We start from the raw sequence: 72,089 nt of genomic DNA on the forward strand, positions 1-72,089 counted from the left end.
TCGAAATTTTACTTTTATCGAAGTAGCCCCCGAGCATTTGGGCAAAAACTTGTATTTGACCAAAGGCTCCCGAAGTATTCAAATAACTTCTCCTGTCGCCAATCTTCTTTTATTTTTCTTGTCGGCACGCTTCCCTTAGTCAAATTTACTTCATCTCTATTAATAGTCGGGATTTTTCTGCCTTGTGGGTCCATTGTTTCCACCACGTTGACACGTCGTGCAAGTGGGGGACACACGTCCTCCGCTTTTCCTGGCGCATTTACGGTAACGCCTGTTCTATTCCATCTCAGTAAAAATACCTTTTTATCCTTTTATCTACAGATCTTTTTTCACCACACGATTTCTTCATCCAACGGTGCATTGCTTCGCCCGATTCCTATATAAACCTTTCTTCAACCTCGGTTCACTCCTTCGCTTGCGCCGCACTATCCGTTCCTCTTTGCAAAAACTTCCCTCGCGCCCAACTCTCTTTGATCTTCCGCACGCACGAACGTTGCTTTTCCAGTGCCGTTGATGCCACCGCGCACGCGACTCACTCGCCACAGTACTCCAGAGTCCAAGATGGCTGCTGAAGATCTTGAGTGGGAGAGATCTAAAATCTCCAACCAAGACGTCAACATGCTGAAGAGGCTTGGCCTGATGAAGAAAGAGGACGCCATCCGCTTTCCCGGCGAAGAAAGCTACCCAAACCCTCCAATGGAGTACCGGGTTAGTTTCGTTGATCACCTCATCCGCGGCCTTTCTACCCCAATTCACGATTTCCTCCGCGGCCTTCTTTTTGTTTATGGGATTCAACCGCACCGGCTGACCCCCAATTCCATCCTCCATATTTCCATTTTTATCACGCTCGTGCGAATGCTTCCTTGGAATCCCTCCTAAATGGGCTCGTGGAAACGCATTTTCCGCCTCCGCTGCAATGGCTCCCACAACGCCACCTATAACATAGGCGGCGTTGTTATCCGTGTCCGAGCCGACGTTGATTACTTCGACGTCAAATTTCTGATTCTGTCCAAGGATGGCGCAAAAGGTGGCTCTACATACACGAAGAAAGTGCCAATTCCGTGCAACACAACATAATCCCTTTCGACGGAAGTGCCAAAATTCAACGCCGCCGCTCTCGGGATGCTTGAAGCTTCCGAAGAAGAGAAAAAGGCGACGAAGCACTTATGTCTCGTATTCATCGGCTTCAAAATACTCGAGGCAAAGAGGCTGTCCGGTGTTCAAATCACTCGCCTACTTTCTTAGGATTAGAGTGCAGCCTCTTCGGGCTCGCAAAAATCCCCTTTGGACGTATCGTTGGTGAAAATGACGCCAATAGGCTCTCCAATGATCTTTCCGTGAAGGACTTGGAGAAGCTGATTCGAAGAATTTCCTCGCCGAACAAGAAGGATCCTATTCCCTCCTCTTGCCGCGTGGAACCATACAGCTCCGCCAATCCTCTCCCGAGGTATTTTGTCTTCTCGAATTTTTATCTTGTTCCGAACTTTCCCCGCATCTCATTGTATTGATATCTCTCTAATTTTTCTTTTGTCGCTATTTTCCTGCAGAACCATCCTACTATGGCTTCCCTTCCTCCTCTTCTCGAGGATGGAGAAGTCGAAGAACAAGCTATCGTTGCCGAAGACAACCAAGGTTCTTCTCTTCCTGAAAGTGAAGTCGCAGGTTCTCACAAATCTGCGGCTTCCCATGAAAAAGAAGTTGAATCTGAAGCCAGCGAGTCGACGCAATCCCTTCCTCCTGCTGTTTCCCCAAAGAACAAAAGGAAAAGGAATGACGCCGAGGATTCTGGCACTTCGAAGGCCGAAAAAGTTGTTCCTTCTCATCCGAAGGCAGCTTATGATCCTTATATTGAATCCCTCGTCGGCTCGTAAGTCATTTTTATTTCTCCGTATTTACGTACTCGAAATGTTTATCTTGTCTTGCTTTTTATGCTTGTCGATTTTTAATCAACGGTGATGACGAGGAAGAAGTACCAACTGTTGACGTGGCTCCTCGGACAAGCACGTCACATACTGTACTTGCCTCAGACACGCTAGTTGAAGGAGAAGAATCCTCGCCTCCTCAACAAAACGTCGTCACCACTACTCCACCATCAAGCCCCCTTGCGCCTTCACCAAAAAGGACAAGGATTGAAACAAGTCTTGAACCTGCCCCTCCATTGGGCAGCTCTTCGACCCTGCTCTTGGATGATGTAAGTTTGTCGATATCTATATTTCCTCTATTTTGCTTTTTCATGCCTTCACTCTTTTTTCATGCCGATGTTTCTCTTGCTTTGTTCTTCTTTGACAGCCCATGATCAAAGATCTTATCCGCATCGGATCCCAATTCATTGGGTACCAGTGAGTATGCCGACAGAACTGAAGGTAACAACCTTTATACTTGCCGTTCTTTCTGACTTTTTGCTCCTGTTGTTTGTCGCAATTTTTTGATCTTTCCTCCTTTTTTTATCTCGACAGAGAAACTTGCAGAGGCCAATAAACGTGCCGACGCACTTGCTCAAAAACTGGAGCAAAGTGAGGCGGCTCGCAAGAAAGCCGAACTTGTTGCTAGCGAAGCTAAAGCCGAGGCTGATGAAGCCAGAGCAAAAGCTGCTAGTGTCGAGGAACTGCAGAAAAGACTTGAGGATGCTGAATTTGCTTTAAACGAGCATAAAGCGGCACAAGCTGCTCGTGAGCAGGGGATCCTCAAGCGTCTGAAATCACAAAGTCGACGTACTAAGAGTAATATTATCGATCCCTTCTATTTTTTAGTGGACTTCCTGTTTCTTGTTTTTTGATTAATGTTTTGTTTCCTGTGGCAGCCCAAACAAACCAAGATTTTGATCTGGAGAATCCCGTCAATGACCCTCTCCTTGACGCACTTTCTTATCCGGAGCTTCATGGGTCCGAAATTCGTGAAGGCGTGGCAAATGCTAGTGCGGGATTGTCGACGATGTTCCCCTACTTCTTCCCGAAGAAAGAGGAGCCCCGACTTTCCTTGCCCTTGCCAAGAGCTTCAATTCATCGAAGACCTTGGACCGAAGATGCGTCGGGAAAACATGAAGATTGCTTGTCGAAAGCACTATTGCCCCAGTTGTCGACGACCAACGGATCGTTGATTGGATGAAAGTTGGCGACACCGATCAAATAGAGCAATCGAGATGGAGGTCGCTGATTAAGGCAGCCAAGCCCAACACGAAGAAAATCTTGGCATATCTCGGGATCAAGCCAGCTTCGACTCCTAGCTCATCGAGGCTGGAGGTCTAGTTTTATGCCTCCTTGTTTTTTCTTTCTCTGTTTCTTTTGCTCTTGTCGCCAAAGTAGTTATTTGGCGATACGTACTTCTTTAGCTCCACTGTAAGGTCTTTGTAACTATCCCGAAAGATTAATGAAAACTCTATCTTTGCTTGTTGATTGATATTGTCTTGTTTTATTAAATTTCAGTTGGTATTTGATAACTATACTCCATCTTCCGCTCCTTCCAATATTTCGCCTTCTTCTTCTCGCTCAAGGAGAGCTCTTGCTGATACTACACCTGTCGAAGATTCCTTGCCGCAAGAATTGGATGAACTTCGGCAGCAACTTCAGTATGCGAAGAAGCAAACACTTGTGATGATGGAAAAGTCTCGTAAGTCATCCGAAGCCGAAAAATTGCACTTCGAGCAAGCTCGCGAGGCCGTGGCTGCTAGGGAAATTGCTGCTTCCGAGGCTGAAAAGGCGACTACTCGAGAAAATTTCATGCTCGAGTTAATGAATGAAGCCAATGCGGATATGTCGGGTATGCTTGTTTCATCCTCAATATCTTCCGTCTTCATGCTACGGCTCCTAAAGTTTTCTGCTCCTTTGTTTTAATAGGTTCCTTTACTGATGCTGTTGCCGAAGAGGAGAGGGTAAATACTAGGACAAACCTCCTTGTTAACCTTTCCCTTGATCATGGTTCTCTGTTTTGGGCTACCCCGGAGAGGACCCGCCGGATTGTCGGATTTCGGGATCGCGTCTCTCAAACTCGCGACTTCCTTGACTTCTGTACCAAGACCCTGTCTATGGTTTATAACTCCATGTTTCCTCGGAACGTTCAACCAAAAACTCTTCCCGAGTTAATGGAGAAATTTAAGGATGCCCACGGGATCCATGACTTTGTCGAGCTCAACCGGTAGCCGGCGCCGGATTTGCCCTTATCATGCTTCGGATCCGCCACTCAAAGCTTGACCTGACCCAAGTTGTTGCGAAAGTTCACGAGAAGGTACGGCGCCGAAGAGTTGGTGTCGATCGTATTAACACGAAGGTTTCGCCTATAGCTGAAGAAATGATTGAAGACCTTCTTCGGATGGATGCCGACTTTTTTGCAGATGGTCATTATGCTGACTTTCTTGGCGCTGCTCCTGAAGAAAACAGAATTACCCTTGATGATATATTGAATCATGACTAATTATTTTCCTTTGGTAGATAATTCTTCCTTATAAATCATGATTGTGATTATATTGTGAAGCAAACATCATATTTCTATATTTCTCTAGCCCCCGAGTGTTTTCGGTGGCTATTCACTGTATTTGTATAATGCGAGGTTTTAAACCAAGGCATTTATTCAATATGTAGTTTTGGCGAATATCAGCCCCCGAGCTTCTTTGTTGAGTACTATTTTGTATTTTTATTGACTCACGAGGTATTTTAATACCAAGGCAAGGCTTTTCTTTTTTCGAGGAACTATATTGAAATTCGTCGGGTTGGGGATTTTGAGCATGTCGATAAAGAAAAGTTATATTGACACTATCTTTATTATATTGCAGCACCGCGAGCCCGCCTCATTAAAAACCTTTCCCGGCCCCACTCGGTGCCCCGAAAAGGAAAAGAGTGCGTCCGAAAACTCGCGGGCGTTTCGGTACATTGAAGTTTTACAAGGACTATGTTTTAGCTCTAGGCGTAGAACCGCTCGAGTTGCGCCACGTTCCGGGGGTTTTGCTCCTCCACCCCTGTCTTCTTGTCCTTTATCCTGTATGCTCCTCCTCCGATTACTTCCGTGACAATGTAAGGGCCAAGCCATGGTGACTCGAGTTTTTCATGACTTTTTTGCGTGAGCCGAAGAACTAGGTCTCCCACCGAAAAGATCTTGGCCGCAAACGTCGACTCGTGGTAATTCTTCAAGTCCTGTTGGTATTTGGTTACCCTTGATAATACTTCGTCTCGAGCTTCGTCGAGTGCGTCTACGTCGTCTTCCAATGCTATCCTGGAAGTTTCTTCATTATACTCTGTGACTCTGGGGGAGTCGTGCTCTATTTCTATTGGTAGTACCTCCTCTGCTCCATGGACCAGGAAAAACGGGGTCGTCTGTGTCGCTGTATTTGGTGTTGTTCGGGTGCTCCACAACACACTTGGTAGTTCTTCTGGCCAGGTATGTCGAGCTTTTTCCAGTGGTCCTAACAGGCGTTTCTTGATGCCATTGCAGATGATGCCATTAGCTTTCTCGACTTGCCCATTGGTTTGAGGATGTGCAACTGACGCAAAGTGCAACTTGATACCCACTTCTTCGCAATAATCTTTGAATTCGTGGGATGTGAAGTTACTGCCATTGTCCGTGACGATGTTGTGGGGCACTCCAAATCTGAAGACGAGGCCTTTTATGAATTTTACTGCGGATGCTCCGTCTGGTGAATTTATCGGCTTCGCTTCTATCCACTTTGTAAATTTGTCGACAACTACTAGCATGTATTCCTTTCCTCCTGGCCATGATTTGTGTAACTTGCCCACCATATCGAGTCCCCATTGTGCAAAGGGCCACGACAATGGTATTGGTGTTAGTTCTCGTCGTCGGAGAGTGAGGTTTTGCGGCAAACCTTTGACACGCATCGCAAGTCCTTACTATTTCTTTGGCGTCCTCGATTGCTCGTCAACCGGTAGAATCCTGCCCGAAAAACCTTGGCCGCAATGGCTCGACTACTCGCGTGGTGGCCGCATATTCCTTCGTGTACATCCTTCAGAATTATTCTTCCTTCTTCGGGTGTGACACACCTTTGCGGGACGCCTGAAATACTTCGCTTGTACAATTCTCCTTTGATCACCGTGAAAGCTTTAGAGCGTCGAATTACTCGCCTTGCCTCAACTGGATCATCGGGTATTTCTTTCCTGAGGATGTATGATATATATGCTTGCATCCAAGGAACCTGTACCATCATCACAAGCTCTTGTTCCTCTTCATCCTCCGTGGTTTCCGTGAGGGGTGTCGAAGTTTTCTCTTCTTTTGCTTTTTTCTGCACCTTTTTTGGCTTCGTAGATCTCTCCGCTATTTCTTCCCAAAATACTCCTGGTGGGATTGGGAGGCATTGCGACCCGATGTTTGCGAGGACGTCAGCTTCATCGTTGCTCAATCTACTGATGTGATTTACCTCGCATCCATCAAATAGCTTCTCGAGTTCATTATACACCTCCTTGTATGCTACCATGCTATCATTGATTGCGTCACATTGGTTCATAACTTGCTGAGCCACCAATTGTGAGTCGCCAAAGATTTTTAGTCGAGTTGCACCGCAAGCTTTCGCCATCTTCATCCCGTGTATGAGGGCTTCATATTCTGCTTCATTGTTAGATGCGTTAGGGAACGTCATCCGAAGGATGTACTTCAACTTGTCGCCTTCGAGGTGATATAAGTACTACTCTCGCGCCGGCTCCTTCTACTCTCTTGGACCCGTCGAAATTCATGGTCCGGGTTCTCGACAAGTCCGGGGGTCCTGTGTTTTGGAGCTCCATCCACTCGCGATGAAGTCTGGCAGAACTTGCAACTTGATTGCTTTTCTTTTTTCATACGTGATGTCCCGAGGGGAAAGTTCTATTCCCCAAAGGGAGACACGACCCGTAGCTTCTGGATTGTTTAGTATATTTGACAAGGGAGCTTCATTGACCACTATGATCGGGTGTGCCGAAAAATAGTGGCGCAATTTTCGTGTCTGTTGTGAACACTCCGTATGCTAGCTTTTGGTACCGAGGGTACCTTTGTTTTGATGGCGATAAAACTTCGCTGACGAAGTATACTGGCCTCTGTACTCCGTGGAGTTTTCCTTCTTCTTCTCTTTCGACAACTAGCACCGTGCTCACCACTTGGGGCGTGGCTGCGATATATAGCAGGAGAGGTTCCTTTTCCTTCGGCGCCACCAAAATTGGTGGTGTCGAGATTGTGCGCTTCAAATCTTCGAAAGCTCTGTCGGCCTCTTCGTTCCACTGGAATTTGTCTCCTTGCTTTATCAGAGCGTAGAATGGTAATGCTTTTTCTCCCAGCCTGGCGACGAATCTGCTCAAAGCTGCGACTCGCCCAGTTAGTTGTTGTATTTCTTTCAACTTTGTTGGCTTTCTCATTGTTACGATAGCTTGTATTTTATCGGGATTTGCTTCAATCCCTCTTGCTTGAGACTAGAAACCCCGAAGTTCTCCTCTCTGGGACGCCAAAGGAACACTTCGTCGGGTTCAACTTCAGGCAGAATTTGTCGAGGTTGTCAAAAATTTCCTTGAGATCCTCGATCAGTGTTGTCCCCTTCTTTGACGTTATGACGACATCGTCGATATATACTTGCACGTTTTTCCCAATCTGTGTCGCCAAACACTTCTGCATCATCCTCTGATATGTTGCTCCCGCATTTTTTAGACCAAAGGGCATTGTTCTGTAGCAAAACACGCCGTAAGGTGTAATAAACGCGGTCTTTACTTCATCTTCTTCTTTCAATCTGATCTGGTTATAACCAGAATATGCGTCCAGGAAGGAAAGACATTCACATCCAGCCGTGGAGTCGATAATTTGATCGATCCTCGGGAGGGGAAAGTGATCCTTTGGACAATGTTTATTGAGACACGTAAAGTCGACGCACATGCGAAGGACCTTAGTGTTTTTCTTTGGCACCAACACAGGATTTGCTACCCATGTGGCTTCTGTGAATATCTCTTTGATAAAACCAGCTTCTCGTAGTCGATTGATTTCTGATAGCATAGCTTTGCGGTTTGGTTCCGAAAAACGTCGCAAAGGTTGTTTGATTGGTCTCGCTAGTGGATCCAAGTTAAGGTGGTGCTCGGCAAGTTCCCTGGGTACTCCTGGCATGTCAGCTGGACACCATGCAAAGATTTTCCAGTTCTCACGGAGGAACTCGACGAGCGCGCTTTCCTATGCGATATCCATGTCGTTTGCGATAGATGTCGTCTTTTTCGGGTCTGTCGGGTGAATCTGCACCTCCTTAGAATTTTTCTCGGTATTGAAAGTTGATTCTTTATTTGGCCTTCCAACGTCCGGCGATACGTCGTAATCGGTCATATTTTTTGACGCCAAATACTCAGCTTGCATCCCGAAAGTTTCGATAACCGATGAAAATCCTTATCGCACTTATCGGCTAAGGCGAAACTTCCTTTAACCGTGATTGGTCCCTTTGGTCCAGGCAATCTCCACAACAGGTATGTATAGTGTGGTACCGCCATAAATCTAGCATATGCTGGTCGTCCCAACAAAGCGTGGTACTGCGATGGAAAATCCACGACTTCAAATTCCAGCTTCTCGATTCTATAATTTTCTCGGGTTCCAAACTGAACGTCGAGATTGATCTTCCCCAATGGATAACTTGGTTTCTCCGGTGTGATGCCGTGGAACCTTGTGTCTGTTGGCTTCAAGTTTGCTAAGGATATGTTCATCTTCCTCAATGTATCTGCATACATAAGGTTTAAGCTGCTGCCGCCATCTATGAACACTCGAGAAACATCAAATCCCGCAATAACTGCTGGCAGAATAAGTGCTGACTGCCCTGGTCGAGGAACTTGCTGCGGATGATCTTCTATGGTGAAGTCAATGTCTTGTCCCGACCAATTAAGATACTCAACTGTTGGTGGAGGCATTTTCTCTGCCATAAACACCTGTCGTGAGATTACTTTCTGAGCTCTATTGGACGGCCTTCCCTTCTGAATCATCGACACCGCTCCGTTTGAGTTAGGATCGACATAAGGTGGTGGTGGAGGTGCTGCCGCTATTCCGAGCCGATGCCGATTGTCGTCCGTAATCGCGGGAGGTGGTGGCAGGTGAATCTCGCTCCTGGGCTCCCGAGGATTTCTCTCGTGCTGCTCGAGCGTTAGCGTGCTCTGCATACCTTAACATTGCCCGAAAATTTCGACGGTCTTTCCGCGGGTGCCCCGACTGTCTTTTTCCGTTGTTGTCGAGGAAAAAATGCATCTGGCACGGTCCGTTCATCATTTCTTCGGGGGACACGAAAGGCCTTGGGAACCTAGGCCCGCTATTTTGCCTGTTGCGAGAGTCGTCCCTGTTATCGCCTCGCTGCTCACTGCTTCTCTGATAATCATCTCTATTGTTTCCTCCTGTGTTTGCCCGAAAACCTGCCGAAATTTGCCCTGGGGCGTCATAGTTCGGATCGCCGAGGAAATCGTCGCCTCGGTTGGTAATTTCGACCACGGTCCTCCTCCGGCGACATGTGCCGTTTGTTGTGGACAGCATCTTCTCCATCTGCCCATCCGTTTGCTATCTCCATTAACGCGGATACTTGTCTTTGGATTGGTCCTTCCCAAGTCCTCGACAAAATCTCCACGCTCGATTCCTGCGACAAACGCATCTATTGCTCTCTCGTCAGATATATTTTCTGCCGAGTTTTTGATGATGTTCCACCTTTGGATGTACTTTCTCATTGGCTCATCTGGCTTTTGTCGACATGCTCTCAACTCTTCTAACGACGCAAGTTTTTTGCACGTGGATCTGAAGTTCTTGACGAATACGTCCTCGAAACTTTCCCAGCTGTCGATAGATCCTGGAGTGAGTTTCTTTATCCAAGATCGTGCGGCTCCACTCAAATGCACCTGGATGCTTTGCATAGCTGTTGCCCTAGTCCCTCCAGTTAACTTCACCGTCTCGAGGTAATCAACTAGCCAATCCTCCGGATCTTGCGAGCCGTAGAATTTTTGAAGTGATCGAGGCAACTTAAATCCCGAAGGGACTCGAGTTTTCGTACTCTCCTTGTGAAGCACGGCAAACCGCACATATCCTCGTCGTTTAGTTACGGGGATTGTCGATGTTCCCTTCGCCTTGCCGTGCTCTTGTCTACCCTTGCTTGTGCTGCCGTATCTCTTGCTCCACTTGTTCCTTCGACATTTGCTCTGCTGTCGCTGCCGTAGGTCGTGGGCTATTTTGCCTTGCGGCTCCTTCGGCGGTGTTGATACAAACGCCGTTCCCATGGCTTCGGCTCCTGCTATTGCCATGTTGTACAAAGCCTCCCTTGGATCTCCCGGAGGTGGCCCGGATGCAAGGATAAAGGCTTGTGTCGCCATATACCCGGCTTACGGTGTCTTGGGGATAATATTCCCTCTTGTGTCTATCGACATAAAAGACATGTCGGGATTTTGAACCAAGTACTCTCTTTCTCCTTCGGGTATGTGTTGCAATCCGGACCTTGCTCGTTCCGAGCTTCTCTATGGCTATCTCCCGAGGTTCCGGATTGTCGGCTTAGCTCTGCCCTTCGTCCGCTGACGCGGAAGGCTGCCTCCTTTCTTCTGTTTAAAGCTTACGTCCGTTTTTCCAGTTCTCTTCCGGCTACGGCGAGTCTATATTGATAAGCTTGCGGTTCTTGGATCGTAGCGAGTTGTCGTCATTGGCTCCGAACCATCTAAAGCTTTTGCAGCTCTATCCCGAGGCTGTTTGTGGAAGTTGAACTCTGACGCGTGGTGTGGGCCCGACATATTTAGTGCCCATACCTCTCCTTAGATCTGAGGGATCGACATAGGGATTGCCCAAATCGTCGAAGGCCTCTGATGTTTCCTCTTGATCGCGACTTGCATCTCCAATAGCAAAAACTTGATGATATTTTGGAGTTTTCACCTTGCTTGGTTCGGTGACACCATCATAGAGTTTGGTGAAGACCTTCCCAATAGAGGTGGATTTGTCGATGAAGTCGAAGCTGTCGGTGTCGCTTGAATCATCGCTTATATAAGAGTCCGCCGATGATTCGAAGGACATGTCGCCGAAGATTCCGGCGAGTTTTTCACTTGCCCTGCTCGTCGATGAAGCGTGGCGACGAAATCTCCTTATCGCTGGACTCGACGGATGATACTGAGTTTGAGAGATCAGAACCACCCGACGAAAATCCCGACGAGATCGGAACCTCGAGACGATACACTCCTTCTTTCTCGACGCGGAAATTGAATTTTCCAAACGTCATCTTCATTGGCTCCTCCAGATACGCATATGCATCCAAACGGGAGGGCGGGTGAGGAACAAAATCAACAAGACCAGTTTCGATCTGTTTACCTCTCGTCCATGATGTTGCTTGCTACTGATGAAGCCGACGATCTTGAACGTGCCATCGAGATCAGCTCCTTGTCGCCTCTAATTCCCACAGACGGCGCCAATTGACAAGGTATTAACTTATCAATGCCTATGGATTGTAGGCTAGGGTTTAGTTGGAAGTAGAGGGCAAGTAGATCTCGAAGGTTTCAGCCGAAAAGTACTCGACGATTATGAAAACTAGGGTTTGTAAACAATGATTCGATGATCTCTTCGTCCATCGACTCCCCCTTTATATAGGAGGCGGAGCCGAGGGTTTCGTTTTGTACAAGTTACAGAGTCCGGGACGATTTCTAACTCATCCCGCCAGATTACAAATAGCACTTCCTATTACAACTCTAACTTTCCTTAATATATCTTGGGCTCCCGAATCTTCTTGTTCTTCGGGTAGTGGGCCTTCAGTAAACCCCGGGTACTATCTTCGGCAGGCCCATTTGGGATGCCTATGTCACTTGATCCAAGAGAGGACAAGTGGTACCCTTGATCCAAGAGAGGACAAGTGGTAGGGTGGGGGTCCCGATGAAGTCCCCACGGTAATTGCGGTCTATGATGGGTTGCAGCTGCCGGCGAAGGAGTTCATGGTAGAGACCTGAATTGTTGTCGTGGTCGGGGGCCGTCCTTAATTGGTATAAGAGCACCGGCGAGGACCCAGGGTCGGAGTTTGCATCAACGGGTGGGTGTATGAGGTAGCGGAGGAATATGATTGGCTATGACCTTATACCGGGCCTCACGCCAAAGGAAGTGTGAACGAGAACTATAGACTCGGTTGGCATCAAGGTTAAGATCTCTTATGGGTAAAGCAACACACCTCTGCAGAGTGTAATGAATCGTGACCTGTCACTCCCTGTTCCGGGATATGGAACTGCGAACACGGCCGGAAAGGAGCTCCATGAAGTTTTAGTAAACCGGTGAAGGCTGACGGACATAGTTCTTCTGAATAAAAGCAACCTTTTTAAGAAATGGTTATGAAAACCCGCATGGGTATTAGACTTTCCGGTCTAATGCCGTAGCTAGTGCATTAAACACCTCTTTCCTATAATGAACTTGTTGAGTACGCTCGTACTCATACCACTCTTAAATCCCCTGCTTAGATATGGAGCCATCGAAGGAGGATCTACCGTGCAACTCGAAGACCGAGGAGTCTACAAATACTTCAAGGGGACAGGAACCTGCCGGAAGAGTCAAACACCACAACTACCAGGGAGAAAACCTAGATTAAGTAGTAGAAGGGAACTAGCTTCCTAAACCTAGCTCCTATTTAGGTAGAATCTAGTCATAGCCTCTTTAGCTAGTCAAATACTCTATAAATAGAGTCCGTGATAAGATTAGATCACGAGTCGTTCTTCCGGAGTTATTTGCGGTTTTACCTCATTGTAAAGTAGGAGGTCTGTGATGATCTTATGTAACGAGTCGGTGTTGTAATTCTATAGACATGCCTTGGACCCGCATATGTTTCGTTGTACCACTCGAGCGATATAATACTCGTGGAACGGTGTTTCATTGGTGTTATATCAGTACTTGCATACTACACCATGCGAGTGGTATGCCGGGTCACCACAGCTTGGTATCGAGCAAATGCTTTGACCTTAGGATTAAAACCCTTTAAAGGAGACCTATAGGATTGGTAGTGTCTATAGGAAATTGTCCCGGGTAAACCAAATACTTCTTATGACTTGAGATGGATATTCACTTGAGAATAATCCCGACACACTTAAGTCAATGTTTCTTCCTTAAGTTAGTTAGCTAAACATAGAGCACACCATTAAGTCCCTAAAACAATATATGAGTAGATCACGAGTTGGTATACAATACATGGTAGTCCAAAGAGAGGATACAACCATAAGGAAGATATCCTATTGGAAGATGTGTACCAACACAGAGTTATGGTTAAGTAAGAGTTATCCAGTAGCTGTAATAGGAGTTATATCAAGTGATGAAGTTAATTAAGATATCCTAATAGAAGATGTAGACCCGGATAAGTAATGAGTAAGTAAAATTATCTAGACATGTGAAACCACCGATAGTAAGTGATAAAAACAACGGATATGAGGTATTATAGACCATGATGAGTCAATCATGGGAGATAAGGAAGAGTGATAGGAATAATATATGTCTACCTACATGGTAGAGTTGCTAATCATATATGATTCACTTGAGAGTCATTATGTGATGAAGTAGAACATCTAAAGTATTTAGGAGGAGTACAATAAGAAGCTAAGTGCTAAACAAATAGTGCAAGAATTGTGTTCCGGAACAATAAGAAGTGTGCCAAGCACATCATGACCATAGTTTTACAATAGAAACACTTGGAAGTATAGGAGCTATAGTCCAATAGTTATGTGTTTAGAATAACTATGCTAGAATCTAGATATACCATATGAAGTAGTCCTCAACATAATAAAAGCTAAGTTATTAATTCCAAAGAAAATTAGGTTAACCTTAACTATTCTAGACCACCTTGTTTCAAGTTATCTTATTGCAATTGTGCAATTAAGGTAAAGGTTGAGACAAATAGTAGACTTCCATATATTCGTGCTAAGTATCACGATACAAACCTATCTTATGTGGTGTTATATACTACACATCTCAGCTCGATGTTTAGAGATGACTTACTCAACTATCATTATTCAGGCTTATGATGGTGTGTATTATAAGCACAAAGCTGAATCTTCTTGGATTTTTATTGGATTTTCATTGATTGACTAGATCTGTGCATGAAGTTTGACCTTGGTGTGCAAATGCATGTTGCATCATTGAGTTCTTTCTTGATGTTACAGGTTTAGAGGGTAAATGGGATCGCGTGAGGGAGAGACGAGTTACCAACCAACTGAGGAAATAGTAACGACTCATGAAGAGAGGGAGGCAAAAGAAGGTCAGGAAAGAGAAGCTAAGCGGATGGAAGAGGCATTATCCGCCACTAGATCGTCAACATCAACCCCTGTCCTGCTTGGGCAAGAATTCTTTGAGCACATGGAAAGGATGGCTGAGGATAGAGCAACAAACTTAGCACAACAAAATGAGTTTTTCAGTCGTTTGATACGTGAGAATAATGGAGGTATCAGAAATGGAGGGCCAAAAGGAGTGAGTCTCACGGAATTCCTGCAAACCAATCCACTGACTTTTGCTACCGCACCAGAACCTATGGATGCGGATGATTGGTTGAGGGACACTGAGCGGAAATTAAAGACAGTTCGGTGTAATGATGAAGAGAAGGTTAGATATGCCACCTATCTACTATCAGGACTAGCAGCGTCATGGTGGGATAACGTGACTCTAATTCAACCTACGGAACATGTTTTCACGTGGGACGAGTTTAAGAAGAAGTTCCGAGAAGCCCAGGTTCCTGAAAGTATCATGGAGCTAAAGAGAAGAGAGTTCAAGACCTTGAAGCGGAATGACTTGTCGGTATGGAAATATCTAGTAGAGTTTGATCGTTTATCACGTTATGCAGCAGAGGATGTGAACACAGAGGAGAAAAGGATAAAAAAGTTCTTAAAAGGGATGAATCCATTCCTGAAAATGCAGTTGAATCTAACCAAATGCACAAGGTTCCACGAGCTAGTGGATACTGCAATTACTTTGGAGAATGATTATGAAGAAGTGAAGAATGAAAGAAAACGGAAGGCAAGGTTGGAACCACAACCAATTCAAATCCAACAAACTCAGTCAGAGATGAATTTCCAAACTAGAGATGAGACAATCACACCGTTTTATAGTCAAGTTCGATGCCATAACTGTGCAAGAAAAGGTCACTATGCCAAGGATTGCACGCAACAGGATATTACCTGTTTTGGATGTGGACAACTAGGTCATATAAAATCAGAATGCCCGGATCCATATCTGGTACGAAGATCTAATGAAGCAATGAACCAATTTTCAAACCACCGGGGAAGCTCATCATCTAAGAAGTTCGAACAAGGAAGTGGATGGAGCACAAGGACGGATGCATAGGACTTTGACCATACTTGTTCTGACCCAATCAGTATGTTGAACATAGCTTCTTCATTTAGTACAATATTAGTTGCAGAATAATATCTTTAAATTGCTCAAGCTTTCATGGGCAACACACTTGTCCTGTGTAAAGTCGGAATAACTATAGTTGCATAACCAACTAACATATCGTACTGGTATTCACAGCCATGTGGGTACACAATCAATCCAAATAGGATACTGATGTCTACGGGAGCTTCTATTCTTGTAGACAGTGTTGGGCCTCCAAGAGCAGAGGTTTGTAGAACAGCAGCAAGTTTCCCTTAAGTGGATCACCCAAGGTTTATCGATCTCAGGGAGGAAGAGGTCAAAGATATCCCTCTCATGCAACCCTGCAACCACAAAGCAAGAAGTCTCTTGTGTCCCCAACACACCTAATAGGTGCACTAGTTCGGTGAAGAGATAGTGAAATACAGGTGGTATGAATAAGTAGTAGCAACGGCACCAGAAAAGTGCTTTGCCCAGGACAGTAAACAAGCAAGTAGTAACGCAGCAGTAGTAACGCAGCAGATAGTAACGCAAGAAAAACAAGAAACAAGCAGCGATAGCGATATTTAGGAACAAGGCCTAGGGATTACACTTTCACTAGTGGACACTCTCAACATTGATCACATAACAGAATAGATAAATGCATACTCTACACTTTTGTTGGATGATGAACACATTGCGTAGGATTACACGAACCCTCAATGCCGGAGTTAACAAGCTCCACAATAATGCTCATATTTTAGTAACCTTTAGTGTAAGATAGATCAAAAGACTAAACCAAGTACTAGCATAGCATGCACACTCGTCACCTTCATGCATATGTAGGAGGAATAGATCACATCAATATTATCATAGCAATAGTTAACTTCGCAATCTACAAGAGATCATGATCATAGCATAAACCAAGTACTAACACGGTGCACACATCTGTCACCTTTGCACACGTGCAGGAGGAATAAAACTACTTTAATAACATTGCTAGAGTAGCACATAGATAAATTGTGATACAAACACATTGCAATCATAAAGAGATATAAATAAGCACCTCACTATGCCATTCAACGAGTGAATAAGTATTCTCGTGAAATATAGCCTAAGAGACCCACACGGTGCACACACTGTCACCTTTACACACGTGGGACAAGGAGTCTCCGGAGATCACATAAGTAAAACTCACTTGACTAGCATAATGACATCTAGATTACAAGCATCATCATATGAATCTCAATCATGTAAGGCAGCTCATGAGATTATTGTATTGAAGCACATAGGAGAGAGATGAACCACATAGCTACCGGTACAGCCCCGAGCCTCGATGGAGAACTACTCCCTCCTCATGGGAGCAAGCAGCGGTGATGAAGATGGCGGTGGAGATGGCGAGTGGTGTCGATGGAGAAGCCTTCCGGGGGCACTTCCCCGCTCCGGCGAGGTGCCGGAACGGAGACTCCTGTCCCCCGGATCTTGGCTTCGCGATGGCGGCGGCTCTGGAAGGTTTTCCGTATCGTGGTTCTTCGCATCAGGGTTTTCTCGACGGAGGCTTTAAATAGGCGGAAGGGCAGCGTCAGAGGGTCGAAGAGGCGGCGGCACCATAGGCTGGCGCGGCCAGGGCCCAGGCCGCGCCACCCTATCATATGGGGCCCACAGGGCCCCCCTCTGGCGGCTCTCGGGTGTTCTGGATGCTTCCGGTGAAAATAGGAACCTGGGTCTTGATTTCGTCCGATTCCGAGAATATTTCGTTACTAGGATTTCTGAAACCAAAAACAGCAGAAAACAGGAACTGGCACTTCGGCATCTTGTTAATAGGTTAGTTCCAGAAAATGCACGAATATGACATAAAGTGTGCATAAAACATGTAGGTATCATCAATAATATGGCATGGAACATAAGAAATTATCGATACGTCGGAGACGTATCAGATACCCTAGAAAAGTACAATAGAAAGCCAAGGAAAAGACATATAGCCTAACCAAGGAGCTAGTTGGTTGGGAAAGATGAGCTTAGCAACCATTAGGACATCCCAAGGGGGAGAGCAAGGGATTAGTTGGATCCAATATGAATCAATACTTTGAGCAAGATAGTTGATAAAGGTCTGAACTGAGAGAAAGTTCGATCTTATTTTTATAAGATTATCGAACACTACTTTCAGAAGGATGTCAGACCAGAAGCCGAGATTTATTTCTCGAGGAAGTAAGAAGTGGACTGTAACTTGAGAAAGTGAGTAATATTTACTCAAAAAGTATGAAAGCTCAAGTAAGACAAAACCTAATGGATTCCAGGAAGAATCTGGACAAGGCATATATTCAATTATATCTAGTGAGATCACCACGGAGTTCGAGAGAAGTCGTAGTCTGCATAAGTCAGATCCACGCTCCGAAAACGTGAGAGAGTTCAAACTTCGAGGACGAAGTTTAGTTTAAGGGGTAGAGACTGTAATATCCCAGTATTTGGGGTTACAAAAAGAGAGGAAACAGATGTGTGCATTGCATTCATGCATAGAAAATCCGGGGAATTTTCGCGCTTTTGTTTAAAACCTCCAAAGGGATCTAGGTTTCTCTTACATCGGTGGAATTGAGTTAGTCTTCGATGTGGGTGCGATAAATCTCGACATGACCTTTCTGAACTCATGTGTTTTGGGGGAAACAATTTGAATTCAAATTCAAATATGGACACAGAAATTCAAATAAGAATTTGAATTGGAATTTGAAATTTAAACAAGTATATAAATATTATAGGTAAACGTACACACATTTGATAATTCAAATGAATAAATGATTTAAACTTTATTACAAATATCATTACCCAACTATTTACAAGTCACATAAATAGAAATATAGAAAGATTGCAAAAGAATAAAAAAGAATTCCTATACTAAATCTTGATCTTCCCAATCTTCCAATCTTCTTCTTTTCCTGCAATAAGAGAAACAAAACAAAAAAAGGAAAATATTGGGTTATGGTTATAATGTTGCCATCATATGAAATGAGGCATTTTAATTTTGGAACTCAACTATTAGACAGTAGGAATTTATCCTAGTATCCAAATAGTGGCTAGAGGGATCAACCTCAATCTGTTGGCAACAAGACATATATCATGGATCAAACTTGGATCACTTTAGATCATTCCTGACAAGTAGGCAACAAGGATTTAAGGCAACATTTTATCCATACAATAAAAGGGACAAGGAAACATTGAATGATCCATCTTAACAAAGGGACATGAGGCAACATTTATCAATTTATCTTAGGCAAAAAAGATAACTAATTGATCCCTCTAACCTAGTCAAGTTCCTATTTAAAACTAACCCACATGTTTTAATTAAGTAATCCACCATTGACAATAGTTAGTCAAGATGAATCAATAGCCAGAAATATTGATTAATAAGTCTCAGCCATCAATTTAAATACATGTAACTTGACATCCAATCAAAGTAATACACTTGGCAGTATCAATAACAAAGGCCCAACTAGGATAAGAACAACCTGACGTTGCTTGCACTAGGAGGAGAAGCAAACCAACTTGATAACATACACATGGAGAAGGGGCCACTTGCAAGCAGCACTATCACACCTTGCATGCTAATGTGCTGTCACACACACAATGAACAGCCAACAGTATAAAAAGCAGGGCCATCACAGCCAGCCAAACGGTTTGGTGCATACTTCACGCCAGAATCACCAGAAAACCAAGAAAACAACATGGTGGTATCCTAGAACATGATCAAGCAGGAGCTAGGAGAAGGTGCAGTACAACAAGCAAGATCAAGAAGCTAGGAGGTGGAGGTTATCCACAAGAAGAAGAATAGCTCAAGGGCCGGCAGAATCCAGCTACCAAACTACAAAAGTGTAGCAGGTAGAAACCAACATTTAAATCAATAAATCATGCAGTATCTGTTCTTAGCTTTTACATAGCCACACCAGGAACATCAGGGAAATAATACACATCACTTAAATCCAACCACCCTGCAACTGGAGTTAGTCCAGGAGGATTAGAAGGATTATTTTCCCTCAGATCTGCATAGTGGTGCTATGCAATATTCCTCACAGAGAATTTTGTAGACTATAAATAGTATCTGCTCTTATCAAAAGGAAGTGCCTCAGCCTTTGCATCATTGGTGTGGCAACCAAATCAAGATGATGTCTGTTCTTATCAGTTACTAGCCAAAAGAAAGAAATATGCATCAGAGAGGGGAGCTAGATCACCTAAGCTTTAGCTAGTGATCCCTAGTCAAACTAGGAGCTCATACCCTGTACATAGAAAAGAAGTGAAGCAAGATACATTAGTTACCGCCAGCAAATAACCATGTCTCGGAAGCTGGCAGTATCATTACTTTGCACCACCAATATATCACAAGTACAGAGAGCATGTATGCACATGATCTGCTAATCGTCCATAGCAATTAAATCGCTATAAGCATACATATAAGCTCACCAGCAAGCTACCAAGCAGAGGCTTGTGCATAGATAAACAGAGTAAAACTGAAATACTTGGGTAGTGCATATTCATTTTTCATCAGTAATACTATAACTGAAACCATAGGTGTGTTTAGATGATTAAATCATTCCATATGAGATACAACAGTCAGCAGCAGATTCATAGCATCACCCTAAATTAGCTCCAGCACAACATCAAGGACACTAGAGTATTAAGCAATGTTGTTACAACACATGAGCACAACAATAGATGGTCATAGGCAGAGTGGAGAGGGAATTTTGCTTACAGTAGTCAACGAGGAAGAAGTCGATGCCGTGGTTGCGCGCACAGCGCCGCTCCGCCGGCATCGAAGTCGAGGGCGAAGTAGTGGTCATAGCACAAAATAAGCACCACCAGAATATGGACGCCGGGGTTGCACACCAGTAGCCGTCCTGCCGGCGTCGAGACCATGGTCGACACACGACAATAACCATCACCACCATCGGATAATGGCGAGCATAAGAGGGGCACCGGGGTTGCAGACACTGCCGTCCGCCGGAGCCATGCAGAGCACGTCGGGGCAGTTCAGAGCCATCTCGCTGGTGCCAGAGAAGACAGGGGGCAGCCGGGGGCGAGCGGCGACGCCACGCCATCGCCAGGAACTCGAGAGGATGCGAGTGCGCGTGCGAGAGCAGGGCAGAGTCGTGGTGGCGGGGGCTGACTGAGAGGTGGCAGGGCCACACCGGCAAGCAGCGGTGCCGGAAGCGGCCGGCGGCGAGTCAATCCGAGGAGGCTAGGATTGCTGTCAAGCACATGTGCAGGGTGTAGAGGAGGCGCAGGTGGGGAGTCACTGGAGAACATCAGAGGGAGAAGTAGCGGCACGTCACAGCGCCGGGGTTTGCCGGTGGCTGGCCAGGCGACGGAGGCGACCAACTAGGGTTTCAGGTTTGGGGCGAATGGGAGAAACCTTAGGAATCAAATCGGGGAGGGGGAGATGTAGATCACCTCAAGGCGGAGTAAATCCATACCACGCCGGCGCCAGTGGTGGCCGGGATCGGCCGGGGAAAAGCGGCGGCGCGGCCCGGCCATGGAGGGCTCGGGGTCGTGTGCGTGAGACGAGAGAGGGGGAGAGTACTGGGGGTCGATGACCGGCCGGGTTCGGTCCAAAAAGAAAACGACCAGGTTGGGCCAGGCTTGGTTGACCTGGCCATTGGGCCAAACCAACAGGCCATTTGGTCTATATTTTTCTTTCTTAATTTTCTCCTAGGAAATTTTACCATTTAAAAGAAATTAATTAAATAACAACCAATAAATAAAAGTGGGTAACGTAAAATTACCTTAATAATAATATTAAAAAATACTTTAAAGTTAAAGGAACAATAATTTGAAGTTTTCTCTAAATTTTAAAAGGCCTAATTTCAAATCCTAAACTAATAAGACCTAAATACTAAACATATAATTTTCTCGGTTTCTATTCCTCACATAAAGAAAATATTACTTTGCATTGAAATGCCATATGAAACAACAAATATTTGTTGATGATTGTGTTTAACCATATGACAATCCTAATTGATCATTACTTCAACTACTAATTAAAACCTAAACCCTAGTTCCATTGTGAATAAAATTATATCCTCATAATTTTATGTGGAATCCTAAAACCCTAATGCCATTAGGAACCTAGCTCCATTCATTCATATGAACCCTAAATTGCTTCTAACCTAAACCCTAGGTTAGAACATGTGATCATGATACTTTCTTTTCAATCATAGATCCATAGTAGCAACTAAACTATTGCCAAGTCTTCCTAAAATAATAGAGACCCATCTCTAATACACTGGTATTACATGTGTTCATGCTTAGCTGATCAAATAGGACCAACCCTAGTTCCTATCTTCTGAGACACCAAACTTAGATATCCATGCTTAGCATCACCCCAATGTGATGAACCTCGGGAGCAACTATGCCAAATCCTGAGCATTGCCTAACCATATTCCACTAAACCCTACTAGTGTTGGATACTTATCAACCATCCTATTTAAGGAGCCAATTATTCCTTACTTAGTGAAACCAATAATAAAACCTAGAAAACCTCAACCCTAATTGATATAATTCTTATTCCTTAAGAAGTATGTTCTTCAAAAGTTATTCTTTTGAAGTAAATAAAGAGTAGCCATCAACCATGCTTGTTAGGACCTATAAACCCTAGCTAGATATCACCAGCAAGGTATACCAACCTTGATAGCACCCATGTTTAATGAATTGCCTAAGATGTGCTTCCAACCTTGTTAGAATCTATCTAATACTTACTCCAGAAACTAAATGAAACCATAGTCAACCATAGAACTCCACAAACCTAATTATCATACTTGTTCTTCATTAAAGAACATGTTCTTCAAAAGTTATTCTTTTGAATTATATAATAAGTAATCATCAACCATGCATTATAGGACTTAAAATTGACAACTGCTCTTTATGTATTATACAACTACTATTCATGGGTGTGTATGATTGTTACTATGCATTTTACCACCTGCCTATGATTCTAAAAACAACACAACTCTGAATCAAGAACCTTGTTTGTGAATCACTCTAAAAGTGCAACACACCCTAAACAAATTATCTCAACTCACTAATCCTAAGTCATCGGGGTTAGATCACGCTTAGAGCGATTGCATCTCATACTTATGCATTATTGCATCCTTGCCAATCTTTTAAACATCGTCCTTACCGGACGATGATGCTGTTTCAGAATTTGGAGTTATTGCGTATCGAAGACCTTGCCTGCATAATCTTGCAGTCAAGAAAGGCAAGTTCATCGCTTGCTCATGTCATTTGAGTATTTCTATCAAATTACTTGCAAAGTATTATGGTTATCTGATGTAGCCCGACCTACGGTCTTCGCTTCATCATGTGCTTCAACGACAAGAACCACACTCAAGGCCGAGGTCACGGAGGCATGGAAGAGAAGAAGGAAGAAGAGGGCCCGAGGTCGCCAAGAAGAGACGGCGCATGAAGCACGACTGCTAGGCCGGATTATCCGCCCCACTAAGGCCGGACAATCCGCCCCCCCTGCGCGTCCAAGTCATCTCGGGCCAAGGCCCATGTACCCCTTTGTTTCCCTAAACTACCCCTCCTTAGGGGCTCCCTATATATAGGCTCCCACCTCCCCCTTCATTAGGAAAGACATAACTTGAGTGAGAACTTGGCTTATGCCTCCACCATCCCTCCGGGATTAGGGAAACCCACTCCTCTCTTAGACACAAATCTATGAGTTGTATCAAGGCACTCCTTATATGATTTATCTTTCGCACTTGTGATTCTACCGCGGTCTCTCACACGTGTGACTCCATAGATCGTATATCGGTCTTTCTCTCGGGGATTCTACCTCGTGTCTCTCCTTGAGGGATTCTATCGTGATAGTGGTTCGGGCTATCGGGAGTAAACCGGAATTGTATCGGGTTGTGTTGCGTGCGTTCGCGTGTGTTCATCGTGTTCTTCGCCGTGTTCTTCGTGTTCTTCCTCTTCCCCGCCTTTCCCTCGGTCAATTCGTGAGATCGGGCAACCCACGTGGCCTTAGGCCGCATCATTATCACAATTGCATAAAAATCAAAACCACTACTTTCATAACTATGAATATGACTATGTGGTGGGCAATGGAACCATGGATTGTGTTGATATGGTGGAGGTTCCATTGCACGGGTTTATATCCATCTAGGATTAAACAACAAATGTCGCCAGTGATTCTTGTGCTGTAATACCCGTGTTAACCATAAGATCCGGAGTGGGACGGAATAGTCAATTGTATTTCCACCTCTTGTACATCAACGGATGCGCTTTACCGTAGAACCTTGATCCAAGAGAGGACAAGTGGTACCCTTGATCCAAGAGAGGACAAGTGGTAGGGTGGGGGTCCCGATGAAGTCCCCACGGTAATTGCGGTCTATGATGGGTTGCAGCTGCCGGCGAAGGAGTTCATGGTAGAGACCTGAATTGTTGTCGTGGTCGGGGGCCGTCCTTAATTGGTATAAGAGCACCGGCGAGGACCCGTGGTCGGAGTTTGCATCAACGGGTGGGTGTATGAGGTAGCGGAGGAATATGATTGGCTATGACCTTATACCGGGCCTCACACCAAAGGAAGTGTGGACGAGAACTATAGTCTCGGTTGGCATCAAGGTTAAGATCTCTTATGGGTAAAGCAACACACCTCTACAGAGTGTAATGAATCGTGACCCGTCACTCCCCGTTCCGGATATGGAACTGCGAACGCGGCCGGAAAGGAGCTCCATGAAGTTCTAGTAAACCGGTGAAGGCTGACGGACATAGTTCTTCTGAATAAAAGCAACCTTTTTAAGAAATGGTTATGAAAACCTGCATGGGTATTAGACTTTCTGGTCTAATGCCGTAGCTAGTGCATTAAACACCTCTTTCCTATAATGAACTTGTTGAGTACGCTCGTACTCATACCACTCTTAAATCCCCTGCTTAGATATGGAGCCATCGAAGGAGGATCTACCGTGCAACTCGAAGACCGAGGAGTCTACAAATACTTCAAGGGGACAGGAACCTGCCGGAAGAGTCAAACACCACAACTACCAGGGAGAAAACCTAGATTAAGTAGTAGAAGGGAACTAGCTTCCTAAACCTAGCTCCTATTTAGGTAGAATCTAGTCATAGCCTCTTTAGCTAGTCAAATACTCTATAAATAGAGTCCGTGATAAGATTAGATCACGAGTCGTTCTTCCGGAGTTATTTGCAGCTTTACCTCATTGTAAAGTAGGAGTCCGTGATGATCTTATGTAACAGAGTCGATGTTGTAATTCTATAGACATGCCTTGGACCCGCATATGTTTCTGTTGTACCACTCTGAGCGATATAATACTCGTGGAACGGTGTTTCATTGGTGTTATATCAGACTTGCATACTACACCATGCAGTGGTATGCCGGGTCACCACATCATCCCCTCCAATGCTCTACATCCGTCAACACTTAGCACTCTCAAATTCGACGTGAGCCATCGAGACCATTTTGTTATCATCAGCATTTATCACCCTTGAAAAAAAGTGTTGAAATATAGATAAAGATAGCATTTTCATGTCTCAGTTTGAATTAGCTTAGTGCGCATAACAACAATTTATTTCTTGAATTTATTTCGTCGAAATGATCTTTTGATTGCTTATAGAATATGAGATGGTTTCAACCTAGCCATGAAATATTACGCGCTGTCTGGAACAAATTGTTTCTTGCAAAAACCACTGGTCTTGGCAAAACAGATAGTACATACTTAATGCAAACTGCCGATCTTAGTGTAGTTTCTTAAAGGGATCTTAGTGTACTGTAGTTAATTAACTTGAAGAAGTTAACTACTCCTCTGGGGAATTAAGATCTTGCTTGCCTCTGTAATTATCCCATGACCAGGGTTACCGCCGCCCGCAGGGCATGCATGCTTCTCCCGTGGAACGACGGGATTCCTCGAAGGTCTTCCGCCGCTCTTGCACCAGGAGTACTGATCAACTCGATCTTGACTTAATCATATATCCACTATATCTACATGCGGGCAAGGCCGGTGCTTGCCAAGAATCGGCGGCGCGTAAGCTATACATATCCTTTGCTTCCGTAGATTCATTCATCTACCCACGTAAGGAAGAAGCATCCGTTGAATTAGATAACGTGGTGCTTTCCTTGAATGTTACCCCTCGTGCCTAGCAACAATACGCATGTCAACTTTATCTTCATCCATCTTGGCACACTTCAACATATTGGTGCAAACTTTACTTTTACCTACATGCACCGGTGCAAGCCAACGGAGGATGCAAAATTAGGTGGTTCAAACTCAAAGATTTCCTGCACCGGTGTATGTGCATAAACCGGTAAATCTTACGATTGTTGAAAGGGGGCACATGATATTAAAATGAGGGAGAGAGAGAGAGAGAGAGAGAGAGAGAGAGAGAGAGCGCGTGTGGTTGAATCGATCCGGCTAATAGACACTTTTTTTTGAAACAACGGCTAATAGACACTTTTGCTACAATGTGAGTCCTCAGAGCACTTAACAGTACTAGAAGAAGGCCTAGCCGTAGAATGCTACCAGTGACACACCACTTTTATGGTGCGGCACTGATAGGCAAGTTAGCAGTGGCGCACCGGCACAGTAGTGCACCACCACTAAATATCTGCCATGGTCCACCCCTCACCCAAGCTTATCAGTGGCACACCTCTTATTGGTGTGCCACTGCTATGTGAGATAGCAGTGGCGCACTAAGTGTGAGGTTGTGCGTATAGATAGGGGCAGAAGTTACCAGTGGCACACCACATATAGGTGCGTCACTGTACCTCAAATAGCAGTGGCCCACCTACATGTCGTGCGCCACTGGTAACTTCTGCCCAAAAATCCCATCACACTCCCCCCCCCCCCCCCAAGGGTGGATTGCCTTTTCAGTTTTGAAAAGAAATAGATAGAAATGTCAGAAAATAAAATCCTTTGAGATGCCCATGTATTATGTCATCTAGTTTTAATGAGAATTAACAAACATGAATTTTGACTTTTTTTTGCAAAATAGCATCATGTTTCGGTAAAAGTGGATTTGTGGTTGAATATGACCTCTGATGAAAATCTTTTTTATATGAAAATGTATCTACGCGAAATTTCCTACCCGATTTCCGTCATGTTTCAGTAAAACCGGGCGTTTAGATAATTTTTAGATTCCCAAAAAACAAAAAGGAAACAAGACTTTTTCCAGGTTTTAGATTTCGGGCAGAAATTTCAAAAATAAATAAATAGCAGTGGCACACCAAGCCATGTGTGCGCCACTGCTAAGTTTCCCGCCCATGAAATTTGCAATGGCCAGTTGCACTTTACCCTTATCCCCTCCCTCCTCCCTCCTCCACACTACTTCTCCACTCACTCCCTCCTCCTCCAACTCTTTCTTCTTCCTCCTCCTCCACTCCGGCCTGCTTCTCCACTTCCACCTCCTCCTCCATTCCGACCTCCTCCTCCTCCTCCACTCTGGCCTCCTTTTCCTCCTCCACTCCGGCCTCCTCCTCCACTTCGGCCTCCTCCACCTCCACTCTGGTCTTCTACCTACACTCCGACCTCCTCTTCCACTCCCTTCTCCTCCACTCCATCCCCCTCCTGCACTTCCTCCTCCTCCAACTCCAACTCCGGCCTCCTCCTCCTCCAATCCTCCTCCTCTCATCCTTCTCCTCCTCATGCTCTCCTTCCTTCCTCTTTTTCAACTGCAAGTGGAGCTTCACATCACATAGAACGTAACAAGATGCATACTAGAACGAAAATAAAAAAACGCAACAAAAATCGAAAAAAAATCTAAATCTAGATCCAGATAAAAATTTCAAATTTTTACTAGTGGCGCACCTCCTTTTCCCGTAGTGGCGCACTTGGACCATATAGCAGTGGCGCACCCAGGTGCGCTACTGATAGAAAAACCGATGTGCCACTGCTAAGGATTTTTCTAGTAGTGTGAATTTGAATCATTTGAAAGATGTGAACCATACCTTATGAGCAAGATGGACATGAATCCATTCTCTGGTACAATGGAACAGGCTGCTGACTTATTGGAAATAATACATAGCGACATGTGCGGTCCAATGAGTGTAGCAACACGCGATGAATATTGTTACTTTCTTACTTTAACAGGTGATTTGAGTTGGAGTATATTTACTTAATGAAACACAAGTCAGAGACTTTCCAGGAGTTTAAGAAATTTCAAAGTGAAGTAGAAAATCATCGTAACAATAAGATTAAGTTCCTACGTTCTGATCGTGAAGGAGAACATCTGAGTTTCGAGTTTGGCATGCATTTCAAAAAATGTGGAATTGTTTCACAACTGATGCCGCTTGGAAAAACACGGTGCAATGATGTATCCGAACATCTTAATCGCACCTTATTGTATTTGGTTCGATCTATGATGTCACTTACATATTCGTTATCATTTTGAAGTTATGCATTAGAGATACCACATTCACTTTAACTAAGGCACCATTGAAATCCGCTGAAATGACACCGTATGAATTGAGGTTTGGTAAGAAACCTAATTGTTGTTCCTTAAAATATGGGGCTATAAGGGTTATGTGAAAAGGCTACAACCTGATAAGTTCGAACACAAAGCAAAAAAAAATGTCTTCGTAAGATACCTTAAAGAAACAACTGGCTATACATTCTATCACAGATTCGAAGGCAAGATTTTTGTTGCCAAGAATGGATCCTTTCTAGAGAAGGAGTTTCTCTCGAAAGAAGTGAGTGTGAGGAAGGTAGAACTCGATGATGTTGTTGAACCTTCTCTCGAATTGACAAGTAGTGCAACGCCGGAAGATGTTCTAGTGATGCCTTCACCAACTAGGGAGGAAGCTAGTGAGGGTGATCATGAAACTTCGAACGAGGTCACTACTGAACCTTGTAGGTCAACAAGGACATGTACTGCTCTTGAATGGTACGGTGATCCTTTCAAAAATGCCTTGTTGGTGGACAACAGTAATGACCCTGCGACATATGTTGAAGCGATGATGAGCCTAGATTCCAACAAATGGCAACAAACCATGAAATCCAAAATGGGTCCATGTACAAAAACCAAGTGTGGACATTGGTGGACTTACTTGATGGTCGCATGTTGAGAACAAATGGATCTTCAAGAATAAAACAAACACCGATGAAAATGTGACCATCTATAAAGGTCGATTTGTCGTGAAAGGGTTCCTAAAAATTCAAGGAATTGACTACGACGAGACTTTCTCACCTATGACGAAGATAAAGTATGTGAGGACTTTGTTATGCACTTTTTATTATGAAATCTGGCAGACGGATGTCAAAACGGTGTTCCTTAATGGTAACATTGAGGAAGAGTTGTATATGGTTTAACCCAAAGGTTTTGTTGATCCTAAGGATAGTGATGAGCTATGCAAACTTCAACGTTCCATTTATGTACTGTAGCAAGCATCCAGAAGTTTGAACCAACATTTTTAGGAGGTGATCAATTATTTTTTGGATTTATGCAAACTTATGGAGAATCTTGTATTTACAAGAAAGTGAGTGGGAGCTATATAGCATTTTCTAATACTATTGGTGAATGACATATTGTTGATTGGAAATAATATAGAACTTCTTAAAAGCGTCAAAGGCTATTTGGATAAAACTAGTGTAGCTAGAATTTTTTTCTGGAGGCGGTTCCAGACTTTTTTTTATCTCCCTCACAATCTTTGCTTGCGACCGAAACTTAACTCACAAAATATTTTGATTATAGCACGAGCGAAATTAGAAGGAATAGCTAATCATGAAAATAGGAAAATATAATTCTACTCGGACTCTATCGCAGCAGAGAAACAGCAAGAATCCATGTCGCGGTAGGAAACATGGTATATGCTATATGTATATGACGATGGCGGAAGTATATGGTGGGCATATATGGCAGTGGCGGAAGTATATGGTGGGTGTATATGGCAGTGTCGGAAGGATATGGTGGGCGTATATGGCAAGTGGTACGAGCGTGCGGCGGCGGCGTGACTACTATGAACAGAACTCGAAACTCTAAAGGAACTAGACGCTAAGACCATCAACTCGACACAAAGATGCAGACACAAATTCAACTATGCAAAACTGAAAAGGCAATGCAAAGGCTCGGGGTGGTTTATGGGATGATATGATCTAAAACTCTAACTATATTTTTTTGGCTTTTTCGTGGTTTATAGGTATGAAGACAGATGCAATCTACACTAGGAAAACATTAAATCTCACCGAGCCACCTGAAATCTGATACCTCTTGATAGGGCAAAGGTGGCTTCCAAGTTCTGAAATCTCCACTTGTGGTGTCCTCGTCAACCTTCACATGCTTGGCGCCATCTCCATGCACGATCATGCTCCAATGCTTGTCCCTCTCGTCCATGCTAGGTCCATCATTCCTAAGAGTAACAAACACAACTGATTTATGCAGCATCATATTCTCATGTACATGAGGAATAGTTCTAAGAAACGAAAATACCTGATAGTTAAGTTGTTTGTCACGAGCTCGAGTGATTGGTCCTTGTATTTGTAGGGCTGTAGGTACAGCGGTTGTATCAATAGATGGGACATCCTCATCAAACATCATCACAACGACCATGGGCTCAGTCTCCATCACCATGAGTGAGTAGTTCTCTGTAGACTTAAGAGGTGGATGGGATTTGGATGAGATTGATCATGTAATCATCCATATGTATCGAGATTTGAGGTGTTTGTCTTGAGGATATTTATGTCTGAGTGTTGGTACACCTTTGCTATGTTTAATGCTTGTTACTAGGGCCAGAGTGACATGATTTTGGTACTGAACCTATATTGATTTATCATATATATGAGGTTGTTATCTATTCGCATGGTGTATTACTTATTATTATGTTGACCCTGCAAATCCCTAAGGTGACAGATAGGAAAAAACAAGGGGAATATATGGTAGCTCGAGGATAATGTGTGTTCATGAAACTTAATGTTTTGTTCTGGGCTATACGAAAGGATAGACATTAATTTTTTGTACTCCCAAGTTGACCCCGGTAAAATGGGCAAGCAGGATAAAAGATGTTATGCAAATCCTCTTTGTTAGTATGCATAGCTATATTTGAATCACACACTTACACACAACTGAATTAGAGATGGATGCTATGTTAGTTGGAATACATTATATGATCAATATCATTCATAAAACACCCCACTACTACCTCATGCCTGCGCTTGTAGTCAATGAACGTTACACAACACTACTTCCGGTGAAAACCGGAAATCTGTTGCTACTGTTTACTATTTGCTTTTGACTGCTAGGATCAACTGCTACAAAATCACCACTTGCTTTGTGAGTTTATTGATATACGTGTGTGGTTGAGAGTGACGTTTCAATTGCTAAATTTTTATTGGTATTCTTGTGTTCCGCTTGAGTCGAACTATAAATTTGGGTAATACTTCCCATCCAAGATTTCAGCGATCCCCTATACTTGTGGGCATCAATTGGATCCATCACCACCTCTGGCGAGAACGTAGCTTCATGCTTCGTCCTGAGGTTCAAATCGCTCGAATGCGTCACCGACAATGCTGCGAGCTTTGTAGATGCCACCCGTTTGTTTCAGCAGTGCGCGTCAGCACCATCCCTTAATTCCACGGAGCTCGGGGGCTTGACATCAACATGACCCCCGTGCGACCGTGCAGGACATCACAATCTCGTTGTCTAACTTTGGGCCCCACTCCACCATCGATGTCTTTCTAAGGCATGTCATTCGCGTCAGCTCCCATTCAGCCAGACACAAAAATCTCCAACGCACTCGTCACCACGGTCATGCATGCGCAGGCCAACAGACGCCACAACTCCATCGAGCTCCAGTGGACGTCGCCCGTCACTCGAGCAGGCATGGGTCGGTTGACTGCCCTAAGTCGGCTCCATCTTCGGCTAGCTCCACGTCTAGCCGGCTCCAACTTAAGTCGGCTCCACCTTCAGGTCTTTGGCGATGGTGATTGGAGTTTTATTTTTGGAAAATATCCTTCACCACCTCCAGCGAGCGCGTAGCTTCAAGCCTTATCTTGAGATTCAGCTCGCTCGACTGCATCACCGGTGTTGCGTGCTTCGGGATGCCGCCCGTCTGCATCAGCAGTGAGTCATCACCACCATCTCTTCCACAGAGCTCCGGGGATCGACATCAATGTGATCCTGGTGCGATCGTGCATCAAGCTCGACTTCTACCTCCGGCCACACTCCACCACCGTCGTCTTCCTCAGTCGTGTCGTTCGCATCATCACCCGTTCAGCTCGACCCAGAATCCCAACGCACTAGTCGCCGCGGCTAGGCACGCGCAGGACAATAGGCGTCGTCGCTCTATCGAGCTCCAACGACGCTCGGTAGTTCCAAGTCCACAAGTCCATAAATGGGAATCCGCAAGTCCACAAGCTAGGACATGTTAACCCTAGCCGACTGCCTGTCGGTTGCTGGCTGCCCTGGCCTGCTCGCTACTCCTTCACCGGCGCCCCCCCCGGCTGGCTAGAGAACAAAGTCAGGAGCCCACGTCCCTTCGGACATGGACTATGACATTGTACAGTCTATCCCACGGGTCGTGATGTGCTGGCCATCGCAAATAGAACAGAGAAGATTGTACCATTGATCACGCCAGTAAGCTTCTACAGTGACACTATGGAGACATGGTGTTGTTAACTCTGTGACATCGTGCTACTGTAGCGATGGGACGATGCAACCGGCTAGGCCCCATCTGGACCCTTGGATGCTCATGAGACGCGCAAAACCGGGTTTTGCCCCTTCTGTCTCTCCCATGTACCCTAGGCCCCATGCATATAAGGTGACCGAGGGCGTCCATAGAAGGGCAATGCTGAAACGAGCAACCAAAATATATAGAAACATAACCCTATTAATTATCAAAGATAGAATACTACTCTAGAGGAGAAACAATAGCTTCTTTATCGTGAGACCACACATATCAAGGAGCAACTTTGTATCTCTTTCCATAGAGATGCTTGTAAGAGTAGGAATTTTACCTCCACCACAAGACCTCGAACCTACATACAATACCATGTGATGGTGCCCAATCTCGCATCTAAAACCTTTCGCTTGCTTGGTCGGTGAAAACCAATTGCAAGAGCCGGCTGCATTGTTTCTAATTCTACCCACTACCCATGTTATATATCCTTTGTGGCTCTCGATTCTCCCAGTCCAATCCCCTCTCCAAAATCTCGGATTCAAACGGTGGGCCGCTCCCCTCAGGCCTGATCCCCTCGTATATAATGTTGCCCTCCTACTAGCCATTGCGCCCTGCCCTATCTCCCATCTCCGATACATCGACCAAACCCTAGAAAGCTCCCTAATCTTCTCCCAAGCTTTCCTCTAATTCTCTCTCCTCGCTTATCGGAGGCCCCCTCTTCGCTGTCGCCGTGAACGTATTGGATGGAGACCGCCGTCCTCACGCAAAATTTCTAACTTAAACAAATATAAAATCTAAATAGGTCGGGTTCGGTAAATTTAGAGCATCTCCAGCCGCGTCCCCCAAAGGGATTTGGGGCGCGCCGGACAAAATATGCGTTCCAGCCGCGTCCCCCAAAGCCCATTTTTGTCCGGCGCGGCCCGATACGATGTCCGGCGCCCCGAGCCCGTCCCCGTCCCACAGGGGACGCACCGGGGACGCCGGACACAACGAAAAGCGAGGCGGGCTCCCACATGTCGGTGACTATTTGCATAAACCGTTGGTTCGCGCCTCTTTTCTCGTCGCTCCTTCGTTCCCGCGCCTCCCACCCCACCGCCGCCGCTGGATTTCCCGGCCGGTTGGGCGTCTGATCTCTGCTGAGAGTCGGAACCATTGTCGCGGCTGGGGCTCCCGCCGGTCGTGCCGCCGCCGCCGCGTCGCCAGGGCGTCCCAGAACGCGCCGTCAAATCCGCCCCACCTCCGCGCACAGAAGGTGCTCGACGACTTGCCAGGTAGGCGCGATTGGCCGCTGTTTGTTGCGTCGTCTGCCTCGGCGCAATTTTAACCATTGATTTTTCTTCAACCATGGACAGCGACGATGAGATGGTTGCCCTGCTGCTGGAGGACGAGCAAGCCTTCGACGACGACCTACGGGAGCATTTGCTGATCATCGCGTCCCTCCAGGAATTGCTCGACGCTGAGGCGGAGAAGAGGAAGAGGCCGCGCCGCGGAGGATCAAGGCCGGGAAGAAGGAAGTCGAAGCCCCGGCAGAGGATGGAGGGGCATGCCATGCTGCACAACAACTACTTCGCCGACGACACAACGCATGCCGACAATTTTCGGCGCCGGTACAAGATGAGCAAGGGGCTGTTCATGAATATCCTCCACGGCGTTCGAGAGTTCGACCCCTACTTCAAGCTCAAGCTCGACGCTGTAGGCGTTCTCGGGTTCTCGTCGATTCAGAAGTGCACCGCCGCCATGAGGATGCTTGCATACGGAGCACTCGCCGATACACAGGACGACTACCTTCACATGAGTGAGTCTACTGCCATTGAGTGCATGTACAAGTTTTGCCGAGCTGTGGTGGGAAAGTTTGGCAAATACTATTTGAGAGGGCCAACTGAGGAAGAGACTGCAAGGATCATGGCACAAAATGCTTCTAGAGGATTCCTGGAATGCTTGGAAGCATCGATTGCATGCACTGGGCATGGAAGAACTGCCCATTTGCTTGGCAAGGTATATACAAAGGCCTTCATGGATATTGCAGTGTGGTGCTTGAAGCTGTGGCAGATTATGACCTGTGGATTTGGCATTCTTTCTTTGGCATGGCGGGATCACACAATGACATCAACGTGTTGCGGCGAGTCTCCGGTGTTCGACGGACTAGTGGAAGGGCATGCTCCACCATGCAACTATGAGATCAATGGCCACGAATATACCAAAGGCTATTATCTAGCCGATGGTATATATCCAAAATGGGCCACTTTTGTCAAAACAATCCCGAATCCATCAGGTCTGAAGAATTCTCACTTTGCTACGCGACAGGAGGCTTGCAGGAAGGATGTCGAGCGGGCATTTGGTGTGCTTCAAGCACAATTACCCTGCTCTAAGCTGGTCTCACGACCAAATGTGGGAGGTGATGCAGGCTTATGTGATCATGCACAACATGATCATCGAGGATGACCGCAAGAATCATGCTCGGTCACATGTTGGTCCCTATGAGTGTGAAGTTCCTCTTGCAGAGGTTGATCATGAGTTGCCTGCAGATTTTGCTGATTTTCTCGCCATGCACGCAGAGATCCGTGACAGCAATGTGCATGAGCAACTTCAAGCTGATCTCGTTGAGCATTTGTGGAGGATCAAAGGAAATACCGTGGCACCTTGATGTAGCATCTACCCCTATTTATTAAATTTGTTTACTTGTTTTATTGTTTGTTGTACTAATTTAATTTGAAAACAATCCTCGCAAACATTTTTATTAATATGCTATATTTGATAAATGGTTCTGTGTTAAAAAAAAAGTAATTTAAATGTTTGGGGGCGGCGTTTGGGGGACGCGGCTGGGAAGGGACGTCCCCCAAAGGTGGCACGAACAAAACACGTCACACAAACGCTTAATCCGGCGCGGTTTGGGGGACGCTTTGGGGGACGCGGCCGGAGATGCTCCTAAAGTGTCAAATTCGGGGATTGAGAGTGAAAAGTTGCATTTAGCCGGACAGAGATTTGGTGCTCCTGGGCACCAGTGCTCCTGCTTTTTTAGAAAAAATAAAAATCATATTTATGTATTCTAAAAAAATTAGAAAAAAAATCACGGTGTAGCCAATGAATTGTCCCACAAACGTGCAAAATTTCAGTTTCAAATATAAAAAATTCTGGGCTACACAAAAATAACAAACGTGTGGATCTGGGTATGTATATTTCAAATCTCCAAATTTCAACAAATTTTGTCTTTTTTATGTAGTCTACAATATAAAAAATTTCATATTAAAATTTTACACGCTCGTAGGTTACGTCATTTGTTATGTCTAGATTTATTTTCAGATTTTTTTGAAACAAATATGTATAATTTTCGAATTTTTTTAAACAGCAGGAGCACTGGTGCCCATGAGCCAAATACAATTTTCGCATTTAGCCTCGGATCCCTCCCCCTCCAAAGTCCAAACCCTCGGATTCGAACGTTAGGCCGCTCCCCTCAGGGCTCAACCCGGTCGTCGTATATAACGTTGCCTCCCTAGTAGCCGTTGCGCCCTTCCCCTTTCCTTTCTCCCATCTCCGATCCATCGACCAAAACCCAAAAGCCTCCGGAATCTCCTCCCAAGCTTCCCTCTCCTCACTTATCGGAGGCCCCCTCTTCGCCGTCGCCGTCGCCGTGACCGAATCGGATGGAGACCGCCGTCCTCCCGCCCCAGCACGCGAACCCGATTCAAGCGGTGGGGACCAGGTCCCTGGCGGGGACGCAGGCCAGGAACGCTGCGGCGATGGCGGCGGCGCGTAAGTTCCCGGCGGCGAGGAGGAAGACGCTCTGCGACATCACAAACCTGAGGCAGCCGCTAGCGGCGGCGGCGGCGGCCGAGGAGGGGCCGAGGTGCGCGGACGGCGCGGAGGCGGTCGCGCGGTTAGTCCGGGAGAATTCGGATCTTGTGAGGCTCCTGGAGGAGAGAGAGTACGTGTATCTGCCCGAATCCCCCCGCTTCTTGCATCGATTGCTCTCAGTCTCTTTTGCTATCTCAGATAGATTGGGTTTCTTGGTGGGCGGCGCGTTCCGGTTCTGACTCGATTTGGTTTGATTTGGTGCGCGCAGCAAGTTCATAGAGGCGAGCGGGGCTGAGATGCAGAATCTGCGCCTCGCAAACTGGCAGCTTGCGCAGGCCAATTCACAGATGTTGGCAGTAAGTTCCATGCCAATTTCCTGCAAGAAACTTCACCGAATTTCAGTCCATAATGTTTGCAATGTCCACATTTTACAATCCTAGACTTTCGTTATGTCCATTCGCAAGGCTAATCTCTGTCTTGACATGTTTGGTTTGCAGGAGCTGAATCTTGGAAAGAACAGGGTAAGTTCGGAGTTCTTTGATCCATTTGTAAATCTACAGAGCATTTTGATTGTTCCATGTCAATCTGATCAACCAAGACTTGTTTTCCTTTCTGAAGCTGAAATTGTTACAGCATGAGCTTACATGCTCGAGAGCTGCTCTCAAAGTAAAATCATCTGAACTTGAGGTATAGCATCAGATTCCAACATATGTTCATGATGCTGCGTGCTGAATCTGTCCGCGTGCCCTCATCTGTTTGTTCTCGTGTCCTTGCAACAACAGGAAGCAAAGAAAGTGATACGGAGTAGCAGACAGCAGCAACAGAAGAGTGCCAACGAGATGGCGCGGCAGTTGGCTGCCGACAGAGCTGCCGCCGCACAGCTCAAGGATGGGGACGCGGAATCTGCTTCAGACGCGTTGCGTGCTGCCAGTGCGAGTAAGCCGGCTTGCAACCCCAGCCGGAAGCGGCTAATGAGATCTCGATGTAATCATAATTTCTCTACCCTGTCTTTGACACGATTCGTTGTGCACATCGTCGCCTGTCTGGCTAACTTACTGACACTGCCTGAATATTTCCAGCTCTGGGACCTACAGTGGCGCCGACGAAGCCAGTGGCGGCATCCAAGGAAAGGGAGAGCGCACAGAGACGGTAGCTAGAATTTCTGCACACAAGCTCATCAAAATCATGGATGGCGGTTTGAGCCCAGAACTTCTACAGACACTGATTCTTACTGTTCTGTTTTTTCAGCAAGTCCATGAGAACGCCGCAGCCGAGTGGCCGCAGGGAACACTTGTTCGAGATAGAGGACGTTCAGCTCGTCGTCGGCAGTGGTAATGACAGGAAACAGACGGCGTGGGGGCAGGAGTCGTCGACGCAGTTCCCGCGCAGGTCGTCTCTTGGGAGGCCGCTCCGACTGGCCACGGAGAAGGTCACCTCCTACAAGGAGATGCCTGTCAACATTAAGCTCAGGAGGTCCTAAACAGTAGGAGACTATGGTTGCAGTCTGCAGCCAGCTAGATTATGAGTTGTGATCATTCTTTGCTGCGTTCTGCTTCTGCAGATGCAGCCAGTGTGCGCTTTGGTGTGAAATTCTGGATGTATTGAGGTTGTTTGTATTATTACGATGTGTGAAGATGGCATGAGAATCAGGCATTTTGCTAGAATACGGTTGTAGTCGAGGTTTAACTCGCAAAAAATTGCAACAGATTCGATTTAATTGAGAATATCTTGGAGGATCTGCTTCTGGTACATTTCTGTTTGTACTATGGAATTTATCAATTTGCTTTTTGTACATTTCTGTTTGTACATAAGCCAGAAAAATGAGCAATTCAAATGCACCAAAAACTGGAGAAATCAGAGAAGGTCATCTCCTACAAGGAGATGCCTGTCAACATTAAGCTCAGGAGGTCCTAAACAGTAGGAGACTATGGTTGCAGTCCCAGCTAGATTATGAGTTGTGATCATTCTTTGCTGCGTTCTGTTCTGCAGATGCAGCCAGTGTGCGCTTTGGTGTGAAATTCTGGATGTATTGAGGTTGTTTGTATTATTACGATGTGTGAAGATGGCATGAAAATCAGGCATTTTGCTGGAATACGGTTGTAGTCCAGGTTTAACTGGCAAAAATTTGCAACAGATTCACTTTAAGCCTGTCCAACATTAAGCTCGGGAGGTCCTATGGTTGCAGTTTGCATCCAGCTAGATTATGAGTTGTGATCGTTCTTTGCTTCGTTCTGCTTCTGCAGATGCAGCCTGTGCGCTTTGGTGTGAAATTCTGGATGTATTGAGGTTGTTTGTATTATTACGATGTTTGAAGATGGCATGAAAATCAGGCATTTTGCTAGAATACAGTTGTAGGATCTGCTTCTGGTACATTTCTGTTTGTACTATGGAATTTATCCATTTGCTTTTGGTACATTTCTGTTTGTACATAAGCCAGAAACATGGCCTTCGCCTCCTACAAGGAGATGTCTGTCAACATTAAAGCTCAGGAGGTCCTAAACAGTAATAATCAGTCTATAACGTCTAGATGGCATATGCCAGAAAATGAACAATACAAATGAACCATAAACTGGAGAAATCAGTGTATATGACATCTTAGATACTGAATCTGCCGAGTCCAGATTTAACACAAGAGTAATCTTTTGTTCATATTCCATTCGCGAAGGCCATGTTTTCATTTTCTGCTTAAAAGGAAAGTTAAGCCAATCCATCGCTCTGAATTGTATAGTTGGAAGAAGCAAAATGTTCTTTCACCAACGCAAGAGCTCTCCCTCTGTGAGAGATTTGATTCTTCTCTGACTTGGGCATCTCAGCATAACTGTATAACACGCTGAACTGTCAGTACATGATCCACATGAAAGAAAGGGAAGGGATAATGACACTCACGTTTGTTCAAATCCATCTGGTTGGAATACAGGGTCCCATCCAAAATCAGTAGGGCCTCTGGCAGGTACAATTTTTCCCTGCATATGAAGAAGACTCAAGCACAGTCCAGAAGTTGCCCATAGAGGTTGAAGGTAAAAACTACTTCACATAGTATAGTTATGCATTTCTCCCGTTTAGGGTCTACTAGAGAATTTTAAGTATTCAATAATGTAGCACACTGACACCTATAAAATGTAGCACCATTTTGAACTAACTTATAAACAGAATAAACCAGCAAATACCAGTTTGACCATATCTAGGCTATGGAGGGACATGCATCTTGGAAGTAACCTGACTGAAGCTAGCATATGTGTTCATTTTCATTATAGTGATAGAATTATCTATCAATGTCGGTAAAGATATTCATACTTGAGATGTAAATTCGAAGCAGCATCTTACTGGTGTTTTTCCAACAAATGTGATTGGTTCCTCTTCTGGTCCAAGAGCAAGGGAAAAGATGCACATAGCATAAGCTGATTTGTCTTCATAAGCTTTTAACAAATTATTCAAACCTATAATTGCAAAAAATAGTATGCATGAATTTGCAAAGTCAAAAATTATAGACCATGAAACTGGAGGAATAAATAAGAATTAGTAGCCATACCATCGTGCCCAATCTTCTCAAGAAACCATTTTCTGTGCATTCATGTGTGTGCAAGAACGCCCAAATAAGGATCAAATAGGTTAGTTACGATTAATATGTGGACATTCGCCTAGTGAATTGTAGCTGCGAAGGATGTTTGTCATCTGTAACTTGGTAAGAATAAGAAATGACTTACATGTAGGGACCTGCAGCAAGAAAGATAGTTATGTCACGTTGTGCAAATTAAATTCATTTAATTTAATAAGTGACAAGAAAGAAATTAGTCACCTGGTAAACCTTTGAGTGCATTGAAACATAGGCAGGTATCCTCAACAAGTACAGGACCATTCACCTATATAAAGAATGCAAAGCAGATTCGTTTATTGAGAGTCCACAGTAATAGGAAAATAGGATTAGTGTCTACAGTTCTAGTATTAATATAAACATAGAGATACCTGAGATGCAGCCATTCTTGCTTTCTCTTTAGATATGTCCTCTGGCTCACCTTGCAATTCAGGTACTGCCATATTCAACAGAGGATAATTTCAGAATAAACCTACTTTGACAAAAAAAAGAGCATAAAATGGGACATAGCTCTGCCACTACTTGCTATTAGGAATTATATTCCAGCAGCACACTGCAGTTCTATCCGTCTCCAGCTAAAGTGTTACATGTATGGCATCATAATCCTAATTCTCAAGTGTATGGGATCCAGATGCTACTTAGATCTGAGTGCTCGTCGCTGTCCACCCAACTATGAATATTAACATCTAGACTCATATCCTCTTAGATAGAATCCCTGGATGCAAAAGAAATGTGTTTACCAATATTAACATCTGGAATTCCTAGCTCTTAACAAATACTAACAGCAGAAATTAATAACTCAGGTTACACGAAGAACGCATAACATCAGTAACCAGTAACCACTAACAAACCACATGCATCAATCAATGAACTCCATATAAAATAAAATACCTACTGCATTCCTTCCTACTCATATGATCATATCTAGGTGCTCAGACAGTTGTATTTTCTCCAAACTACTCTCGAAGTAGAAATTGGTGTGCTACTCCCATAAACCTTAACCATGCACATCGAAACTAAATAGGCTTGTGTCTCCATGCATAGGAAGAAGAATAAGTTATGTACAAGCTCCCAAAAAAGGACTAATAGACTAACACCCAAGATTACAGCACCACACCCTAAGTGTTAAGCATCACCGGGAGAAGTGCTCCGGACCAACCACCCCTGCCTTCACCCACTGTCCTGGCATCAGACTTGATAGTGTCGAGCAAGCTGGCAAAGTTGGGTCTCTCGTTGTCGAAGGTGGGAGCGTTGCGCTGCGCCCATATCCACCACACTGTGAGCATGATAACTACTTTCTCGGCGCCGGTGGATAGGAAAGGATGGCACAGTCCCACCAATTCACGAGGTCTTTTCCGACAACCAGATGCGGTGAAGTAGATTAATCCACAAAAGCACCTCATGCCAGATGGTGTGAAAGAAAGGACAATCCATGAAGAGGTGAGGCATGGCCTCCATGGATTGGTCAGACAGGAGGCAATTTGGAACATGCTGCAGCCCCCACCTAGCGAGTCTGTCAGCCGTCCAATAGCGGTCTTAACATGCCAACCAAATGAAGAACTTGATCCACTGAGAGGCCCAACGCTTCCAGTTTAGCTTCCAAAACTTCGAGGCAATCACTCCATGGAAGAGGTGATTGTAGCAAGACTTGGAAAAATACTGGGCATCGGACCCGACAACAAATCAGATTGTCAATAAGTGGAAAAAACAGGGGCAGATGTTATCATCTGTCGCAAGATTTCGGTTAAACACATGCACGATTTTGGGGTGAATATTAAACAAGAAACACATGGTTTTATCATTATCAGTGAAATCTGACGATCCAATCAAGCTTAAACGGTCGGAGATGGTAACTGAAGCAAACTATTACTAGTCCACAATTATCAGCTACAGACAGTTCCTCTTTATATGTCAAGTTGCGCTGATTGTAAAACAGAACTGTATGACCCAAATAACGGCGACACACAAGAATTCACGGCTCGGTGTTAAACCTAGGGTTCCGGCACCTTAAGAAGTGACGGCCACGCGGCGAAATCACTCCCATCAACCTACAGGTCCTGTGTCTCCTTGGTCTAGTACTAAAATTCTTCACTAGTAGGCTGCTACCCAGACAACTTGTAATACATAAACGGAGGAGAGGTAGAGGGGATGGAAGAAAAATCGATGAGGATCATACGGTCGAGCTTGAGAGACTGGAAGGGGATGGAGGAGCCGAGAATCGCGCGGACTTCCTCCAGCTTCTTGGCGTTGCCCGTGACGAAGGTCACCGCCTTCGGCAATACCCGTGCCGCCGCCGCGCCCGACATGATGCGGTGTTGGGTCGTGCTCTGCTTCCGGCGACAGATGGGAGAATGCTTGCGGATACGAGGGTGAAGGGCGATGGCGGCTGTCACTGGTTTTAGGGCCCTATATATTTTTGCGATTTTTATTTTCGTGCCCTTAGATGTTTTTCTTCAGTTTTTCCCAAGACCTTATCTGAAACCCACAGAAGGAGCTCGGACGGAGGATTCCCGTTTAGTTGACGTTGGTTGGTGCTGGCAAGAGGGGCCGCTATTGATGCCCCGCAGTGGACACGTCTTCACATATCCAGATCATCGTGGGACCCACAACTTATCCACGTTAGCGCGCCGGATCCACAGCTTATCCAGGTGACCGTTGCAAAATGGGAGCCCGAGCCAGCCCCGCGCCCGTGCCCGTGCCATTGCTTCCCCTTTCTTTCCCCGCGCCCATGTCTGTGCCATTGCTTCCCCTTTCTTTTCCCGCGCCCCATTGTTCTTCTTCTCCGCCAGCGGCAGCCCTTTTCCGGCAGGCGGGTGATGTCTAGTTTCTCTTCGACCTCCCGTTCTTCATGGCCGCAGTATGGACCCGTGCCTTTAACAAGATGCCCTGACTGCCCACGTCAGGAGCCTCTGAAGCGGTCGATCTGTAAGACGGACGAGAACGGCAACCGTGGACGTGAGTTCCTTGCATGCGAGAGCTTGCCATATAGAGAGGGGGATAAGGTTAGATCTCGCTCCAATTTCTCTATTTTCTCTCGATTTTCTTGTTATTCCCTCGAATTTGAGATTTAGGGTTCACGTTGTTGTTTTCAGATCCTGAAGACATGCAGGCATTTCGAGTGGATCGATGTGTACGTTCAGAGGTTTCAATTGCAGGAATCAATTGGCGCTATTGGGGAGCGCAATTTGGGAGGGGGGACTTGTTGTAGAGAATGCGGCGGAAAGAGGAGCTGTTCCAATTATACCTAATGCTCCCAATGCAGGACTGGTGGAAGTGAAGGGAGAACTGAAGAAATGAACAAGCAGTTAAGGCAGCTGATCGAGTTGAAGAAGCAAGCTAATCTGATGGCTAGTTGTTTTTTCTATTGTATAATTGCGATCGAATTCTTATCATTGCTCACCAGGCGCTAGAAGTTGTTACAAGGGATACCTTGTTACAAATCTATTATTCAGTTACATGTACTTGTAGTTGTTTTCATAGTTAGTGTGTGCATTCACCGAAATTACCAACTATATTGGAATGCTAAAGAAAGTTGATAATTGTTAGAGGGGTGACAATAATGCATTCACCGAAATCCGCAAATATGTATGCCTCATGTTTATACCAAAATTATACCACTTTTGGGCCGTTTCAAATTACCAAAACTATATCCCAAACTATATCCCCTAAAAGAAAAAAGGAAAGCGAAAGAAAGTTGATAATTGTTAGAGGGGTGACAATAATGCATTCACCGAAATCCGCAAATATGTATGCCTCATGTTTATACCAAAATTATACCACTTTTGAGCCGTTTCAAATTACCAAAACTATATCCCAAACTATATCCCCCCTAAAGAAAAGGAAAGCGAAAGAAAGTTGATAATTGTTAGAGGGGTGACATAATGCATTCACCGAAATCCGCAAATATGTATGCCTCATGTTTATACCAAAATTATACCACTTTTGGGCCGTTTCAAATTACCAAAACTATATCCCAAACTATATCCACTAAAAGAAAAGGAAAGCGAAAGAAAGTTGATAATTGTTAGAGGGGTGACAATAATGCATTCACCGAAATCCGCAAATATGTATGCCTCATGTTTATACCAAAATTATACCACTTTTGGGCCGTTTCAAATTACCAAAACTATATCCCAAACTATATCCCCTAAAAGAAAAGGAAAGCGAAGGAAAGTTGAGAATTGTTAGAGGGGTGACAATAATGCATTCACCGAAATCCACAAATATGTATGCCTCATGTTTATACCAAAATTATACCACTTTTGGGCCGTTTCAAATTACCAAAACTATATCCCAAACTATATCCCCTAAAAGAAAAGGAAAGCGAAAGATAGTTGATAATTGTTAGATGGGTGACAATAATGCATCCACCGACAGAGAGAGAGAGGGGTGGCCACGAAGAGACGGGGAGGGTTATACTGCTCGTTAGATCAGTTGATCAACGGTTCGTGGAGTCGATCCGTGTGACAACGGCTCAACCAATCAGGATAAGTTTGGGCTTCTGAGAGCATTTGTGACAGAACTTGAGGGTAAAACTGAGTAGTACTAAGAATCCAAGGGCACATAAATAGTAAATAGACTAAGGGATTCAAACAAAAAAATTACAAAATGAAAAATGTGTGTTTTGTACAATATAATTCATATTGGGCTACATCAAATTATTTGCAATTCAAATATATATGAGTGTGACAATTATGGCATCATTTAGACAAACTATGTTTTTGGGGAAGATGTTCTGCAAAGGGGTTTGAGTGGAAAACCATGCATCTTCATAGCTACACTGCTGATTCTGAGAAGTGGCAATTTGTGGTAAAACTTGATTTATATATGTTTGTTAAGGTTTTCTAGGTGACAGGTTGGGTAGGAAGACTCCATGAGTAGGTGCCACTATGTTTTTATTTTTTTGGATTTTTTTGCGCATGAAATGACTCAATTAGATATGTTAATCTCATTTGTTGACTCTCTGTTGACCAGCTACTTGAGGGTAAAACTGAGTATATTGCACTTGCCAGTCTAAGTTCTCGAGGGGAAAACTGAGTACAGATAAAAATTTTGTATAAGGCCCGAGGTTATAACTGAGTACACCATACGTCCCAGGGTTAGACTCGTGTCGCGGTGCACGCTGCAGCCGTGCATAGCGGACGCGTGTTGCGGTACACGCCACCTTTGTCTTTATAGAGCCCTTTTTCTCTCCCTCGACGCACGTTCTCACTACAACCGCCTCTCCTGTCCCATCATCTTCTCCACAACCGAAGAAAAAACCCCGAAGAAAACCGCTGGCGATGGACAAGAATGAGATGCCCATTGTCGGCGCATCAGCCGCCGGCGCATCTGCCGCTGCCCCCGTCCAGGCCCCTGTCGCTGCTTCCAACGTAGCAGTCGGCGCATCAGCCGCCGGCGCATCGGCCGCTGCCCCTGTCCAGGCCCTGTCGCTGCTTCCAACGTAGCAGCCGGCGCATCAGCCGCCGGCGCATTGGCCGCCGCCACCGTCCAGGCCCCCGCCGCTTGGAACCCGTACGAACCAGTGTCGTACGTCGCGCCGGAGAACCCCTACAACACCAGCTTCGTCGACGACGAGCCGGAGGTAGCTCTTTGCTCCCTTGTTCTTATCCCATTTAAATCCTTTTGTGTTAGATCTAGCGTTATTAGGGTAAGTCTGTTCCTAGTTCAATCTATTTGTGTTAGATCTTGCGTTATTAGGGTGCGTCTGTTCCTAGTTCAATCCTTTTGTGTTAGATTTTGCGTTATTAGTGTTTGTGATTTGCTTTTGTTTAAGATTTGTGCCGATGATGATGAATATTTGGGCACAAATTGATTCAGGGTTTGGTCAGTAAACAATTGGTGTGTACAAATTTGTTGTGCATGATCTTTGGTTTACTCACTTAAATCCTGGATATAAGTGTGTCCAATGTATCTGAGGCTACCTCTTTTTTTCGAGCCCATATTATCATGCATGATCTTTGTTCACTCTCTGTTCCATCATCGTTGCAATTGACTCCGTGTTTTTTGCACGATCTTTGGTGCTACGTGACAGGTGCACAACAGCGATGTCGACAGCGACGACGAGTGACGTGGGCATTACCCTTCGGGTAACCAATGTTGCTCTACCCTGCACGGCCCAACTAGAGGCCCATGAAGGAACCCTATGGCAAGATGGGCCACTAGGGCGGTGCGGCTGAAGATTACTTGGAAAGCAAGGCAGAGAAAAAGCCGAACAAGGAAAGATTGGAGATAGATCTATTGTAAACCTATTCGTACTCGATGAGACCTCTCGGGACCTCGCCACCTATATAAAGGCCAGGAGAGGGGCTATCGGGGGACACAACCAATCTTAGCAATACTAGCCAACGGAAGCGTAGAACTAGGTTACCCTAGCAACCAGCATCTCGACGAGATCACAGCCGAACTATTCGGCACCCCATTGTAACCCATTATCATCATAATCAAGAACATACAGGCAGGACGTAAGGGTTTTACCTCATCGAGGGCCCCGAACCTGGGTAAATCGCTCTCCCCGCTTGTCTGTGAACCGATGTCTCGTGTCAGCTTGCAGGATTCCATCAACCCTAAGCCCCTATCGGAGGGCATTGGCGAGGAGTAACCTCGACAATTGGCGCCGTCTGTGGGAAACCTGTCGGCACAAGGCAGGGCATCGGCAGATCCGATCATGACGCCGGCGGCTTCGCCGGCAGCTTCATCAGCAGCTTCGTCAACACCGTCGTCACCAATCCTGGGAAGCCCGATTCGATTCGGCTCCTACGAGTTTACTCCACACAGCGATTCCTCCCGCTCGAACTTCTCAGATCTACAAGGGAACATGGAGATGACCTTCGGCAGCGTCCACTACAATGTCAACACAGAGGGAATCCTTCGATTGTTGGAATCCCCCACCTCCGGATCGACGGGTTCAAGCGCGTCACTCGATCTGTCGGCTGGACTGACCGAATCGATGTGCTCACCCGTGCCCTCGGCTCCCCGCTCGGTGTCCTCCATGTCGGTAGGGTCGGATGACTCCTCATCCTCGAAACTAACTTCGTACTACTGCCTGAACTGCGACACCAGGCACGGGCTGGGATCAAGCGACACGCCGTTCATCCGCAACACCCGGTATTCATCGGGAGAGGACGAGTATCGACAAGCATCATCCAGGGAACCACCCGAAGAACGGCACACCACCAGGTTTATGTCGCCAATAACACGGGAAACGCAAGGCGCAGAGGAGGCGAGGACCATACCCCCGTTCCGAGTAGAAGGGCAAGTTTTGAAAACAGCGCCGAGCAACCGCGACGAGCGATTACACCATCACGGATGAGGAGTGGGCGGCAGCAAGGGCAGCAGTACTCAACAACACGCCGCTCCCCGCAGGAACTTCAGTTGGAACCCTCAATGCTTACCGTTCCATACTAGAGAAAAACCGGGAGCACCTGTCGAAAGAGCAAGTCAGCCTCGAAAGACGCCTATCTGCGGCAGATCGTTCCAACGAACGGCGAAGGGGCTCGCAAGGGAGCGCCTCCCGAAACACTCACGGAACAGGCAAGAACCGGTCAAGACTATCCAGGCTCTCAGAAGATGACGCCAGAGAAATAACGTCGAATCTCACCAAATCCTTTATGACTATGGATACCGCCGGCATGCCACGGCCGAAAACCGTTGCTGGAGCAACGGCCAACCTCGCCGCATACCTCATCAACCAACGCCCCGAAGGATCCATGGCTCAAGCTCATCAAGGTGCCCTGGAGAGTCTCGCAATATTAGGGAATAACCTAGCCCCGCCAAAAGAAAGGACCACCATCCAAGGCAGTGGGACAAAACATCATGCGAGAGATGCTCGAGATGAAATCACCCAGAGCAGGATCGACAAAGCAAGGCGGCGACGCGCCGCTAGAAAGGACGACGACAACGATTCTTCGGATGAAGACCAGGAGTACGACGGCGAGCTCAGGGGAGCCGACTGTCTAAGTTACAAGATCCGCGAAACAATGCCGCCCAAAAAATTCAAGCCCACCCCTACCGACGCCGCCAAGTACGATGGGCAGCAAGAACCAAGATCCTGGATAGACGACTACTCGCAGACCGTGATCCCGCACAAAGGAAACCAGATAGCAGCAATGCAATGTTTACAGCTTTACTTGAAGGATTCAGCACGGGCCTGGCTAAGGGGGCTGCCGAAAGGTTCTGTTAAATCATGGGATGACCTAGTAGATGCCTGACATAGGCATCCCAAATGGGCCTGCCTAATATAGTACCCGGGGTTTATTGAAGGCCCACTACCCGAAGAATAAGAAGACTCGAGAGCCCAAGATGTATTTAAGGAAAAGATAGAGTTGTAATAGGAAGTGTTATTTGTAATACGGCGGGATGAGTTAGAAACCATCCCGGACTCCGTAATCCTTGTATAGCACGAATCCCTCGGCTCCACCTATATAAAGGGGGGTCGAGGGACGAGAAGATCATCGAATCATTGTCCGCAAACCCTAGTTTTCATATTCGTCGAGCACTTTTCGGCTGAAACCTTCGAGATCTACTTGCCCTCTACTTCTAACTAAACCCTAGCCTACAATCCATAGGCATTGATAAGTTAATCCCTTGTCAATTGGCGCCGTCTGTGGGAATTAGAGGCGTAAGGATCTGATCTCGATGGCACGTTCAAGATCTTCGACATCGTCAACCGGAAGCAACACCATGGATCGAGGTAAACGGATCGCTGCTGGTCTTGTTGATTTTGTTCCTCACCCACCCTCCCGTTTGGATGCATATGCGTATCCGGCGGAGCCCTTGGAGATGACGTTCGGAAGGTTCCACTTTCGCGTCGAGAAGGAAGGATCGTATCGTGTCGAAATTCCGATTTCGTCGGGATCGTCGGCGGTCGATTCTGATTTTTCAAGCTATGCATCATCAACTGAGTCAGAAGAAGAAACTTCGACAACGCGTTACGTCAGCATCAGAGCAAGAGAGAAACTCGCCAAGATCTTCAGCAATGCATCGTTTGAGTCATCTGCGGACTCATATATAAGCGATGGCTCAAGCGATGTCGACAGTTACGACTTCATCGACAAGTCTCTCACAGTGGGCAAGGTCTTCATCAATTTCAACAATGATGTCACCGAACCCAACATAGATCTGAGTACAAAATATCATCAGATTTATGCTATCGAAAATCAAGAGGAAACATCGGAGGCTTTCGACGAGTTGGGAAATCCTTTTGTCGATCCCTCAGATCTAAGGAGAGGTATGGGCACTAAATATGTCGGGCCCACACCACGCGTCGAGAATCCAACTTCCACGAGCAGCCCGGGATAGAGCGGCAAAAGCCATAGATGGTTCGAGAACCAATGACGACAACGGCTACAGCTCAAGAGCTGCAAGCTTACCAATATATGCTCGCACGAGCTGCCCGAGAAATAGAAAAACGGACGGCTGAGTTGAACGGGAGAAAGGAGGCAGCCTACGCATCCGGCGGGGAGAAGGGCGGATCTAAGTGGACAATCTAGAGTTTCGGGTGATAGCCACGGGGAGGCTCGGAACGAGAGGAAGATCAAGGTTACAACACATACCCGAAGCGAGAAGAGAGTTCTTGGTTCAAAACCTCGACATGTCTTTTATGTCGATAGATACAAGGGGAAATATTATCCCTAAGACACCGGAAGGCTGGGTATATGGCGACACAAGCTTACATCCTCGCATCCGGGCCACCCCCGGGAGATCCAAGGGAAACATTATACAACATGGCATTGGCGGGGGTTGGAGCTATGGGGACAGCGTTCGTAGCAACGCCTCCCGAAGGAGCGGCAAGGCAAAATAGTCCACGACCTGCGGCAGCAACGGCGGCAGCCCCGGAAGGACCAAGTGGAGCAAGAGACACAGGAATACAAGCGAGGGTCGATAGAGCGAGGCAAAGCAGAAGAGATCATCGGCAGTCCCCAGAGCTTAATGACGAGGATATGTGCGGTCTACCGTGCTTCACGAGAAGAGTCCGAAAAACTCGAGTCCCCTCAGGATTTAAGTTACCCGACCACTTCAAAAAGTTCGACGGCTCGCAAGATCCGGAGGACTGGTTAATTGATTACCTCGAGACGGTGAAGCTAGCTGGAGGAACTAGAGCAACAGCGATGCAAAGTATTCAGGTGCACTTAAGTGGAGCCGCACGATCTTGGATCAAAAAACTTCCGCCGAGGATCCATCGACAGTTGGGAAAGTTTCGAGGACGTTTTCGTCAAGAACTTCAGGTCCACATGCAAGAAGCCTGCATCGTTGGAAGAGCTGAGGGCGTGTCGACAAAAGCCAGATGAGTCAATGAGAAAATACATCCAAAGATGGAACATCATAAAAAACTCGGCAGAAAATATATCTGACGAGAGAGCAATAGATGCGTTTGTCGCGGGAATCGAGGCGCGGAGATTTTGTCGAGGACTTGGGAAGGACCAATCCAAAAACGAGTATCCGCGTTGATGGAGATAGCAAATAGATGGGCAGACGGAGAAGACGCTGTCCACAATAAACGACACAGGTCGCCGGAGGAGGACCGTGGTCGAAATTATCGAGACGAGGCGACGATTTCCTCGGCGGTATCCGAATTACGACGCCCCGGGGCAAATTTCGGCAGGATTTCGGTCAAATACGGGAGGAAGCAACGAGAGATGATTATCGGAGAAGCAATGAGCAGCGAGGCGATAATAGGGACGACTCCCGCAACGAGGCAAAATAGTGGGCCAAGGTTTCCACGACCTTTTATGTCTCCCGAAGAAATGCTGAACGGACCGTGCCGGATGCACTTCTTCCTCGACGGCAATGGGAAAAGACAGTCGGGACACCTGCGGAAAGATTGTCGAAATTTTCAAGCAATGTTCGGATGTGCGAGAAAACGCTCACGCACGAGCAGCACGAGAGAAACCCTCGGGAGCCTAGGAGCGAAGTTCATCTACCGCCACCTCCCGCGATTACGGAAGGCAATCAACACCAGCTCGGAATAGCGGCAGCACTCGCACCACCACCCTATGTTGATCCTAACTCCAACGGAGCGGTGTCGATGATTCGGAAGGGAAGGCCATCTAATAGAGCTCAAAAAGTAATCTCACGACAGGTGTTTATGGCGAGAGAAAATGCCTCCACCAACGAGTTGAGTACCTTAATTGGTCGAGGACAAGATATCGGTTTCACAATAGCAGATCATCCGCAGCAAGTTCCTCGACCAGGGCAGTCAGCACTTATACTGCCAGCAGTTATCGCGAGGATTTGACGTTTCTCGAGTATTCATAGATGGTGGCAGCAGCTTAAACCTTATGTATGCGAGATACATTGAGAAAGATGAACATATCCTTAGCAAACTTGAAGCCAACGGACACAAGGTTTCACGGCATCACACCGGAGAAACCAAGTTACCCATTGGGGAAGATCAACCTCGACGTTCGGTTTGGAACCCGAGAAAATTATAGAATCGAGAAGCTGGAGTTTGAAGTCGTGGATTTTCCATCGCGAGTACCACGCTTTGTTGGGACGACCAGCATATGCTAGATTTATGGCAGTACCGCACTATACATACCTGTTATGGAGATTGCACTGGACCCAAGGGACCAATCACGGTCAAAGGGAGTTTTGCCTTAGGCGATAAGTGCGACAAGGATTTCCATCGGTTATCGAAACCTTCGGGATGCAAGCTGAATACTTGGCGTCGAAAAGCATGACCGATTACGACGTACGCCGGACGTCGGAAGGCCAAACAAGGAATCAACTTTCAACACGAGAGAAAAATTCTAAGGAGGTGCGGATTCACCCGACGGATCCAAAAAGACGACATCCATTGCAAACAACATGGATATCGCATAGGAAAGCGCGCTCGTCGAGTTCCTCCGTGAGAAGCTGGAAAATCTTCGCATGGTGTCCAGCTGACATGCCGGGAGTACCCGGGGAACTTGCCGAGCACCACCTAAATTTGGATCCAACGAGCGAAACCAATCGAGACAACCTTTGCGGCGTTTTTCGGAACCAAACCGCAAATCCATGCTATCGAAATAAATCGACTAGAGGAAGCCGGTTTTATCGGAGAGATATCTACGAAGCCACATGGGTAGCTAACCCGGTGATGGTGCCAAAGAAAAACACGACGAGTCCTTCGCATGTGCGTCGACTTCACGTGTCTCAACAAACATTGCCCTAAGGATCACTTTCCCCTCCCAAGGATCGATCAAATCATCGACTCCACGGCAGGCTGTGAACGTCTTTCCTTTTTGGATGCGTACTCTGGTTATAACCAGATCAGATTAAAAGAAGATGATGAAGCCAAGACAGCGTTTATTACACCTTACGGCGTGTTTTGCTACAAGACAATGCCCTTCGGTTTAAAAAATGCGGGAGCTACATATCAGAGGATGATGCAGAAGTGTTTAGCAACACAGATCGGGAAAAACGTGCAAGTATACATCGATGATGTCGTCATAACATCAAAGAAGGGGACAACGCTGATCGAGGATCTCAAAGAAACTTTTGACAACCTCGACAAATTCTGCCTCAAGCTGAACCCGACGAAGTGTTCTTTTGGCGTCCCAGCAGGAGAACTTACGGGATTTCTAGTTTCAGCAAGAGGGATTGAAGCAAATCCCGACAAAATACAAGCCATAGTAACAATGAGGAAGCCAACAAAGTTGAAAGAAATACAGCAGCTAACTGGGCGAGTCGCAGCTTTGAGCAGATTCGTCGCCAGATTAGGAGAAAAAGCGCTACCATTTTATGCACTGATAAAGCAAGGAGATAAATTCCAGTGGAACGAAGAAGCTGATCGAGCTTTCGAGGATCTAAAGCGAAAAATATCGACACCACCAATCCTGGTGGCTCCAAAGGAAAAGGAACCTCTCCTGCTGTATATTGCAGCCACACCCCAAGTGGTTAGCACGGTGTTAGTTGTCGAAAGAGAAGAAGAAGGGAAAATCCATGGAGTACAGCGACCGGTATACTTCGTGAGCGAAGTCTTGTCGCCCTCAAAACAAAGGTACCCTCGGTACCAAAAGCTAGCATATGGAGTGTTCACGACGAGCACGAAAATTGCGCCACTATTTTTCGGCACACCCGATCATAGTGGTCAATGAAGCTCCTTTATCAAATATCTTGAACAACCCGGAAGCTACGGGTCGTGTCTCCCTTTGGGGAATAGAACTTTCCCCTCGGGACATCACGTATGAAAAAAGAAAAGCAATAAAGTCGCAAATACTACCGGACTTCATCGCGAGTGGATGGAGTTGCAAAATACGGGACCCCCAGTTTATCGAGAACCTGGACTATGAATTTTGATGGGTCCAAGAGACTAGAAGGGGCTGGCGCAGGAGTAGTACTCATATCACCTGAAGGCGACAAGCTGAAGTACATCCTTCGGATGACGTTCCCTAACGCGTCTAACAATGAAGCGGAATATGAGGCTCTCATACACGGGATGAAGATGGCGAAAGCACTGTGGAGCAACTCGATTAAAAATCTTTGGCGATTCACGGTTGGTAGCTCAGCAAGTTATGAACCAATGTGACGCGAGTCAATGACAGCATGATGGCATACAAGGAGGTGTACAATGAGCTCGAGAAGTTGTTCGATGGATGCGAAGTAAATCATATTAGTAGATTGAGCAACGACGAAGCCGACGTTCTGGCAAACATCGGGTCGCAGTGCCTTGCAGTTCCGCCAGGTGTATTTTGGGAAGAGATAACAGAGAGATCCACTGAGTCGACAAAACCAAAAAAGAAGGAGAAGAAACCCTCGGGGGCTACCAAGGAGAAGCAAGAGGAAGAAGAAGAAGAGCAAGACCTGGTCATGGTAATACAGATACCATGGATGCAGCCATACATATCATATATACTCAAGAAAGAAATACCCGACGATCCGGTCGAGGCAAGGCGAGTAATTCGACGCTCCAAAGCTTTCACGGTGGTTAAGGGAGAATTATATAAGAGAAGTATCTCGGGCGTCTTGCAAAGGTGCGTCACACACCGAAGAAGGAAGAATAATTCGAAGGATGTACACGAAGGAATATGTGGCCACCACGCAAGTAGTCGAGCTATCGCAGCCAAGGTTTTTCGGGCAGGATTTTCTTCGGTTAACGGCAATTGAGGATGCTAAGGACATAGTACGAACTTGCGATGCGTGTCAAAGGTTCGCCGCAAAACCTCACTCTCCGGCGGCAGAGCTAGCACCAATACCTTTGTCGTGGCCCTTTGCACAATGGGGACTCGATATGGTGGGCAAGTTACACAAATCATGGCCGGGAGGAAAGGAGTACATGCTAGTAGCCGTCGACAAATTTACAAAGTGGATAGAAGCGAAGCCGATAAATTCACCGGACGGAGCATCCGCGGTAAAATTCATACAAGGCCTCGTCTTCGGGTTTGGAGTGCCCCACGGCATCGTCACGGACAACGGCGGCAACTTCACATCCAATGAATTCAAAGACTATTGCAAAGAGGTGGGTATCAAGCTGAATTTTGCGTCAGTTGCACATCCTCAAACCAATGGGCAAGTCGAGAAAGCCAATGGCATCATCTGCAATGGCATCAAGAAACGTCTGTTGGGACCTTTAGAAAAAGCTCGACATACCTGGCACTGAAGAATTACCAAGTGTGCTTGTGGAGCATCCGAACAACACCAAATACGGCGACACGGAAACCCCGTTTTTACGGTCCATGGCGCGGAGGCGGTACTTCCAATAGAAATAGAGCACGACTCCCCTAGAGTGACAGACATATGATGAAGAAGCTTCAAAAATAGCATTGGAAGACGATGTGGACGCACTCGACGAAGCTCGAGACGAAGTACTATCTCGCGTAACCAAATATCAACGGGACTTGAAGAATTACCACGGTCGACGTCCGCGGCCAAGATCTTTTCGGGTGGGCGACCTAGTTCTTCGGCTCACGCAAAAAAGTCATGAAAAACTCGAGTCACCATGGCTTGGTCCTTACATCGTCACGGAAGTAATCGGAGGAGGAGCATACGGGATAAAGGACAAGAAGACGGGGGTGGAGGAGCCAAACCCCGGAACGTGGCGCAACTCGGGCGGTTCTACGCCTAGAGTCGAAATATAGTCCTTGTAAAACTTCAATGTACTTGAAACGCCCACGAGTTTTCGGACGCACTCTTTTCCTTTTTCGGGGCACCGAGTGGGGCCGGGAAAGGTTTTTAATGAGGCGGGCTCGTGGTGCTACAATATAATAAAGATAGTGGAGATATACTTCTTATTTTTCGACACGCTCGGGGGCTCAAACGCTCAAGCCTCAAAATACATACAATATAGATTCACTGAAATATTTCGCCTTGGTACATTAATACCTCGCCAAATATAACAAAAAAAATCGGGAGACAGCAATCATAAATATAGTATACACATCAAAAAACATAAGTGCCTTGGTTTAAAAACCTCGCCATGAAAATATAGAACTTCGACATCAACGATACTCAAAAACGGGCAATCTACCAAAAAGGACAAACAAATATGTCTTATTCAGGAAAAATATATTTCAAGGAAGGAAAAATAGTGCAATCTTCAGGCTCGGGGGCTTCAACAACATAGAGGACCTCAGCAACATACAATGAGTTCCTCCGGAAATATGAGATACAAGATTTCTAAACATGATACAAGTCAATGAAATCCCAAGATAGTATCTACCGATAAACCCCTGGTTGTTTTGTGTTCAGCATAAGAACCCTTGGTAAAGAATTCGGAGTCCATCCGAAGAAGTTCATCTATCATCGACTCGGCCACAGGAGCTACCATGGCATCGATTGAGTCAATATCATTCTTTCGACGCGTCTTCTTGGCCAGACAACCAGCAACAATCTTCGTCAGGTCCAACTTTGGGTAACAAATGTTTATCATAATCATGGCAAATCTCGCTCCAGCAGTGAGTTGAGCCCGCACAAAGTTATGGATGCGAGGAGCATCTCTGAATACCTCCAATAATTCGGGAAGAGTTTTCGGAACCTCGTTTCGTGGAAACAGATTCCTATAGACAAGGGTTAATGTCGACGTGCAAAAGCTGAGAAAATCGCGCACCTGGCAAGCACGATCTTGGAACCTAACAATTTGTTGGGTTCGTTCGAGAGTGGCCCGGAACAAACACCCATGATTAAGGGAGAGGTTAACAAGAAGATTTGTCCTCTCATTCACCCTCCGATCTTCGACAGCGAGAATCAAGAACTGAGCCTGTTAAAAGCGACAGGGCAAGAAATTGGAAGAAAGGCACAGCAGGATAAAGAAGAGGCATCAAAAGAAGGCAAAAACGCACCTAGCATATCTGAGCTAGCTTCTAGCATTAGCTCAAGCATACTATTTTCTCGGGTTGTGGCTCCCTTTGCTTCCAGTACAGCAGCATCCCTAGCAGCCACAGCTTCTTCGGCTTGATGAAGAGCAAGTTTCTCTCCTTCAGAGGCTTTTCGAGATTGTTCCATCATGGCCAAAGTTTGTTTCTTCATAGACTGAAGTTGTTGTCGAAGTTCTTGTAAATCTTCCGACAAATGCCCGCTTGACGAACTCTTGAGGAGGCCAGGGTCGACTAATATTTTCTTCGAGAAGGAAGATGCAGGTGAAGCAGCGGCGAGCAAGGAGGAGTCGAGTAGTTATCAAATATTAACTGGAAAAGAAAGGCCCGGGATCAATGAACGGCACGAAGGAAAATTTCATTACTTGCTAGAATATTTACATGGGTATTACAAAAGAAAGTTCTCCAGGAAGACTAAGTGAGTAATTGTCGCCAAGGCTAAAATGGCGACAAGAGCAAAAGAAATAGAAAAGGAAACAAGGAGGCATGCCACTAGACCTCCGGCCTCGAAGAGCTAGGAGTCGAAGTTGGCTTGATCCCGAGATACGCCAAGATTTTCTTCGTATTGGGCTTGGCCGCCTTCATCAGTGATTTCCACCTCGACTGTTCTATCTGATCGGTGTCGCCAACCTTCATCCAGTCGAGAGTCCGCTGGCTGTCGGCAACCGGAGCAACGAGTATTTTCAACGGCCACCTTCATATTTTCATGGCGCATCTTCAGCCCAAGATTTTCGATGTATTGAAAAGCTTGGCAAGGTCAAGGAAAGTCGAAGGTTCCTCTTTCTTCGGGAAGAAGTAGGGGAACAACGCCGACAAAGCCCCACCGGCATTGGCCACGCCTTCACGAATTTCGCGTCCATGGAGCTCCAAAAGAGAAAGTGCGTCAAGGAGAGGGTCATTGACGGGATTCTCCAGATCATAATCTTGGCCTGTTTGGGCTGACACACGAGACAACATATTAGTCGAAAACCAAGACACAGGAAATGCAACAAAATAGAAGAAATTGAGGATATTACTCAGCGTACGTCGACATTGCGACTTCAAACGCTTGATGACCCCCTGCTCACGAGCAGCACTGTGCGATTTTACGCTCGTGTAAGGCAGATTCAGCATCTTTGAGCCTTTGCTGCAATTCTTCGACACTAGCGGCCTTTGCTTTAGCATCATCAGCTTCAGCTTTAGCTTCGCTAGCGGCAAGCTCAGCCTTCTTACGAGCCGTTTCACTTTGCTCGAGTTTTCGAGCAAGTGTCTCGGCACGTTGGTTAGCCTCCGCAAGTTTTTACGTTGAGATGTGGAAAAGAAAGATCAAAAACAGCGACAGGTAGCATGAGTAAAAAAACGAGAGAAAAAAAGGGGCGAGTATCAAAGTCGTTACCTTCGGCTCTGCTGGCATACTCGCGGTACCCAATAAATTGGGACCCGATGCGGATAAGATCCTTGATCATAGGCTGTCAAAGAAGAAGAAAAGAAGGGGAAAAACTTCGGCATTACAAAAAGTAAGGCTCCATAAAAGCAAAAAAGAGGAAAGATGGATCTCGATAAACTTACATCATCCAAGAGCTGCGACGAATAGCTGCTCGGTTGAGGAGGAGGCTCAACGATCATTTCAACCCTTGCCCTTTTTGGCGAAGGGACAAGGGGGCTCGATGGTGGAGTAGTAGTGACGACGTTTTGTTGGGGAGGCGATGTTTCATCTCCTTCAACTAACGTGTACGAAACAAGCACGGTACGTGACGTGCTGGTCCGAGGAGCTACGTCGATGATCGGTACTTCTTCCTCATCACTAGTGAACAAAAATCGACGAGTACAAAAAGCAAGACAAAGTTAAATCTTTCGAGTACATAAAAAAGAGGAGGAGAGATAAAATTGACTTACGAGCTGATGAGGGACTCAAAATAAGGATCATAAGCTGCCTTCGGATCGGAAGGAACAACTTCTTCAGACCTTAGAAATACCGAGAATCCTCGACTTCAGTCCTTTTCCTTTTGTTCTTTGGAGAAACGAGCGGGAGGAAGGGATTCGGTCGATTCAACGGCTTCGGACTCAACCTCTCTCTCATGAGAAGCCGCAGATTTGTGAGAACCCGCGACTTCACTTCCGAGAACGAGAAGAGCCTTGAGTATCTTCGGCAACAATACCCATTTCTTCGACTTCTCCATCCTCGGGGAAGAGGAGGAAGGGAAGCCATAGTAGGGTGATTCTACAACAAAATAGCGGCAGAGAGAAAAATAGCGAGATATTAATACAATGAGATGCGGGAAAAATTCAGAACAAGATAAAAAATTCGAGAAGGCAAAATACCTCGGGAGAGGATTAGTGGAGCTGTAGGGTTCCACGCGACAAGAGGAAGGAATAGGATCCTTCTTACTCAGCGAGGTAATTCTTCGAACAAGCTTCTCCAAGTCCTTCACAGAAAGATCATTGGAGAGCCTATTGGCGTCATTGGCACCAGAATACGTCCAAAGGGGATTTTTGCGAGCACTGAAGAGGCTGCACTCTAATCCTAAGAAAATAGGCTGTGATTTGGACACCGGACAACTCTTTTCCTCGAGTATTTTGGAGCTGATGAACACGAGTCATAAGAGCTTCGTCGCCTTTCTCTCTTCTTCGGAAGCTTCGGCGTCCCGGGAGTGGCGGCGTTGAATCTTCGCGTTTCCGTCGAAGGGAACTATGTTGTGTTCCACGGAGTTGGCGCTTTCTTCGTGTATATAGAGCCACCTCTTGCGCCATCCTTGGACGAGTCGGGAAATTTGACGTCGAAATAATCGACATCGGTTCGGACACAGATAACTACGCCACCTATGTTGTAGGTGGCGTTGTGAGCGCCATTACGGCGAAGGCAGAAAATGCGTTTCCGAGAGAGCCCAATTGGGAGCAACTCCAAGAAAGCATTCGCAAAGTGTGATAAAAATAGAAGTGTGAAGAATGGAATGGGGGGTCAGCTGGTGCGGTTGAATCCCATAGACAAAGAGAAGACCGCGGAGGAAATCATGGATTGGGGTAGAGAGGCCGCGGATAAGATGATCAACAAAACTAACCCGATACTCCATTGGAGGCTTGGGATAGCTTTCTTCGCTGGGAAAGCGGATGGCGTCTTCCTTCTTCATAAGGCCAAGCCTTTTCATCAGGTTGGCGTCTTGATTGGAGATTTTGGATCTCTCCCACTCAAGATCTTCGGCAGCCATCATGGACTGCGGAGTGCTGTGGCGAGTCAAGCGCGCGCGCGGTGGCATCAACGGCAACGGGTTGAGCAATGTATGCGAGTGCGGGAAATCGGAGAGAGTTGGGCGCGAGGAAAGATTTGCGAAGAGGAACAGGTGAGCGGCGCAAGCGAGGGGATGAACGGAGGTTGAAGACGGGTTTATATAAGAATTGGGTGAAGCAGTGTGCCGTTGGATGAGGAGATCGTGTGGTGATAATAGATCTTCTAGACACAAGGGCAAAAAAGTATTTTTACTGGGATAGGCGTTACAGTACGTGCGCCAGAAAAAGCGGAGGACGTGTGTCCCCCACTTGCACGACGTGTCAACATGGTGGAAACGATGGACCCACAAAACAGAAAAATCTCGGCCATTGATGGAGTTGAAGAAAATGTCAAGGAAAAATGTGTCGACAAGAAAAATAAAAGGAGAATGGCGACAGGATGACTTATTTGCATACTTCGGGAGCCTTTGGTCAGAAACAAGTTTTTGCCCAAATACTCGGGGGCTACTTCGAAAAAAGTAAAATTTCGACCATGGCAAATATAGAAAATGATGAGCCTACAGTCAAGCACAAGTTCTTGGCTGTAGCCTCGGGGGCTACTCCCATCAGGAGCGCTGTTCGCGCACCCGAGAAATATAAAAAAAAAAAAAAAAAAAGAGAGAGAAAAAAGAAAGAGAGAAGAAGAAGGAGGAAAGAATATCAGGAGATAATGGCAATATAGCGACAAGGTGGACTAAAATGTTGAGCCTACAACCAAGCACAAGTTCTTGGCTGTAGCCTCGGGGGCTACTCCCATCGGGAACGGCTGTTCGCGTGCCCGATGAAGTTAACAAAGGAAAAATAAAACAGCAAGAGAGTATATTTCGAGTTATAATTAACTCTACATATACTCCCATCGGGAGAGCAATATAAGTCATATTTGACTCGATAAAATGTGCCATTCCAACAGCCGGAAAAGCACTCGACAATATATTCTCAGAACGCCAAAGTTGCGATCAATTTCGAATGCCGCAAATTTGCGAAGGTAAGACCCCGGAACTATTCTGCTGGGCGTGGCATCGCCAAAGACTGCGCTCTGCTACTTTTATCCGTATCAACGGATGCGAAGAAAAATCCTAACGGACGCGTTAGGTACTCGATAAATTCGGCGGGACTCGACGGAATGGTAAGACCTTAAGCGGCACCTGTCGAAGTTTACACCGGTATCCCGAGATCATGTCCGGGGACGTGATTTTGAAGTAGGTTGTTGCGGATTGCCACTAGAGCGAGTTAACTAGTACCCGATCCGTCAGATGAACTAGCCCCAACTACCAATATCCCTGTACAATATAGAATTTTATGAGAAAAAGTATGAAAGTTAGAGCTTTCGAGTAAAAATAAACAGTAGAGATTTTCCCTGACTCTATGATTCAAGCAAAATCTCGGGGGCTACTGACATAGGCATCCCAAATGGGCCTGCCTAATATAGTACCCGGGGTTTATTGAAGGCCCACTACCCGAAGAATAAGAAGACTCGAGAGCCCAAGATGTATTTAAGGAAAAGATAGAGTTGTAATAGGAAGTGTTATTTGTAATACGGCGGGATGAGTTAGAAACCATCCCGGACTGTGTAATCCTTGTATAGCACGAATCCCTCGGCTCCACCTATATAAAGGGGGGGTCGAGGGACGAGAAGATCATCGAATCATTGTCTGCAAACCCTAGTTTTCATATTCGTCGAGCACTTTTCGGCTGAAACCTTCGAGATCTACTTGCCCTCTACTTCTAACTAAACCCTAGCCTACAATCCATAGGCATTGATAAGTTAATCCCTTGTCAATGCCTTCGTCGCCAACTTCCAAGCAACGTACAAGAGGCCCGTCGGGATCGAAGAACTGCGGAATTGCCGCCAGAAGCAGAAGGAATCGATGCGTTCATACATCGGGAGATTCACAAAACTCCTGAACGCCGCCGAAGACGTATCTGTCGACAGAGCAATCGACGCTTTCAGCGACGGCGTTCAGCGAGAAAGCTACATAGAGGAACTTGGGCGCAAAAAGCCGGAAACCATAACCAGGTTAATGGAAATCGCCAACAGCTGGGCCGATGGCGAAGACAACGTTCGAAGGCCACGACAACGCAGCGACGATGAAGAAGATGACCAGCCGAAACACGATTCGTGTGGCCGTAGGGATCGCAACAAGAGAAGGAAGAACCACAGTTACGATGACAACAACTTGGTGGCCGCAGGCTACTCCGATCGGCAGGGCGATCGGTATGACGACAGGCGAGACGATCGACAGGACGGTAATCGGAGCAACTCTGGGAATCGTGGCAACTATAAACCACGACAACAGAGAGCACCCGAACTGCCCTACGCCGAGCAGATCAACGCCCCATGCTACCTGCATTCATATACCGACTCCAAGGATGGTAAAATAAAGTCTAGCCACCTGCTCAGGGACTGTCGGCAATTCATCGATATGCATAAACTCATCCAGCAGGCAGGCCAGCAACAACTACCTCCGCCACCGCCACCCCCACCACAACATCAGGTCCAGCAAGCTCAACCTCATCAACCCAACGAGGCATTTCCACCACCACGAGGGCAGATGAGCATGATCCATAGGACAGGTGTCTCGAAAGAGAGATGAAGAAGCTCACCCGAGAGATCAACTTGGCAGAAAGCATCATGGCGAACATCCCTGAGTACGTCGAATGGTCCTCTCAGAACATTACGTTCAGTCGAGCAGATCACCCGATGACCATACCAAAACCAGGGCATGCTGCCTTGGTAGTCGAAGCACAAATTGGGGGGTTCAAGATGAGCAAAGTTTTCATGGATGGTGGAAGCGGGCTAAACCTGATATTTGTCGACACAATTAGAAGTATGGGGATCACCATGAACATGTTGGAAGAAACGAGACACCTGCTTTCACGGGATCCTTCCAACCGCACCGGGCTACTCTCTTGGCAAAGTCTACCCGAATGTCATCTTTGGCGGTGGCCGACAATTTCAGGAAGGAGAAGATCGAGTTTGAAGTGGTGAACTGGGAGTCACGAGTATCACGCTATACTCGGGAGACCAGCGTATGCCAAGTTCATGGCTGTGCCGCATTATGCATACCTCAAGCTGAAAATGCCCGGGAACAACGGGACAAACATCACAGCTCTATGGAAGTTTCTCACGCTCGGACAATTGTGATCGCGACTTTCGGAGGATTGCTTGCAAAGTTCGGGTCACAGCAAGAAATCGTCGACCCTCCGCCCAAGCTGTCTATACGAGAAATTAAAGAAGAAAAGATGGCGGGGACGCCAAGAAGAATTCAGCCACTCTCACCCTAAAGCTTCGACAGCGAGAAGCTTCGGCGGCGAGAACCTCGGCAGCCGGAGCCTCGGCGACAAAGGGATCGGCAGTGATGGCACGAAGGCTCGAGGAGATAGCAAGACGATGGCGGTCATCGCCCAAACCCTCGACGAAACCAAGAACGCCGCAACAGCAATCACCGACGCAGTGAAGAAGCCAGAAGAGGAGAAGAACCCCTTCCGTACCTAATCAGTCTACTAGCCTTTACTCTCTTTTCTCCCTTACTTTAAACAGGGCTTCCCCTTTTCCGCCCTCTAGCATCGTGTTTACCTTATTAATAAGAACTTAAGCCTTATTTCTTTGTTAAGCATTGCAGTAACGACAAACTTCTAAGCCCCATCACTATACAAACATAGTACAAGGCAGAAGATCGCGCTCCAAAAAAGCCTCTACGAGTGCTAAAGGACATTCACCTTTTCCTCCGCTATAGATGCCTCTACGAGTGCCGTAAATAGCAAGAAATTGGAAATACATATAAACAACAACCCACGTTCGATATTTTACTTATGGAAATATCAAAGGAACAACGGGCTCATCGGCAGAATCACTACACCCGAAATATTCGGGAGTGCTCGTCGAAATTTAAAACGGTTGAAAGCAAAGTTGCGCATACAACAGGTCTAGCAAGACCTCGCAACACGAGCTGATCACTCAAATGATTTGCTAACCAACCAATATACATACATCTAAACGAGCAACTAAGATTCGCTCAAGACAAAACTTGCCAACGGCAATAACATGGTAAAAGTACATACGCATGTACCTACCGAATAAAAAGGCGTCATAAATCCAAACACTTGGATAAAATAGCCAAATTGCCTATTTACAAAACGGACATCTAAACCTTGAAATCACCCTTGCGAAGTTTCTCCTTCTTCAGGTACCCTTGAGTTCTCCTCGAGCCTATCAACAATTATGTTAGCAGGCAACAATACTGTGATGACCCAGCGTACCACTGCATGGTGTAGTACACAAGTCGTTGACATAACACAAGTGAAACACCGTTCCACTCATATTACATCTCTCAGAGTGGTACAACAGAAACATATGCGAGTCCAAGGTATGTCTATAGAAGTACACACGAACTGTTTACATAAGATCAACACAACCTCCTACTTTACAGTGAGGTAAAACTTCAAATAAAGCTCCAGAAGAACGACTCGTAGTCTATCTTATTGCTAACTCAAGATTATGAGCTACTTGGCTTGCTATAGAATTCTAGCTACTTAGGTGCTAGGATTAGGGAAAGGTTCCCTTCTATTACTAGTCTAGGTTTCCCTTATAGCTGATGCAGAAGTTGACTCCATAAACTTCTTTGATTGGATTCTTCATCTCGTTGCAGTTGACTCCTTTGTCTTCGAGTTCCACGATAGTTTCTCCTTCGGTGCATTGCTCTAAGAAGGGGGTTCAAATGGGATAGAATGAGTACGAGCGTACTCAGCAAGTTCATATTAGGAAATATGTGTATCATGCACTAGCTACAGCCATAGACCAGAAAGTCATAGGCCAATGCAAGTTTTCATAAGCATTTCTTCAAAATGTTTATTTTATTCTGAAAACTATGCCCGTCAGTCTTCACGGAGTTGACCAGAACTTCGTGGAGTTCCTTTCTGCCGCGTTCGCAGTTCCCTTCCCGGAACAGGGAGTGACAGACCACAATTTGATACACTCTGCGGAGGTGCGTTACTTTTCCCATAAGAGAACTTAACCTTGTTGCCAACCGAGTAGCCGGCTCGTCCACACTTCCTTGGTGTGAGGTCGGGTATAAGATCCAAGCCAATCACCGCCTTCTCCGCGACCTCGCGACCCACCCTTTTGTAAGTCTGTCCTCTCCTATATCTATGGGTAGACCGACCCGGGCCTTTGTTCTCACCTTTACCAATAAGGTAGACCGTTCCGAACAATTAATATGCCCTGTCCTATACACCATAGATAGACCGATCCGGACAACCCTTACAATCCTTCATAGACCAATAATAAGTCTACCCTCTCCTGTATCTAATGGTAGACCGTGCAGGACCACATGTCCCCACCTTTACCAAAGATAGACCGATCCAGGCAACCCTTATCACCAGTCCGTTGGCATGCGAGAGGGAAAAGATACAGCTGACTTCCCAGAGCCATTATAGATCTTATGGTTAACGCGATATGTACGGCGCTAGAATCACTGGACGGCATTGGTACTTAATCCTAGATGAGTAGTACCCTTGCAATGGAACCTCCACCATAAACACATACCATGGTTCCATTGCCCACCACATAGTCATATTCATAATTGTAAAATAATACTTTGCTTTTCAATGCATGAGTGATAAGTATAGTACTTTGCATATAGTTTGATAAAAATAATCAAATGACATGAGCAAGCGATGAACTTGCCTTTCATGACTGCAAGATTATGCGGGCAAAAGCTTCGATACGTGAGAACTCCAAATGCTGAAATACCATCATCGTCCGGTAAGGACAATGTTTAAAGAACTGGCAAAGATGCTATAATGCATAATATGAGATGCAATCGTCCCGAGCGTAACCTAACCTCGATGATTTAGGATGGATGAGTTGTAAAGATTTCTTTAGGGTTGGTTGCACTTTTAGAATGGTTCTCAAACAAGGTTCTTATTAGGGTTTGGTTATATTAGCATCATACCCAAGTGATATAAGACATCATAACAATCATACACATAAGAATAGTGATGGAATAGTATGTAAAGAACAGTTGTCAATTTTAAGTGCTACATATCATGGTTGATGATTACTTATACTATACTTCAAAAGAATAACTTTTGAAGAACATGTTGTTTAAGAAATATTTAGTATTTCAAAGAAGGATTAGGGCTTCTAAGGTTTGATCGACATTTGTACTTCAAAAGAATAACTTTTGAAGAACGAGGTTAAATAAGAACAAGAACTACTATAATTAGGGGCTATGGCTTCTAGGGTTTACTTATTAGATTCGTTTAGTTCTCTAATAGGAACTAGTTGGGTTGTTAAATAGAATTGGTCTATACATAGCAAGTATTAATAATTTATTACTATGGTTGATTATGGGTATCATATCAAAGAATGATGGTCAAAGTGTTGCTATAAGTTAGGGTTTACTATGGCTTCACATTTGTTTCACTAAGTAATGCTTAATAGCTTCTAAATTAGATGGTTTATCTCTTCTCGAATAGGGTTCAGTGGAATAGGAGCATGTGATGTGTATTACTACACAAGATATTGGTACTAGGATTGATCTCCATGGTTCTTCTAGGGTTTGATGGTTTAGGAGTATTTCAATGGTGTGGTATATAAGAATGGTAATCAATAGTGCTAACATGTGGTATCAAGCTAGGGTTTATATCTAGGTGGTATAAGTGGATCATATAGGTGTTAACCAAAAATAAAGACATGGAATGATGGCCTCATGTGATTTGTACCTAGTTTTATTTTAGTGGATCATGAGTATGTACTCATTGGTTGTTTATTAAAGTCTTATATGTAAAGGTGAAGTGGCTATGATCATATGGGCTAAACCACTAGGGTTTTAGGATTGGAACTATTTTAGGATGATCATATAAAATCATGAGGTTGGTCTTTTATTTATTTGAGAACTAGGTTCCTAAATTGTGATATAATTCTTAAAGTAATAATTGGTAACAAAGTTGAAATTATTAATCACTTTGATATAATAATAATAATGGATTTAACATTGTATTATAAAGAAAATAGGATAAATACTATTAGGGTTTAGGGTTTTAATTGAAGTAATGGTCAATTAGGATTCTCATGTGATTAAACATAACCATTAAGAAACAATTGTTGTTTTATATGGCATATTAATGTGAAGTAATATTTAATATTTTATTTATGTGAATAATTGAAACAAGAAATTATCTTCTTAGTTTTTAGTTTTAATAGTTTAAGATTTAAAATTTGGTCTTCTAAAATTTTAGAGGAAATTCATATTGTTGTTCCTTTAAACTTTAAGTATTTGTTTTTCTATTTTATTTATAGAGGTTATTTTATGATACTCACTTCTACTTATTGTTTTCTTTATTTTACTTAAATGTTTAAAAGATTTTTCCTAAAAATAAAATAAAAATAAGAAATAAAATAGACCAAGTGGTCTGTTGGGCTGGCCCAATTGGTTTGGTCCAAACCTGGCCCAGCCGAGTTGATTTGGTTGGGTCAGGTGAACCCAACCCCGACCCAGCCCCTCAGCCCCTCGTCGACATCCTCCTCTCTCGTTCCTCTCGCTCCTGCTCAGGCGACCATGGCTCCGCCGCGCCGCCTCCCACTCCTGCCCGATTCTCGTCCTCCCCGACGCCGGTGTGGTGGGGATATGGACCGCCTCGTCGTGCTCTACCCTTCTATCCAAATCGATTTGATTTTCCCCACTCTTTTCTCTGGATCCCGACCCCTGGAACCCTAGGTGGTCACCGACCAGTCCGGCCGCCGTCGCCACCACTTCGGTCGGCTCCAGGCGTCCCTGCGACACCTCGACTTTCCCCTCATAACCTTCATCGGCATCATCCTCACCACGCCCCTGTAACATGCTCGACGGCCACCCTAGCCGTGGCTAGGTCGCCGGTGTGGGTTCTGGTTGCCACGCTCCCTGCTGCTCTGTTTCACTGCCTACGAGCACTACTTCGTTCTTCTTGAGCTCTTGTCTTTGGTGGAGTGGTGCTAGTGTGGTGTGGCTCCGGTGTTGCTGTGGTGGTGGTGCTTCTGTGAGCTGCGGTGCTCGACCTCGATGGACGGCGCCATAGACGCAACCTCGGCGTCGGTGTACTCGGTGGTGCTTGTCGCTGTCCTCACGGCATCCTCGACCTCGACGCCGGCGAGACGGCGTCGCCGACGCAACCCCGGCGTCGCCTACTGTGCTTATATCTCTGCTGCAATCACGGTGAGATAATTCACTCCCCTTTCACTACTCTCTGTACTCTCTATGGCTATGAAGGGTGGTATGTGCTGCAATATTGCTGCTTGGTCTAGTTGCTGTATGCTGATGTTGATCCTCAAATGATATTACTGTTAGATCATCTAGTGTCTTGTGCTTAATATGATCCCTACAGTTATTGCATCTAATGCCTGAGATTGGTAATTCATATGTGAACTGAAATGCTTCCTTTTTGGATGGATTAATCCTCCAAAGCATGTGTAGTCTGTGGGGGCATGAGTCTGACAAAACTGAATGTATAATTTCAGTTAAGGATTTGGTTACATTTGTTTTTATCTCAAGCATGTGTTGAGCTATGGCAATATACCAGTATTGATGTGTACAGAGACCTGATTTACTTGATGCTTGTTGTGAGCTTGTATGCATATTTGTGATAGTTTCTACTGGAGATTTGAGATGATCCATTAATTGTCCGTGATTCGGTATGTGTGGAGCAAAGTTAATTCCGTGGTCATCCCACGATGGGTTAACTATCGTTGCTACTTGGGTTACTTGGTTGGCACGGGAATAATTCCTGGACCCCAAATAAACCCTTGTAACCTGTTGACAAAGGATGGCTGCTTGAATATGATCTAGGCTGGCTGGTTAGCGACTAATAAATGATTTTGGTATTGTTGGATTTTACTTGGTGGATCTTGCTGTCCCATTTTCTTAGCTATAAGCTGATAAGAACAGATTATATGCTTGGATCTTGTAGCCTTGCCGATGATGCAAAGGCTGAGGCATAGATTTAAAATAAGAACGAGATACTATGATGTGGCTTTTCTTCTCCGTGATGATTCTTGCATAGCACCTCTATGCAATACGAGAGAAATCCATCTCTCTGCTCTCCTAGGTGAAAACCTAGTCGAAGGGTAATTTGATGGAATGATTTTTATTCCTTTTGTTTTCCCCGCAGGTTTGTATGCAACCTAAAGATAATATACCAGGATCTATTAATGACAGTGATAAGCTTCTACCTGCTGCTTTCTGTATCCTGATCTTGCTCTTGTAGCCTCTGGGATACCCTTGGCATGCTTGCTCCTACTACCTTCTTGATAGCTCCTTGATCTGCTTCCTTATGATCTTGGTTTCTTGCTGTCCTAAGATATATGGGTGTGTTCTTGTGATTCTAGCTTATCGGGATAATTACCGATGTGTGATCAAAAGTTCGTTGGTGTGTCCTTTGTCAAATCGAGAGGACAATGAATCCGGCTAGAGAGCTGTGTGTGTCAAAGCATCTGCTGGTACAGCCTATGTGCTTGTTTATATACTTGATGGGCTGCCTGTCTGTGGTGGTGACAACACCCCATTTGCATGTGTTGAGTATGCTCGCTTGTGTGAGTGTTCTGTTGGCTATGTGTGTGACAGCACACGGTGTGCATGTTGTGATTGTCTTGCTTAGAGATGACCTCATCCGATTGTACAAGTTCCCATGTTGATTTTCTTTTCCTCTAGTGCAAGGCATCTCAGGTTGATCTTATCCCTTGCCCGACCATGCTTTGCCTTATTTTGGTACTTGCCAAGTGTTAATTCTTATGAGCTGCTACATGTGAGCTTTGCATTATAACCTGTGGAATTAAATTGTGTGGCTAATGATCATTCATCTTGACCATCTAATGTCAATGGTGAATTACTTTATGTAAATCATGTGGCTTATTTAAATAGGAACTTGGCTAGGTTAGAGGGATTAATTGGTTGCCTTTGTTGCCTAAAATAAGTGGATCCAATATTGTTACCCCTTTTCTCTTATTTGACATGGATCAAATATTGTCACTTGTCCTCGTTGCCTGTTTGCTCATTGATGCCTAATGATATAGAATGATCCATTGATCCCTCTTATGATCCAGGGATGATATATAATTCCCAAAGATGCCTATAAACTGAAATTGATCCCTCTAAACCACAACTTAGATATTAGGACAAGTTTCTAATATCTAGTAGTCGAGTTCCGATATCAAAATGCCTCATCTTTGATGATGGCGACATTTTAACCATAACACCATTTGTTTTCCTTTTGTATTTGCTTATTTTTCTTTTGCGGGAAAAGAATAAGAAGATTGGGAGATATTTGGAAGATGAAGATTTAGTTTAGGATTTCCCTTTATTACTTTTGTAATCTTCTATTTCTTTTCCAACATGTAATATTCAATAAATGTTGTAAATGAAATACTTATGTGAAATATTATTTGTAATATTTGATTCTCATTTCTACTTATATTTACTTTGTATTTATATAATTGTTTAGAATTCAAATTCCAATTCAAATTATTATTTGGATTATGTCTTTCATATTTGAATTTGAATTCAAACTATTTCCCTCGAAAACATAATAAATCAACAAAGGTCATGTCGAAATTTATCGCACTTGTGTGGATGACACACATCAATTCCATCGACACAAGAGAAACCTCGATCACTTTGTGTTTTAGATGAACGCGCGAAAATCCCCGGATTTTCTATGCATGAATGCGGTGCACACTCTCGTGTTCTCTCTTTTTCTTGCCTCTAAACCTGGGATATTACAGCCTCTCCCCCTTAAACTGAACTTCGTCCCGAAGTTCGAACGCTCTCACGTTTCGGAATGTGGAACTGACTTGAACCGATCACGATCTCTTTCAAGCTCCATGGTGATCTCATTAGATATAATTGGATATATCCTTTATCCATATTCTTCCTGTAGTCTTCGATGTACGGCACCGATACTTCCTTTTAATTCTAGGATTTCCTTCTAACATTCGAAACTTCTAGTCTTATTCTTCAAAGATTCTTGGATTAGGACAGCTTCTTATGCTAATGGGCTTTACTAAAGGTTGTGGTGATAGCTTCCTATCTGGGTACCCTAAAACTTGGTTCTACCAGCTACGGTGTAATATGGCACTACGGTGTACCAGCTGCGGTGCCCAAACCCTAATTCGAAAAGTTTTATTTAAGGTAGGGTATTGTTTTCCCTTACTACCAAAACAAAAGTAATGGTACTTAGTAAGGTATTACAATATGCATGGTCCTAGTGGTTTATTCCTACGAATGGATGAAGCTCATTTAGTCCAACCAATCATGGCTTCTAGTTTATACTAATTATCCTTCTTTTGGTTCCTTTAGGTTCCATGAAAGGAATCTTTCTACTAGGCTTATGTTTTAGTATAGTCAAACTTCTTCGTATAGTATCTTCTTAAGCTTGGATTGTCCTCCGACATCTTCTTCATCCAACTTCATTATCTTAGACTTACTTGAGTTCTCTTGGTTTTGAGTAATTACAATTACCCACTCAAGTTAAGGTCTAACCCTTACTTCCTCGAGATATGAACCTCGGCTTCTGGTTTGACAACCTCCTGAGAGTACTTTTATATGGGTAGTTCCCAACAACCTTATAAGAATAAGATCGGACTTCCTCTCAGTTCAGACCTTCTTCTTGGTTCATCATACTCCGAATATCATATTTTAATACTTCTCCTTCAGCCTTCCTCTCCCCCTTGGAGTTTACTAATGATCTTCAAACGTCTTTTCTTCTAATCATTAAACTCCAAGGTTAGAAGATTAGTCTTGGTCTGGCTTATAGTTTGTACATTTCTAAAGTCTCACGAAGAATTCTTTGCGGTGTATCCACACAATTGTGGGTATCCATTGTGAATCCTCCAACTTAAAAAAAATTTACCAGCTACGAGATACCAGCTGTGAAATACTAGTTGTGGAATCCCCCTTTCTTTTAGGTAAAGAAATATTCAGGCTGTGGCTATCTGGTACCAGCTGCAGACTACCTAGTACCAGATGTGGCTTATTGGATACCAGCTGTGGCTATGTTGTGGTTGTCAATATCTACCTACCAGCTGTGGCTACTTACATAGCTTTAGTTAAGATATACCTCACTTAACATTCTTTCTCTTCATGGTTATCCTATATCAGTTGCGGTCTTATCATACCAGCTACGACTTCACTTGTCTATTTTCCTTCTTCTAGGGTTTGTTTTGCAAGATAACCACTTGTTAACACTATGAAAATAGTATTGTAAGTGACTTCACTTGCCTTCCCTTCTTCCATAGTGAATATGGCTCCACTTCTACTACTCCATATTCACTATTTTTCTCACTTTCATGATACTTCCATGTTGAAGTACTCATTGATTGAGGATAAAAGTGAGTTTTGATTGGTCCTTCCTTCAGATTGTTGTGGTTGCTTCCCACAATTTTACTTCCTTCTTCAAGTGAACCTTCATCTTGTCTTCAAATCTTCAGAATTCGTCACTTCCTTACATGAATACCTTTACCCTCTAGACCTATAACATCAAGTAAGAGCTTGATATTGCAACATGCATTTGCATATCAAAGTCAAACTTCATGTATGGATCTAGTCAATCAATGAAAATCCAATAAAATCCAAGAATATTCAGCTTTGTGTTCATAATACACATCCTTATATGCCTGAATATAATAATTGGGTAAGACATCCCTAAACATCAGGTGTAGATGTGCAATATATAACACCACATAAGATAGGCTTAGGTTGTGATACTTAGCACTTATACGTGAATTTCTACTATTTGTCTCAACATTTATCTTAATTGCACATTTGCAATGAGACAAACTTGAAACAAAATGGCTTGGGGTAGTTGAAGTTAACCTAGTTTTCTTTGGAAGTACTAACAAAATAGTATACCCTATATGTGCTATTGAAGACTACTTCCTATAATACAATTATTTCTAATATGTCTACTCTAAACACATGATTGTTTAGAATATACCACCTATAACTCTAGGATTTCTCTATGTGATATGCTCTAAATAAGCCTTCTTTAAATTAAGGACTATGATTCTAACATACTTGAGTACAGTTTCCAGGATTTTAAGGCCTAAGCTTTCGAACTATTCCCTAAATCCTTACTCCTTATCATTCTTTTGTTATCGTACTTATGATGTTCTACTCCATCATACCATGATTCTCAAGTGAATCATATATGATTACCCACTTTACCATGAAATGTAGAGTTGTATAACTCTTATCACTCTTCCTTACCTCCTATGATTGACTCATCATAGACATATACCACCTTATATAACTTATCTCTCTTACTTAACATCAGTCATTTGACATTTTTTTTTAAT

At 45.1% G+C, this 72,089-nt stretch overlaps 2 protein-coding genes across 3 annotated transcripts; one reads left to right on the forward strand and one right to left on the reverse strand.

Annotated features, from left to right (window-relative positions):
- Window positions 1-35,601: 35,601 nt before the first annotated feature.
- Window positions 35,602-37,247, forward strand: LOC124647431 (shugoshin-1-like; the record flags this gene model as incomplete). The annotated part of the gene is made up of 7 exons (XM_047187379.1): window positions 35,602-35,765; window positions 35,904-35,991; window positions 36,133-36,156; window positions 36,254-36,322; window positions 36,418-36,619; window positions 36,715-36,784; window positions 36,884-37,247. Coding segments are annotated over 7 exons (849 nt in total), but the record flags the coding sequence as incomplete, so codon positions are not given.
- An 858-nt stretch (window positions 37,248-38,105) lies between these two features.
- On the reverse strand, window positions 38,106-41,591 carry LOC124650638 (inosine triphosphate pyrophosphatase). 2 transcript variants are annotated; one of them, XM_047190155.1, is made up of 8 exons: window positions 41,404-41,591; window positions 39,599-39,663; window positions 39,432-39,495; window positions 39,340-39,349; window positions 39,165-39,196; window positions 38,960-39,072; window positions 38,522-38,598; window positions 38,106-38,453 (listed from the first exon to the last, which is right to left on the reverse strand). In XM_047190155.1, exons 1-8 carry the CDS (start codon window positions 41,531-41,533, stop codon window positions 38,333-38,335), a joined length of 612 nt encoding a protein of 203 aa, XP_047046111.1. In that variant the 5' UTR covers window positions 41,534-41,591; the 3' UTR covers window positions 38,106-38,332. The 2 variants fall into 2 exon arrangements, with proteins under 2 accessions (XP_047046111.1, XP_047046110.1); XM_047190154.1 differs by having other exon boundaries at window positions 38,930-39,072.
- Window positions 41,592-72,089: the final 30,498 nt, after the last annotated feature.

This window comes from Lolium rigidum, chromosome 4 (assembly GCF_022539505.1).
Source record: "Lolium rigidum isolate FL_2022 chromosome 4, APGP_CSIRO_Lrig_0.1, whole genome shotgun sequence".
NCBI lineage: Eukaryota > Viridiplantae > Streptophyta > Magnoliopsida > Poales > Poaceae > Lolium > Lolium rigidum.

Bases quoted from the DNA above. Each gene is read 5' to 3' on its own strand.
- LOC124650638 (XM_047190154.1), bottom strand. From the start codon at position 41,533: ATGTCGGGCGCGGCGGCGGCACGGGTATTGCCGAAGGCGGTGACCTTC. The intron at 39,664-41,403 runs GTATGATCCTCA...TGAATATGGCAG, and splicing joins CCAGTCTCTCAAGCTCGACC to TACCTGAATTGCAAGGTGAG. The intron at 39,073-39,164 runs GTATGGCTACTA...TTGCAATTATAG, and splicing joins TGAGAAGATTGGGCACGATG to GTTTGAATAATTTGTTAAAA.